Source organism: Juglans microcarpa x Juglans regia, chromosome 1S (assembly GCF_004785595.1).
Source record: "Juglans microcarpa x Juglans regia isolate MS1-56 chromosome 1S, Jm3101_v1.0, whole genome shotgun sequence".
Lineage (NCBI taxonomy): Eukaryota > Viridiplantae > Streptophyta > Magnoliopsida > Fagales > Juglandaceae > Juglans > Juglans microcarpa x Juglans regia.
This window is the reverse complement of record NC_054595.1, coordinates 13849965-13922053: the sequence shown is the minus strand read 5'-3', so window position 1 is coordinate 13922053 and position 72089 is coordinate 13849965. Positions and strand designations below refer to the sequence as shown.

Genomic DNA, 72089 nt, shown 5'->3' with positions numbered 1-72089 from the left:
CCACCAAAGGCTTCTCCTCCCACAGGCAACCTCCCATAGCCACCCCCATGTCCAACTAAGCCACCTAGCTCCCCCACTCTCTCTCACGGACTCTCTCTCACGTAAGACCTAGATCACCGCCTTAGGTCGCCGTGCCACCTCCACCTCACCACCACAGCTCCACCAGCAACCCCCTAAGCCCTCCATGCCCACGACCAGCCAAGCCCTCCCTCCGATTTCACCTATTTAAGACCCACGACCTAAACTCGTCGACGAGCTGCCGTGTCTTCGACGTGTGCCACCTCGGCACCACCACGAGACCACCACCCCAGGACCACGACCCAACCCTCCTACGCATAGATCTGCACCCGTAGCCATCTTCAAGGGCCCAAACAGGTACTGTACGTGGGTTAGCCACCACGTACAACCCTTTATAACTTAGTTAGTTTAGATATAAGAGACTAATTGTGCATAATATATTATGATATGTAAAGCTGTCCAAGTATTCCTAAGTCCATGTCATGCCATATCTTGATGTAAAAATAGCCCATTTATGTTGTCCCTCATTTGGTTAAATTCTACCTAACCCAAGAGTCCAAAATATTGATAAGTTAACCTTTTATAATGAGGGACTACATGTTGATTTAAAGGGCATGTTTGCTAAGTTTGTTTAGCCTACTTAAGATGCCTAAATCTATTTTAAAGCCCGTTGTTAAGAATTTCTAGATTTTATCTCTTAATGTCCATAATCCAAAGTGATCTTGAACCAAAGAGATCTTGCTTAAAGTCTATGAGTTCTTAAATACTTCTCATGTAAGCTTTTAAAATAGCCTTTCCATGGACAGCTAGCATGTCTTAATATTTAAGTTATTTCTCTTGTAAGTTGAGGTGAGGAGTAATCATTTGGGTTAATGCTAAGCATAGAAGGGACGTTAGATCGTAGTATCATGACTTTCTCTTTTAAAGGGAGGGCTAAAGAATATTGTATGAGTATTAACATGCTTATGCTATTTATTGGAATAGGACCTATATTGATATTGGAAGTATTGAGGAGCATAGAGGTAAGTAGCTATGACTGTAACGCCCCAAACCCAGATGGCCTGGAGAATTACTACCTGTCACTTAAGAACATGTTTTCCAACACAACTAAAATAAAACTCCAAAACTTTATTAGCAAAACTCAATCTCAAGTACTCTAAATAACCACATTGAAACTCTACAAAGTTATTACTGCAGCAAAATAAGCTAAGTCCAAAATCTCCCGGTAGTCATAACAAACCAAACTAATAACTTCAAAAGTCTTACTAAACCCAAGCCCAAGATATAATTAAATCTAAAAGACATAAGACATCAGAATTCCTTCTTCTAACATCCTCTCTCAGCTTAATCATGCTCACCAATCTAATCCAGGTCCTCAGTTGGACTCTCCACATCATCTGAAAAATATTATGAAGATAGAGGGTGAGTTATCAACAACTCAGTAAGCAGAAATCATATGCTAGCGTGTAAACATGAGCATTTACAAAGTAGAGCATGCAAAACAAAATATTTTCCAGAGTTATCATGTAGAACAGAACATTATTTCAAAAGTAACAGAGCGATGGTTTTAAGACAAGTAAAACTCATAGTGCTTTGGCATAACATAAACTAAGTATCATCATCAGATCAAAACAGAGCATCAAACAGAGTAGAGACCATGTTTCACCCCCGTGGTAGGGTTGTGCTAACCCCAGTGGCCAAACCAGGCAGAGACAGAGGTGAAATATTTCCTTTATTCTTCTCGGAGCCCCGAGTGTGCACACAGGAAAGACCACAATAAAACCACTTTGTTTCCAAAGTGGGTGCACTCAGAGACAGAGAAGTTGGTACCAACCCAAACAGAGTAGAGCATAACGGAGCAGAGCAGAGCAAAGCAGAGACAGAGTCAGATACGAAAACCAGTTCACCATGCCAAAGGTTTTTAGATGTTATATCAAAATAATACAAAATATCAAAACATAATCAGATAGTTTACACACACTGAACACAAAAGCCAGCACATCTTTTCAAATAAATGCACAACTTTTTATATACTCAATATCGCTCATTTTTCAGATTTCAGAAATCACATGACAGAATTTAGATCATGTCTACACAATGCATGTCAGAACATATTTTTCTCTTGTTCGTACAAATTTCATGAGTATGCAAATAAACGACCGAGGTTGGTTTTGGTTTTCCAAAGTTCTCATTTCACCACAAAAATATGCAAAGTTTTCAGAAAATCAACCTCAGTCTCAAATAATTCGTGTAAGGCCTAGCATAGGAACCCCGCTTACCTGACTCCTGCAGCGCATTATCTATGACTTGAATACGGTCTCTATCCGTCTCGTCACCTATTCATAAAAATAATATAAACTAAATATTAAAGTCCAACAACACAAAATTGGTCTTAGACAACTTAATACCCAATTTCTCGACCATAATTCAGTAAGTTTAATCAAACTCAATCAGCCAAATAATAATCCGGACAGCCCACACTTCGACCCAAAATATTCTATACCAATCTCAATATTGTCCAATACAAGCATCAAAACCAATGTCAACTCAAATTCCAATAACTCACACTTATTCCTACAGTTCGCAGTCCCAAACAATTACTAACAATTTAATCAGAACGACACTACACACTACTCTCTCTCCGTTCACCACTCCACAATAGGAAAAAATATCTCAACACTTCTAGATGTTAAAAGGCCCCAACAAACCCTTCTAAACATTTCCAATACATCAAACCAATAATCCAAAAATATATCATCACTTCCTAAAAATCATCAATATTCGCCATGACCAACGTCAAACTCAAAACACCAATATTTAAACCCGAAACAGCTAACAAATTTCATAGCATAAACCAATCTCATACAAACAACTCCATCATCCAATCTAATCGATCCCCTTACTCCTCGGACTCAGTCCGGCACCACCAATAAATTAACAGTAAATATGAATTACAGCATAAATACATTTAAATCTCAAAAGTTCTTTGGAAAAAGTACTTACAATGCTATAATATAATTTTGAGAGATCACGGAGGTGCTAGAAGCGGCAACGCAGCAACAAAACAGTGCCAAAAGCACTGTGGCCGTGGGTCTCAAAAACTCACTTTTGAACGGGTGTAAACGAAGACCCGAGATTGATAGGGTAGGGCTTAGGGATGTCGGTAAAGCTAGTGGTGGTGGTGGTTGGCCGTGGGTGGCGACGCAATAGGCGGTTGAAGTGCAAAAATACCCAAAACGGAAATGTTGATGGTGGGGCTTCACCGGTGACAGATCGGAGGTGAGGTTGGGTCCATTGGGTTGCTAGAAGGTCGAGGATGATGTGGTGAGAAGATGGTGGCCGGGGGTGGCGCGACGGCGGCGTAAGGAGTGCCGCGGCTTGGTGATGCGCGTGGGAGCTAACGGCGGCGCGGTTGGGGCTGAGATTACAGGGGGGTGGTTGCTGGTGGCTGGGAAGGACAGTGGGCCGGGCGGTGTCGCGTACGGCAGCGCGAGGCGGCGGGGCTGGGTGGAAGAAGAAACAGACGGAGAGAGAAAGGGGGAGAGTCGTGCGGCGCGCGTGAGAGGAGAGGAGAAAAAGAAAAGAAAAAGAAGGAGAAGAAGAAAAATAAAAAGAAAAAGAAAAGAGGAAAGAGAAAATGTAGGGAAAGAAATGAGGTCCAATCCTCATATCTTGGGTCACAAAAACGATCCAACGGAAACGATTTTAACACAGCAAGTAAAATAAAATAATTCAAACGCAATGATTAAAATGAAAATAAATAATTAAACCCCACAACAAGTTAATTTAATTTGAGAAGAAATTTAAACGCATAAAAATAATTAATTTAGAGAAAGCACTTCAAAAATCATTTTCGTAAACTAAAAATCATAAAAATAACACAACTAAAAATCCAACAATTTTAAAACAAGAGAATAAATTTTAAATTAATAACAAATAATCTTTCAATTAAAAAATACACTAAAATACGAGGTGTTACAATGACCATGCTTCTTACATCAAGTTCTCTTTATAAAATAATCTCTCTCTCTCTCTCTCTCTCTCTCTCTTTCTCTTATTGCAAATGTTCTTCTAAAGAAAAGAGTAAACGAATATAGTACGTACAAGCCATTTCTTAAAAGCCCCTGTTAAATATCCTATTGATTATAATTGTGTGTATGTGTATAAGGTAATGCATGCACGTAGGTTCTAAGTCATGAGATTTCCATACATGCTCTCTCAATAAACTTATTGATTATTCCTATATGTAGTATATTATGAAAATGTATCTTGTTCATAAAAAATGCATGTGCAGTGGAGTAAGAAAGATGATGAAAATGTTTTGATTGCAAAGGAAAAGAAATGAATGTCTCATGCCTTATGCTTCAAGTGATGCTTTAAATGAGTTTTAAAATGTTCCTATGAACTGATACTTTAAATGACGCGAAAAAATGTTTTAAAATGTCCTTATGAACTGATGCTTTAAATGACACAAATAAAGTGTTTCCTCAACTGCAGGTATCTCCTTATCATCACCATAACTCTCTGTTATGAGGGCTAAGTAGGTCGTGGCACCATTAGTGATGCACTTCCTTGCCTGCAAAGCTAAAATTAGAGAGGAGGTAGCCTTCACCATCCCTCCTGTATGATGAATATGTCTACCCATGGGCGAATCGAAGATTATCTCCTTATTTTGACAATCTATCCTAGCGTAGTGTTTGAACAACTAGTCCATCCCTAGTATAACGTCGAACCCTAGTTGATCGAAGACGATCAGGTCAGCTTCCATCAATCTTCCTTTTAGGGTCAGAGGACATTTCTTCAGTAGACGGGTGCAGGTGATTCTACTTCCTTCAGGAATCGACACTACTATCGCTTAAGGTAGTATCTGAGTCGGTAGGTTACACATACGCGCAAACGTCGAGGATACAAACGATGTCATGGCGCTGGAGTCAAATAAAGCGCAAGCCGTATATTCGTATAACGCGATTTTTCCTAAGGTGTAATCAACTACTGAGTACTAAGCAGCTATTTCAAAAGATAATTTCTAAAGAGGGGTATTGAAGGAAAATACCAATGATAATGTCTGTTTCCTCGTCCTCAAGGATTTCCTAGCTGATATCACCAAGGTTGATGGCATAAACGTGGGCTTGAGCAGGTGGCCTCTGATTGGGCTGTTTGTTAGGAATGTTCTTTCCTCCTTGAACATTCTGTGGGCATTCCCAGATCATACGCCCCAACTATCTGCATCAGTAGCACACTCCTAGGCCCACACGACATTCACCACTGTGGTTCTGTCCACATTTCTTGCAGGTGATAGGTAGAGCTATTATAACGCATTTTCCCTTGCTAGCTCCTTGAATAATCCTCCTCTTAGCATTATTCCTGCCAGTAGTGAAGGTAGAAGCCCTATTTCTCTAGAGGTTGATCTGAGCTGTTACATTTCGATGTTCCACCTCTGCTATTGCAGCCACATTAACCAATTCTTGGAAGTTATGGATGCGGAATCCAGCCACATAACTGCGAATTCTAGGATTCAGCCTTGCTTGAAACTTCTGGGCTTGCATTTTCTCAGTAGCAATCAAGTATGGGGCAAACCTTCCCGGCTCCATAAACTTTGCAGCATACTACTCAACAATGAGATTGCCTTGTACCAACGTGGCAAACTCCTAGGCCTTTTGGGTCTTCATTGATTTCGAGAAGATTGTCAAATTCCTCCTTAAACCTCTCCCAAGTCAAAATGGTGATATTTTCCAATTCTCTAATCAGAAGTTGTCTCTGAGTGTCCCACCAAATTCCAGCTTCACCCTGCAGTAGGTGCCCCGCGTATTGTACCATCTATTCCTCAGTACAGCTGCTGTTCTCGAAGGTCCTGTCAAGATCTAATAGCCACTTGTTAGCTTTCATGGGTCCCTCAGTTCCCATGAAATTGGGGTATCTATATATTAGGAACTTCTCGTAGGAACACCCTCGATTCTCAATCAACAAGTGTTGCTGGTTCTGCCTTAGGATGACAACCTCCTGCTGCTTCATGGTCTCCATCATTTGACGAATCGCATCCGCCAAATCACGTCCTCCATCGAAACAACGATCCTGATCTCTGTGGATGTTAGATCCATCAACGTTCCTCTCTTGTCTACCACGTGTCATCTCCTCTAACTGCAGGATTCAAGCCTATGCAAGACTAATGATTCAAACATATATTCTGGCACAAGGTTCCTAAGGACATGTGGGTTTACCCAGAGACGAGCTGCTTGATACCGCCACTGTGACACTCCCAATCCCCGCTTGGGATGGAACAGAGACTTAGAGCGTCGAAACATGCAACACAAGGTTACATACCCTCGTTCATAACAGTTAATATGCAATGCATCCTAGTATACAACTAGCAGTATGCAATAATCACAGCGAAAATAAAAGGTTAAGATGAGAAATATGCTAGAATAACTAAAACATCTCAACTTCATTAGATAATCATCATGTTCGAAATACTAAAGTAGCAAAGACTTATATACAAAGTCATATCATTCTCTTAATGCGATCTAAAGCATAAAGGACTTGGGCTATGAACATCAAAATTAAGTCCAGCTTCCTCTTCAAATCCGACTCCTCCTCAATCATGCGAATACAGTGCTCCATCAATCTCATCCTGATCGATTCCTGACACAACTTCTATAATTCCAAGTGGAATGATAGTGGTCCCATAAAAGGGTGAGATTTACTTGAAAAAATCTCAGTAAGTTAAACAACTAATTGACACAAAGATAAATCAATTATGAAAAAAATGATACATATGCAATGCATGAGATGCGAAAAATCAGTATGCATGTCTCCCATCCAGATTCCTCAACATATTTTAAAAATATGAAGACATGGGTTTTTACTCAATAAGTAATTTTGTCATCATTTTTAAAAAGACATAACTTCTTCATAAAAATTTCATCATAAATTTTCTTGATTATAGACTTACATCATTATCTTAATTAATAGCATAAAGTGTGGTATTATCACAGTTCCCCAATGCACTGTGAGTACCTGCCGGTGACCGTAATATAACTTACGTTGAAATTACGTTATCTATAGACTCATTCTCAATGCATTGGTAATAACATTACATCATAAAAATCATAACGTGTACACCCACCAGCATTAGGTATCATAACATGTTGATTTCGCTCAAGCGTTCTTTAAAAAGAATCCATTCGAAGTCTATTGACTGTTTTTCGTCAACCTAAGGGTTACCACTCCATTATTAAACATTCCAAAGTGGACAAAGGAGTTCCACCAAGATAATTCCCCACCCTGGCCTTTGGGGTCATGAAAAAATGATTTTTATGTTATGCTTTAAAAAAACAATTTCATGACATGTGCATATGTAGTAAATTTCATGCAAAAAAAAATGACATTTATAAATGTAATATGCAAAAATGGTGAAAATGCCATATGTTATGTAAGTATGCACTCAAGGTGTCATATAACATGATAATTTATGGTCAAAATGATAATTCAAGAATAAATGAAGCATTTATCAATAATTCATAAGAAATTTATCAAGATGTAAGTTAGAGGCCAACTTACAAACTTCTGGGGAAATTCAAAATTAGCATCGTAGTTGCCTAAATCGTGTGTATACTAAGTTAGGGTTAACATTCTTATGGATAGGTTCAAAATCAAAGGCTTCAAAAAAAATGGATATTTACAAAAATACCCCTAGACTTTCCAAATTTGCCATTTAGGCCCTAAATTTGCACTAATTGCAAATGAACTCCAAATTTAACCAAATTTCATGGACCTCATATTTTTGGCATTCTAAAACCATCTATGCCCTTATATTTTCAAAATTCAAAGTGTAACTTCACCAATTAGTCCCAACCTGTGGCATGCATCCTAGTTGATGCCTATTTGTATTTTCAACTATTGATCCCTATGAATGCATGCATATGAGATTTTCTTTAGTCATTAATGATCACTAGCATCTTTAGGAACATTATGAAGTCTAATGCTTGAGTAATCAAGTTCATCCCAACACTTAATCAAAGCTAAGAAATCATTAATCACCAATATGCTTAAAACCGATTCATGCTTGTTGATCAAAACAAGATAGATTTAAAACCAATCATGACATGCTTCTAATCAAAATTTAACATTCCATAATAATGTTAGGATAATGATAGATCATATAAAATCATGTTTAGGACATGCCATAGCTAAATTTCCAATTAAATACATTCAAACCTTCAAACCTTCCTTTAATTGACCCGATTTTGCATTAAGCATCATAACTTTCTCAAAACTCAACCAAATTTCGTACCAACACTTGGAAACAATGCTTGAAATGCTAGCTAAGATCAAAATGAAGAAAACTTACAAATTTTGTGGTCTTCCAAGCTTTCTAGACTGCCTTACACAAGAACACTCAAGAACTCACCAAAACTCACTCGGTTTGCACTCTTTTGATCTCTAAGAGGGGAAAATACTCTCAAGGCTCAAAATGATACTTGGAGCTGTGGTGTGGGTGAAATGATAAGGGGAGAGAAGTATTTATAGGTAGACAAGGGGTGAGGGATGTTGGCTTGGGTGCTTGGTGATTGGGTGAAGTGGGAGGTGCTCAAATATGGAAACTTTTCAGATTTGCTTGCATGAGCTTAGGTCACTTGTGCAGAATGAAATAGTGCCCTAAACCACCATCATTTCCTCTCCATTGTAGCTGCAAGGGTCCTGTAGATGACTCTAGGTTGTGGGGCATCATTTGGATGGCAGAAGATCTCTCAAACCACCCTTAAAAATAGGTGGATAGAGGTGGTTTTGTGGTGGCAAAAAATCAGTTCGGTTTTAGATGTTTTTGGGTAGCAAAAATGAGTCAAAATCATTCATGATGGTCATGGGACTTCTTGGTGATTGGGTTGAGAAGGAGGTGGCATGGGGTGATGGTGCAATCCATGCCAAGAGGCTGGTTCAAATTCAATCCAAATGGTTCCTACACAAACCAGACCAAGGTGCACCCGGTTTGGTTCTTTGAGCTGATTGATGCAACCAATTTCGTCCAAGACTCAAACTGAGTTTGGGAGGGTCTCATGAGATTTTGACCATATTACCCTTGAGGACAAATCACAAAAAATGTTGAGCCCAAGGGAAAAACAGTCTAAGCATTACAAAGAGCAATGCACAAAAACGATTGAAGCATGGTTTGGGCTTGTTATGTCATTTTTCTTAATGACATGTGGAATGGTTTAGCTAGGGTATTAACATGGTCTAATCATGTTTTAATGAAGTATTAATTCAATAAAATTTGAATTAAAAATTTTAAGAAAAGATTAAGCATGATTAAGCTGCAAAGCATCGCTTAAAGTGCACTAACCTCAAGTATGATGGTTAATGGCCTTAGCCAATTTTCCAAACTTAATTTGAGTACTTTGAGTGTGATTTGGGCTTAAGAAAACCAATGGTATGGTGTATTGGGCCTTTGGTCTTTGAATGGTAAAATGAGTCAAAACATGGCTTTGGGCCATATGGGCTTGAAAAGGGTCAAGGGTCCAAATCTACACCAAAGGCCTTATGCCTTCCTATACTTGGGCCAAGACTAGCCTTGATTTTCTAAGGGCTTGGTTCAAGGTTTTCTTGGGCTAGGCCCATGAATGCACTTGGGTCCTAAAAAGCCTCACTAAAATTACTAATGGGCTTGCCTCTCTGATCCTTAGCTCATTAACACTAAGTACCAACATTAATGCTAATCCCACTACCAATCTTAATGAAAGTGATTAACCCAAATTAAAATCCTAATCTAGAGTACTTAAGGGTTAATCAAGGGTTAATTAGGCGGGGTGTTACAGGTACCATAATGAGTGGTAACACTAACTATGGTGACAGACTAAAATCTACGCGATTGGTCAATTCGTGAAAACCGTAAGTTTTCACGAGATTCCTAAAGCCTATAAAAATTCCACCATTGAATTTCTAGCGGGCTATTACACCTTAATTATGCAGTCTTTCTCGTACTCCAATCGATTGTCTAGAGTAAGAGCCTCCTCAAGCTCGGGTGCCCATTGCGGTATGTAATATTCGTTTAGGATATCCTGAATCTCCTTGAGAAAACACGAGGTAGCTTTTGGACCAGAAATAGCTATATGATATTGAGCCTTCATTGTAAACTCATCCTCATTGAGGTTAGGCAACTTGTCTATCCTGAGAAGTGTCTTTGGATCCTGTAACAACTTCTACCATTTCAAAGGGATAGTAGTGAAAATTACCATAGTGGGATTTCAAGAAATCTCAACAAGTTAAACCAATAACATACAAGAAGAAAATATAAGCATGTATAGGCAAACCATGAGTATGAATGCATAAACATGAACTTGACCAAAAATTTATTTATTTCTTGCACGTGATCTTTTCAAAACATTGACCATGTATTCATGTAACAGAGTGACGAATAATCATGTAAGAACATCATTTTTCAATTTATTTCAATCATTTATAACCATTAATCCATATAACAATGTGGGTGGACACCTCACAACTCCCCTATGCACTGTGGGCTTCTTGCTAATTACCACATCACATTGCCGGCCCTCTTGACCAGGTGTGAGTACGTCAGAGACCATATGATACGGCAGTTTGCAATTCGTCTTCACCGCATTTCCAATGTGTTGCACCCACTAGCATTAGGTGCAACTTCGCTATGGAGTTCTTTAAACATAACACATTCAAAGTCTATTGACTGTGTTTCGTTAATCCAGGGGTTACCACTCTAATTTAAGCACTCCAAAGTGAACAGAGGAGTTCCAATAGGATATTCCTCCATCCTAGCGTTTGGGTTGTGACAAAACCATCTTTTTAATGCACAACCCGAAAATCATATGGCATGTGACCATGTAACTTTCACGCAACAATGTCATAAACTTATGCCACATACAAAGAGTGCTTCACTTTTACATCTTGAAAGAATTGGAACATGCAGAAATATATGCTGAGTATAACACATGGAAGCTCGACAAAGCATACACCATTTTTCAAACATGTCATTTGGAAAACATCATTTGAGCTTGGCATGTACGTATAAGATATAAACCATAGCATGTGACAAGTAACAATTCCATTATCCAATTTGAATGACAACATAGGAAGTTTACACATAACATAAATACATTATCCAGGAGTAAGTTAGATGCTAAGTTATAAAACTTCAAAAGTATTATTTTTTGACTATCAAGCAAGCTGAAAGTGTATATTTCAATCATTAGACTTATCAAAATCAACAATACTTCAATCCAAACGTGTCTGTTCTAGGGCTTAACCCTATTCGGTTCTAGGGTTTCTTTTCTCACTTTGTGACCCTTCTCTTACCTTGAGCCTTATAGACTCGTGCCTTGAGGAAACCCTAGGCCGAATGATATTTAGCACTTTCCTTACTCGGTAGAACCCATATTGGTTTGGTGCTAGTTGATTGTTGTAGCTTTAATGGCCGTCTGTGTGCATTGTTTGAAAGGAGTATACTTGTGTCAACTCTATGGCCAAAAGTTTCTTGAAGATATGCAAGGATTTCTAACTTGTGTCTTACTAGAAGGAAGACCTTCATGGAAACCCTAGTAGTGGTCGAAAGTGACCTAACCCTACAGCAGTTCCTACATGTCTATTTGGCCATTGATGATTCGAGTTCTTTGAGAAAAATCCTAGACAACCCATACTCAATAAGATTAAGCATGGTTGAACCAAATACTCCATAAATCCCGTAAGATTCACAGCAACACCATAACACACATCCCTTACTCTTCTCTCAAGCTGAATCTTTGTCAACTCAAAATCCCTTGTAAGTGCATGCGTGTTCATGAGAAGAGATAGAAACATGAAGATCCTCACCTAATTAGGGTTTGGATTAAGTGAAAGGCACCACTTGGATGGAAGACCTTTGAGTTTTCCTAAGATGTAATCATTAGATCCATAAGGAATGGGAGATTCGGTTCACAAGGGGATGTGTCTCTTGGAAAACATTCAAGATGACTTCTAGAAGAAATTACATGAGAGAAGAAGGGGTTCAGTTTACTATAGTACACGCCCAACCCCATGGAAGCCAACTTTGTTATGGCCATTTGTCACACATGAGTAGGGCTTTAAGGTTTTTAGAAGAAGTAAGGATGAGGAAGGTGAAAAGGGCTTTGGGAAGAGCCCTATGCCACTCATGATGGCTTCTAGAAGAATCCATGGATGAAAAAAAGACGAGGGATTTTGGTTAGGGTAAGAGTCACATGCCTACCTCATGCCATTTGGCAATCATTCATTATCTTTCCCTTAGGTTCAATGAATCTAGACAAAAAATGAATGAAGTGGAGGCATGAAGTTTCGGTCACCCTAAAGGAGGTGCCACATGTCCTCCATGCAAGGGAGACCCTTAGGCTCCCAAGAGAAGGCAATGATGAAGGGAAGGGGAAGAGATTTTCAACTAGGGCTAGAAGAAAGAATACACTTGGTGCCCATGCAAGAGATGCTAGTGACTTTTCACTTTTCTAGAGGATTGGAGAGAGAGTAAGTGGGGGGAACAAAAAGCATTTAAATCGAGCATTAAATGGCCAGCGCCCATACACATGCTAGAGGGAGATCAAATGTCATTTTGTCTATTTTCATATTTCACTCTATATTTTCCTTCTATCTCGCCCACTCTAGGAGAAAGCCAAGCATTTTTTTCCTTCCAACCAAACACCCTCTACGCACAAGCATAGGAAGGAAGATTTGGACATCATGTTGGAGAGGCTAGCACGGTGAGGATCTTCATGTTTCTATCTCTTCTCATGAACATGCATGCACTTACAAGGGATTTTGAGTTGACAAAGATTCAGCTTGAGAGAAGAGTAAGGGATGTGTGTTATGGTGTTGCTGTGAATCTTACGGGATTTATGGAGTATTTGGTTCAACCATGCTTAATCTTATTGAGTATGGGTTGTCTAGGATTTTCCTCAAAGAACTCGAATCATCAATGGCCAAATGGACATGTAGGAACTGTTGTAGGGTTAATCTTATTGAGTATGGGTTGTCTAGGATTTTTCTCAAAGAACTCGAATCATCAATGGCCAAAGCCCTTTTCACCTTCCTCATCCTTACTTCTTCTAAAAACCTTAAAGCCCTACTCATGTGTGACAAATGGCCATAACAAAGTTGGCTTCCATGGGGTTGGGCGTGTACTATAGTAAACCGAACCCCTTCTTCTCTCATGTAATTTCTTCTAGAAGTCATCTTGCATGTTTTCCAAGAGACACATCCCCTTGTGAACCGAATCTCCCATTCCTTATGGATCTAATGATTACATCTTAGGAAAACTCAAGGGTCTTCCATCCAAGTGGCGCCTTTCACTTAATCCAAACCCTAATTAGGTCTTTTCTAAACCCTAAACCCTTAAAGGGCCTAAATGACTAAGTGTTGGGCTTCTTCCTTGTGCTTGGCCACCTATTACATCAACAGATCATTGCCTAAGTCAATCTTACACCCTTAACCTCTCCAATCAAGTCCATTTGAATTAAAATAGGAAATAAAATAAATATGAGTAAGGACCAAGATTAGACTGGGTTATCACAAATATGAAGTATGAAATATTCTCAATAAGAAAATATATATCAAAGTTTTTTGGAAGATTGTGAAAAATGTAGATGGGAGAAAAATACATTTTTTTTCTGCATCACATACAAGCATTGCATATTTATTATCTGTCATGTTCATATTACCTCTATGTATATTGGTTGTTAACTTACTGAAAGTTCAACGAGTCTCACTATGGTAGTTCAAACTGTCATTCCTTCCGAAATGATAGAAGTTGTGACAGAACCAAAAGATAGTAATGAATTCTAACTCTTGGCTGAGGATAATTGAGGAACTAGACCCTGACCATAATATGTTCTCAGAAGTTTATAATATGTAGCAATTCTTACTGAGTGTTCCACTTATTTATGCTTTAAATGTGTAACTCAGCTAGGTGGAGCTTAAAGTGAGGTTTGAGGCTACAGGAAATGACTTGGTTCAGGGAGGGAGAAGAGGTAGAAGCCCAAATCATGTAAAGACGTTTTATTTTATTCTTTTGATAGAAAAGAGTTGAAAAATATTCATAAATACTTCTACAGACTCTATTTCAATTTTATAAAGTATATGTTATTTTATGAAAGCGAATGTTTTATACCTGGTGCTTCATTAAGTAAAAATTGTTTTTAAAGGCAAGGTTAGTAGAATATTGGTCCCTCCATTTTTTGAAATCCACGTTTTACTGTTACCCTAGGGGAGACTAGTGCCCGTTTGGATACAGAGGTGAGATGAAACCATCTCATCTCATCTCATCTAATTTGAACTAATAATCTCACTGTTATTCACAAATCATATCAACTCATCTCATCTCATCTCTCTATCCAAACAGACCTGCCAATCCCCGTGCAAAACAAAGTTGGTCACATTCAGGGAACTTTCCTTCTCCAAAGCTTCGAACCTATTCAGAGCAAAGTTGCAAACACACAAGGTTGCAATTTTTGAGTCTGAAGGTTCCACTAGTAAGACTGTTCATCTGGGCCGGGTTTTTTCCGGGCCTAGATCAAGTCTGGGCTAGAACCCGCATTACAAAATCCAGATTAATCCAGGTCGGATCCGGTTATGAAACCTAGGTTCTGGATTTAACATCCGGTACCCGGGTTATATATTAAAAAAAACCCTCATTCTTCTATGCGATGTCCTCTCTCTCTTGCTCAAAGTCCAGCTCCAAACCCTCGTCCCTGACTCCCTAGCTCTCCATCTCTCTCTCTCCTCGTCCCTGACTCCCTAGCTTTCCATCTCTCTTTCTCGCCCAAAGTGTCAAACGGAAACCCTAGCCCTCGATCTCTCTTCTCTTGCCCAAAATCCAAACCAAAACCCTAGCTCTCTTCTCTTCTCTATCTAACTTCTCTCTCTCTCTCGACCGAGCGCCAAAACCACAATCATTGCCGCCGGTGCTATCAGAGGCCACTGTCCACAAAAGAAAAAAGCCTTTTCGCTACTCTCGGTATGTTCCTCTCTCTCTCTCTCTCTCTCTCTCTCTCTCTCTCTATTTTAAGTGTTTAGATCTCTTCTCTTAGAGGGAGGTTTCTTTTGTATCTAGAGTGTGTTGGGGAAGCCGGAACCCTAGTCATCGTCGTCGATGACTAGTAGAGCTACCGTTTGGCTAGATCTGTTCTTTTCTTATTGGGTTTTATTTCGTCACCCAGATCTATAACATGTTATGTTGTGGTAATACGTGAGTAATGTTTTGGTTGGCCAAATCTACCAGTTACTCGAAACCCTCACTCTCTCTCTCTCTGTTGAGCTTTTATAACTCATGGATTGTTTGGGACATTGGTATGTGGTGGTATTTGTTAGATTTTTGTTTAGCTTAGATTCTTTATTGTTGTTATTTTGTTAGTTGTGATTGGTGGTGAATAGGGTTTTATAGATTTGTTTTGCTTGACCATTTCAGAGAAAAGCAAATGCTTTTTATAGATGACTGGTGGCCTAGTAATGATGTTTATAGCTCATGCTTCTTTTTACTAATCTCAATATTACTTGGCCTAAAATGCATTTTAATCTTGCTTACCCAAACAAGCTTATCTGAAATAATAGGATTTTTGCTATCTGAACTCTTTTCCGCCATTATGCTCTGTCTAGAGTTGTTCACTCCAGAACTTCTTGGCCTGTTTCTGTCCTTGCTAGCCATAATAACTCAGGATTATGTTAAAATTCAAGTATGTTACAAAAAGTTAACTTTTGTGTATTCCACCAAGTCACTAATTCCATTGTAGTTGTAGATCCTTTCAGATTTACCCATATACCTTATTTTTATCATTTAGTACTTACTGTATTGTTTGGCTTGATATATAAAAGAACTGGTGCAACCTATTAGTCAAAGGGTGGGTTTCCGCTCATTTTTGTGGAAAATGTTCTTTGCGAAGCATGATGACTACAAGCTGGTAGATGGAACATGATTCTTTCTAGTGAAACGGTCTGGTTTTCATGTAGTAACCTTGGGAAGGGAACACGATTATTCGATTCATTTGCTTTACTTATAAAAAAAAATGACTATAAGGTAGATGAAATGAAATAATTCTTTTGTTACTAAACCCTTATTGCTTGAAAAACTGGCATGAACCGAGCGATGAAGAAAGTAACCCAATGAAGCTTTTAAAACAGTGTCAGATCTCATGGCCATAATTGAAGAGCAATGGTGGATATCATAATTAATTGCCTTCTAAATTGAAAAATTAAATAAATATAAGAAGAAAAACTAGAGTCTTGGGAAGTTCTATGTTGAAATAAAGAATAAATTTTATTATCATATGCATTTGCTTGAATTATGCATTTGTTAGTTGAAGTTTTTTATTTTTTAAATCTGGTTACATACTTTTGTTCATTGAAAACTATTGAGCTCAACTCATATAAAATGTTTGATTCTTGCCAAACATTATTGCTGCACCCAACCAATTGTACTTATAAAATGTTATTGCCAAACACTAGCACATGCATTTGCAAACATACAATGGACTATTTTGGGTGATATTGAATCTTATATGCATCTTTTCTATGACTGCCATTTAGCTAGCTAGGACTGTTTTTGTACATTTCTTGACATTATTTTGATGTATCATCATTAATTTTAAAACCATTTTGACGTGATGCAATCTTTATACATAAAACAATCAATTTTTATACTCATTTTCTATACTCTTTTTTAATATTCTATTTGAATATAATATGCAAAACTAGTTAATGAACTTTTTGATTTCTTGGCTGCAGGAATTGATAATGTACTATTATTTGGTATGAGATTAAATCACTAATGGGTAGACCGTGCTGCTGATTTTGTAACTCATTTCTTGTAATTTTGTATTTGGTAATGTAATCTATAAATACCATTAGTATAATATGTAGTGAATTGCATTGTGATGCATGCATAGTTGAAAATTGATTTTTTTTTTTTTTTTTTTTTGTTTCACATGCATTTAGTATTTTTAGAACACAAATATTATGTGTTTCATGAATTTGACTTCTTAGAAAAAAAATATAATAAAATAAAGCTTTTTACTAAAAAAAAAAATTGGGGTACGACCCGGAACCTGGATTTCCAGGTTTCAAAAACCTAGATCAACCGGATCGACCCAAATCAACCCAACCCAAATTTCAGTCTTGGTATACCCTCGTTCCCAGGTCGGAACTCAGATGAACACCCTTATCCACTAGTACCACCATAATCTCATGGTATGTTCTCCCCATCCCTTGAGTTGAGTTGGTTCAAAATTTTTCAATGTTTCAAACCTTTGGAAAGCAAAGTTGAAAACCTATGAGATTGGATTTTTCACCTAGGACTCATTTGTTTTCGCAGATGAAATGAGATGAATAAATATTAAAGTTAAAAAGTTGAACAAAATATTGTTAGAATATTTTTTTTAATATTATTTTTGTTTTAAGATTTGAAAAAGTTGAATTGTTTATTTTATTTTGTATTGAAAGTTAGAAAAGTTGTAATAATTAGATGAGATGAGATGTTTTCTGAAAACAAACGAGGCCTTAGGGGCTTCTCATGGTACTATCATGGCGTCATGGTGTGTGCACCCCAATTTGAGCTGAATGGAGTCGGTCACATTTGTGATAGTATGCTTTTCCAAAGTTGCAAACCTATTGAGAGCAAAGTGGCAAACTAATGGAGTTTGAACTTTTTGACTCCGGAGCTTTCAATAGTACCACAATATCACATGGTATATAGTACCCGTCCCTCATAGGATACCCACTGAGAAATTTACTTTTGGTTCTATAAAACAAAACAAATTATAGTTACAGTCGTGAGTGTGCGAACGGCACGCAATCACTTTGAAAAAAGTGAATAAATATGAGATCCACATGAAAAAAAATTAATTTTTTAATAGTAGACTACACTCTTTTTCAAAGCGATTGCATGGTACTTACATATTCTACAACTGTATATAGCATTACTTATAAAACAAACTTCAAAATTCAAATACCTTTAATGAAATAATAAAAAAAGAAAAGAAAAAGAAGACCATCATTTCTAATATATTTTACAAAAATTTCATACGTAGACGCTAATGTAAAAATTGACCCTAGATATTAACAATCGAACTATCTGAGCAAACTATTCCATCGTTCTTTAAGGCCCTCGTATGCCTTTGGACAGGGGACAGCCCGCAGTCTGTTACTTCCATCGATAGAAGTTTCAGTTACAAGGCCAAGTCTCATCAAGGTATCAATAGCCTTGTCAATTGGCATTTCGACCTGCAAAAACCCACTTATCAACAGCGCAAGGAGTCTCTTCTTAAAGAAAGTACTGAAACGGCCAATACTAGATAGTACACTCATCTCGATACCTTTACTTTAAAAGCATCGTACATGAATCTTTCACATTTGTCTCCAACACTTCGGCAACAAGGGACCTGCACGAAGCAAATTTCTTGATGAGATGGGAAAAGTTCTGTATAAAGCATACTAGCTTCGTCAAAAGTGTAGAAACATCAAAATGAGATGGGAAAAGCAAACCTGTCCCTTCTCTGCTCTGAGAAGGATTGCATAGGCCAAAATGGCTTCCTTGTACTGCATATAAATGAGGGTATACAAAGAATGTTATATATTGGCATAATCATCAGAAAGAGCACTCTAGAAAAAAGAAGCTAAACTTTGCCTGCATCCATCCTGTCTTCATCAGAAACTTTTCATAATATTCCCATCAAGCCAAGCAGTTTGCTAGCATCCAGCAACTTTGTGTCAAGCACCCAAACTTCTTTAAAGATTATTTATGTTGTCTCATTTGTTTTTACAGATGAGATGAGATGGGATGAGATGAGTTGAGTAAAATATTGTTAAAATATATTTTTTTCATATTATTTTTATTTTGGGATTTGAAAAAGTTGAATTGTTTATTTTATTGTGTGGGAATTTAGGACAATTGTAATGATTAGATGAAATGAGTTAAGAAGAGTAAATATATTTTTTTCATATTATTTTTATTTTGGACTTTGAAAAAGTTGAATTGTTTATTTTATTGTGTGAGAATTTGGGCCAATTGTAATGATTAGATGAAATAAGTTAAGAAGAGATGGGTTAAATTTAAAGTCACATTGCTCAACTTCTAACATAGACCAAATAAAGCCGGTTGATATTGTCAACATGTAATATATTCAATTAGTTTCTGTTTAAGTTTTCATCCATTTGCATTACAATATTGGAGAAAACAAGCATCCTTCAAATGACTCAACTGGGTTTTAATAACTTATACGGTCCTATTTATCATTATACCAACATGGCATCAGACCTAATTAAGTGCCCTGGCAAAAAAGAATGTGAAGCTCAATAACCAAATGAAGGGTTAGAAAAGGTAACAAGTAGCTTAGTAAGGTTCTGGGAATGACATATCTTGGTTTAATAAAGAGTAATACTGTCATTGCGAACCAAGACAGAAGACAATCAATCCTAAAGACTTTGGCTGATTTGAAAAAACAAAAAAGATGTTATCTACTAGGAGGATAGGTGTCCTGCATTCCATTAGTAAAAAACAATGGTATTATGGATTAACAAATAAGCTTTACAACCCTTATGTCACATAAATAGTAAGTATTAATAACAGTGATTATAATAACAAAAAGAATTCTCACTTGCTGCTGTTCAGAAGCATCCAAAAGAAAATGCACTGAGCCAAAGCCACTTGCCAAGGTTTTCTCGTAAAGTGTCTTGTTCACCAATAACTGTAACAAAAGGAAGGTTTTTAGAATATCATCTGTGTAGCTTAAAATATTTAGTAATACAAGTATATATTTTTTTGATAAGTAGTAATAATAGTATATATTTACACCATAACCATGTCCAAGACTGCACAAAATTAATTGAATTGACTCACTTGGTACCTATCCCATGTCTGCTTGTATCCTAGAGCCACACGAGTCACATAAATTATAAGAGCACTGATAGCAACCACATCAAGAAATATTGCTGATCTGACATGAAAATTAAAACAACATATTGTTAACCAGCAATTTTCACGGAGAAAGTTGAAGACAAAAATATGTCATTAGACTGCTACTATAAAATAAAACAAGTCAAAGGAAGCAGAAAAGAGGCAGTTCAACATATATAAATTTCCCAATCCATAAATGAACCTAACTGATCAATAAAAAATAACTGCAAAGAAGAGGGAAAACAATATCCTCTTCAAGAACTCTGTTCTGCAGCAGATATTGTTTGGATAAATAAACAAAATATAGATTAATTCATCCAAGTAGCATTTTTTCCTAGGCCACTACAGATGAAATCCAGTCAAGTGATAAGATCATGTGCAGGTAACTTTTAAAGACCAGTTTGCTATGATGCCATTATTCCTACTTCTGCAGGAACTATTAGTGCAGCCATGCGATGTGCTGCAAAATTTTATTAATTGGTTAATTGTGTTCTTTCTTTTTATTCTATTTATAATATGATTGTGGAGTTGTTTGAACGCAACCTTCCTTGATTGTTGATTGAAGTAAATTCAATACAGAGATTTAACACCCCTCCATTTAAAATAATTTTAAATGAGCTAGATATAAAAGATCCCATAAAACATAGAAAGACCAAGCTTTATTAAAATAAAAGCAAGTCACAGGTAGTGCTTATAAAACATTGTTCAAAATATTGTGCTAATTAGCAAAATCACATATTAAAAATCTTTGTAAAGGGTCTAGGCCTCTACAGCAATAGTAAGCTCCTTTAGGTTCTAATTAATGTGCCAAGGGTGCTGAGCCACTGTATTCCCAAAACGATACCACATCCAGCTAAGACCAATACAAATAGGCCTGTGAAGGAGGTCACCCCTTGGACATTCAGTTTAGCACCCACACGCCTACCTCTAGAACACATCATCTGGAGAATGTAACTGCTTAACAATGGGGGGGGATCAAGGAAGTTATGACTACTTCGTGTATCTACTAAAATTACCACAGATTGATTTCCCAACCTTTCAATTAACCTTATGGTTCTCGAACTCACTGAAACTGTAATAACATTCAATGATATCTCAGATTTCTGGAAGATGTATCTCTTCCTTGAATCCACTTAAAAAACAGCTCAATTTGTAATTTTCTCAGAGGCCTTTGAGCCTGTTAGATAGCACCTCAAGGTATTGGAACCAAATCAATGCTCTCCCTTCCATGTGAAAAGAGGACAACAAAGTTTTGTGTTGTGCAGGTTTTTGATGGAACCTAATAAATTGAGCTGCATGTACAGTCATCCCGCAGGATCCTCACCATCAAACCTTGGAAAGTCCAGCCTCACTGCTTTGCTGTAGATACTACCAGCTTCTTCTTCCAATTCTCTCTGCAGAATCCTATTGCTTTCTTCCCGATCCTCTTCTTGATACAAGGATTCCTCTTCATGCAGGTAATGCTGACTTCTAGTGGATGATTCACTGTGATCCATCCGTTGCATAATGACTGCCAATTGCTGACAAATTGCCTCAAACATCTGCTGATGACTTTCAGTGGTTTTCCGCAAAGAATCCAATGAGCTATTGTTTATTGAGGTTGGCTAGGAAATTTAATTTGGCTCATAGAACCAAAAGTTTATTTTTAAGGCCCATTGAGGTTTAGAGAATGATTTTTGGATGGTATTAATGGGCCAATATTTTTGGGAAGCAAAATTGAGATTTATGGAGTAATTTTGAATAGGTCATGGCCCAAAATTTATTATGATCGATTAAAGATTTTTATTGGGCTCAATAATTGGATTAAAACCCATTTAATATTTATGGAGCAAATGGGCCAATACTTAATTGGTATTAGGCCCAAGAATTTATATAAAAGCCCATAAGTATTTATTGGACAAGTTGGGCTCATTTTGGAATTTAAGATCACTCCATTAGGGTTTGTTAAGTGACTTGGCCCATGAGATTACAAACAAAACCTGGAATTTGATTAGGCCTACTAAATGGCCCAACTCATTTATTAAATCCTCTAGTGACCCATGGACGAACCCAAGACCCAAAACCCATGTGGAAGACCCAAGACTTAAGCCCAAATGTGAGACTCCACCTATGTTATAAAAAAAAGAATCCCAATGCATGGTTCTCCTTCTTCCTATGCCCTAGGTGCCAAATATATACATATACTTAAGACACATATGGAGATTCAGGGTAGCCCCTCTTCCCAGCAGGTCAGCCACGTGAGACCTCTCAATCTGCTGCCCCTCCGTTTATCTTCCTATGCCCTAGGTTCTAGAGACTATCGGAAGTGGAAGAAGCATGTGTATCTTCCTTAGTTGCACATGTCTTTAGCTTGGAGTCTATTGGGCCAGTCAAGCCAAGTCTTTTATTGTATTGATCAATTATTGAAAGGGCAACCAAGTAAGGGTAATTATTTGGGTTGGACCGCTGTTTACTTTACCTTAGTTAAGTCCAGCAAGCCTTTCGGGTCCATAATTTGAGTATTGAATCTTATGTTGTTATTTTCCTACTTCTAGTATTGGTTCAGTGTCTGGGAATCTAGGAGGTTGTTAGATTTCTCGGTATTCATTGATTTCTCACCCAAGGTATGACCTCCTACTAGGTCATGGACCATCACCATTAAAACACCTTGCCCACAAGGTGTGGGCAGGCTTCCTTGAGCTGAGTGTATGTTTCCCATGTGGCGTTGTCAGTACCCTAGCCTTGCCAACGAATCGAGAGCTCCACCTGTGGGAGGTTTTATGATTTTTTCACTTGGTGACCCAAGACTTCTTTGGGCCCTGGTTTAAGGGGATCCCCATGGAATCGAATGGTGGTAGTACTGGCAATGCCATGATCTTCAAGCTTAACTTCTTTTTGAGTTGGGAAACATGGAAAATGGATGTATTTGGGCTGTGAAGGAGAGACCAAGTTTGTAGGCGATGGCTCCTACCTTCTGCAAAATCTGCAAGGGGCCAAAGAAACAGGCAACTAGCTTAAGATTACGCTTGTGAGACACCGAGAGCTACCAGCATGATTGGGGATGAAGGTATACCCATTCCCCAACATCAAATTGCTACTCCTTTCAAATCAAGTTTGCATATTGTTTCATGCAATTCTGGGCCTTGTGCAAATTATGGCATAGGAGTTGCAATATTTGATCTCGGGATTGATGTGAAGTCTCCAAAGTATACATTCAGGAAAACCTAGTACATAGTTGAGGATCCTAGGAGGCGGGTACTCATAAAGAACCTCGAATGGGGTAAGCTTGGTGGACATGTGGGGGTAGTATTATACCGCCATTCTGCCAATGAAACCCGTGAGGACCAGTCTTTTGGTCGATCTCCAATGAAGCACTGTAGTTAATTTTCTAAGGTTTTATTGAATGCCTCTGTCTGCCCATCGGTTTTGGGGGTGGTATGCAGTACTCATTGCCATTTGGACCTCTTGGAGAGTAAAGAATTCCTGCCAAAAATGGCTAGTGAAGGTGCCGTCTCAATCAGAGCTGATTGAAATAGGTAAGACCATGGAGTTTAAAAATATGTTTGAGGAAGATTTCAACCAGTCTTAGTTGTATAGGGGTGGGTAGTGGGGGTGAAATGGTTGTACCTAGTGAGTCAATCGTAGCCATGGGAATTAGGCAGCTCCTCAATGAAGTATATTGTTCTGTGAGTCCAAGGCCGAGTTGGGACTGGTAATGGCGGTAGCAGACCACTAGGGAGGGTATTGTCAACCTTGACTCTTTGGCATAAGTCGCAATTTCTGATAAATTTTTTCCCATCCTTCTTAAGTCTCAGCCAAAAGAATTCCTACTCCCTCTATGTATTGACTTATCATATCCTGAATGCCCAACCCAAGGGTTGTTGTGCATCAATTTCAGTAGTCTATTGTTAAATTCATGATGGGGTATGCAAATTCGATTTTTGTATAGGAGTAGTCCATCCCTCATAGAGTATTGTGGTGATAGCTGGCCCTCTTGGAAAAGGGATATTAGTGCCTGCAAGTGGTCATCAGCCACTTGCTGCCATAAGATCGTCCATCCAGCTTATTGTAGGGAAAGTAGTTAAGGATACTGGGCATTCATCTTCATTTCCTCTTCTAGACAAGGCATCAGTTACTCTGTTCTCAGTTCCCTTCTTATATTCTACTATAAAATCATAGTTGAGAAGTTTAATGATCCACTTTTGTTGCATCAGCATACATACCTTATGATCATGTAGGTATTTGAGAATTTGTTGATCAATCCTAACCACAAAAGTTTCTCAAAAGATAGGACCTCCACTCGAGAACAATCAAGGCAAGAGCAAAGAGCTCCTCAAAGGTGGACATCATGAGTGCTCTTCCTTTTGAGGCCTAACTGTAGAAGCCACTTCACTTCATAGAGACAGCTTTTCCAAAGCTCACGCTAGATCATGACTCGTAACATTTTGTTAAAAAGTTCTACTATTAAAATGTTGTTTATTATTTAGTAAACATATACCTAAACCGCTTTTAAGGTTAGCTATGATAGTTTTTACGTTATCTGCAAGAGCTTTTCAACATTAGCATCAATTTGGTGCTTTTAAAAAAGTGAACTTTTAGCTTTTTTAGTTGCTTAAAAAATTGAACTTTCAACATAAGATTCAGTGATCATTGACACCATCAGAATTCATGAGTATTTGAGAAGAAATTTGCTGTCAGGATTGATTACCCTTTTTTGCAAGAGCAATTTCATGCCAAATTCCAAGAGCTATTTCATGAGAAGTAAGAAATACATACGGTGAAGATAAGACGTCCTCAAACTTGTAGTTTATGAAGAATGCCAAAAGTCCCACTACTGTGGCAGCATCCAAGCGTACCTGTAAGTTCAGAAAACTAAACAAATTAAATTGACCCATCAGGCCATTACTATTTTCCAAAATCATTTATCAAACTATGCATTTAAAGGACCAGCTTGATGTGACTGCCTTAATCAGGTAAGTGCTAACATGTTTGGTCTTTTAGTCCTAGACCCCCCATACCGGGTAGATTAATAGGTTGAAAAAGTTTTTGTAGGATCGGTTTCATGCCAAAGATTCAGGAAAACTTAGATACTCTTTTGGGATTGAAGTTGGTAGGTTTAAGAAGGGTAATAGACTATCTAAGAGGAAGTATGTACTTGACTTCTTTGAAGAAAATGGTTTATTGGATGCCCAGCTTATTGATACTCAAATGGATCCAAATTGCAAGTTCTTTAAGGACAAGGGAGAATTATTTGAAGATCCAAGCAGGTATCGTCGACTTGTTGGAAAGTTGAATTATTTTACTATCACTAGACCTAACATGTCTTATGCAGTGAGTCTAGTGAGTCGGTTTTTGGAAGCTCCATGGGTCTCACATTGGGATGTTGTAACCCATATTCTTCGCTATCTTAAACGAGCTTCAAGTCTTTGATTACTATATAGGGAAAATGGACAACTTTGCCTAGAAGCTTTTACAGATGCTGATTGGGCAGGTTCTCCTTCAGATAGAAGATGTTACTAGATACTATACATTTTTTAGAGGTAATTTGGTTAGAGTAAGAAACAAGCAGTAGTAGCTCATTCTAGTGTAGAAGCTAAATATAGGCCAAGGGCTCAAGCTACTAGTGAGTTGACGTGGTTACAACACTTTCTTCAATAGATTGGCTTCCCAACTCCTACTAGCATGTTCCCCGTCGTCAACGGCAGCCGGAAGTGCTGCCTGTCCCAGGCAACATCAAAGGGACGGAGTGTTTGGTTGCAGGGATAAGCAATCTCATCCTTAAGTGCGGATAACCTCAACCTGGAGTAAGAGCTTGTTCCTAATCCAGAATAACACCTATTTGATAACGAGGACGAGGTAATTCCCAGACCACTTATTCTCATTTAGGATAACCTAATCTGGTTTTAAGTTCAGGTTGAAGTCGGTTTCGGCCGATACCCGATACAGACCGATACCAGCAGGTTTCAAGCTAATACAGGCCGATACAGATGTGACCCAAGTTGGTTTCGAGCGATACCGACCGGTTTAGAGCCGATACAGGTTGAAACAATGCAATTCAAAGCCGATACAGTGTAATTCTGACCGATACAGGGCCAAAAGTTTGTTATTCGGGTTGATTTTCGGATACTTGGACTGAGTTTCTACATTTCCAAATTGTATTTCTCGGATTTTCAAGTTGAATTGTGGTTTTTCTCATATCTTGTGTGGAGTTTGTCTCCAAGTGCAATTGTGATATTTTTTCTGCATCCGTGACAACTAAATTTGAGTCACAGTTACATGATGTGGTTGCCTCCTATGTTGCTCTTGATGCCCATAGAGGCCGGGGTGGTAGAGGTCCACGTGGGGACGTGATACCAAAGGCAATCGTACTCGAAGTCGAGAATCTCGTAAGTGCACCCATTGTGGTTCCACTAACCACTCGGTGGAGTATTGTTGGGATCTACATGGTAGACCATCTGGATCCGCTAATCACAAGTCATTTGCCAAGATATGATTAGTATATTAAAGGATGAGTATGATAAGCTTTTGGGTCGCAAATGGGCTTAATCTTTCACAACTACTCTTGCCCACTCAGGTACAATGCCCGCATGTCTTGTCTCATTCACTCAAGATCCATGGATCATTGATTCAGGAGCTAATGAACATCTGACTGGTTTTTCCTTTGTCTTATCTAAGTTAGATACTATGACATCTCCAAAAAGTGTTACTCTCGCTAATAGTTCTCTTGCTAAAGTTACGAGCATTGAATCCACTAAGCTCACTGACTCTATATCTTTGTCATTTGTTCTATATGCTCCTAGTTTTCCCTTTAGTTTGATGTACATTTTTCAGGATCTCAAGACAGGAAACAAGATTGGTATGGGGCATGAAGCTGGTGGTATATATTATCTTGATGTTAAACATTCACCCACTTGAGCCCTTACATCCTCCTCATCATCTACTTATGTGGACGACATTGTAATTACTGGGAGTGACTGTTGTATACAAGTTAAAAAAGACATTATATGGTTTGAAACAATCTCCTTGAGCATGGTTTGGGAAGTTTTCTGATGCTATATTGGCATTGGGTCTTCATAGATGCCAAACAGACCATTCGGTATTTCACCTACATAGTGATGCAGGTCACATTTTGTTGGTTGCATATGTGGACAACATTGTAATTACTGGGAGTGACTCTGCTGGAATTGCTAGGCTGAAACAGTTTTTACATGATCAGTTTTAGACAAAAGACTTGGACAAGCTTAGATATTTCCTTGGAATTGAAGTAAGTAGATCTAAAAAGGGCATCAACCAATCTCAGAGGAAATATGTACTTGACCTTCTGGAAGTGTGGAATTGTGAAAGGAAAAAACTGCATATTCCACTTGCCTTCGAAAAAGATTACATTCCCTTTAAATAGATGATAATTCTCCTCTAATTACTCGGGATATTTACAACTTACTGAAAATAGAATCAATCCTATTTAAGACAGAAAATAAGAAAAATACTATCTAAAGAATCGGGTAACATGCTACCAGAATCCCTTAAAATCATGGAACCAAAATGGCCCAGCTTGGAACTCAAATCATCCCCTAATAGAATCTCCTAAGGATTAGCCCCTAATAAAGGCTAACAGATATCCAATTAATTCTACACCCCCCTCAAGCTGGGCAGTAAATATTGATTAGGCCCAGCTTGGAACTCAGATCATCAAAATTCTTTCCTGGCAGAGCCTTTGTAAGGATATCAGTTATTTGGAGACACGTAGGTACGTACAACATCTTGATTATCCCTTCCTCTATTTTTCCCTTTAAGAAATGTCGATCAATCTCCACAAGTTTTGTTCTATCATGATGCACTGGGTTCTTTGCAATGTTGATGGCTGACTGATTATCACAAAACATATTCATAGGTTCTTCACTTGAAATCTTTAATTCCTTCAGAAGCCTTCTTAGTCATATTCCTTCACAGATGTCGTGTGCCATTGCCCTGAATTCAGCTTCTGCACTGGTTCTTGACACAACTGATTGCTTCTTACTTTGCCATGTAACTAGATTTCCCCATACATATGTGCAATACCCAAAAGTTGACCTTCAATCATGTATTGATCCTGCCCAATCCGCATCACCGAACACCTCAATATCTCTTCTTTGAGTTGTCTCGAAAAATAATCCTTTACCTGGTATTAGCTTTAGGTATCGTAGGATTCTATAAACTGCCTCCATATGTTCTTCATTGGGATTGTTCATAAATTGACTCACCATACTGACAAAGAAGCCAATATCAAGTCGGATGTGAGACAAGTATATAAGTTTCCCAACTAGTCTTTGATATCTGCCTTTATCCACTGGTGCACTGTCTTCCTTGGCTCCTAGTTTGGTGGTTGAATCCATAGGAGTATCTACCGGCTTGCATCCGAGCATCCCAGTCTCTTTTAAGAGATCCAGAACGTATTTCCTTTGGGATAGAAGGATTCCCTTTCTTGACCGTGCCACTTCCATGCCTAGGAAGTATTTGAGATTCCCCAGGTCATTGATTTCGAATTCTTTAGCTAGAAGACTTTTGAGACTACTCATTCCCTCCTTATAATCTCCCGTTAGAATGATGTCGTCCACATATACAACGAGGATAGCAAGTTTTCCTTCAGGAGTGTATTTAACAAATAGTGTATGATCTGTTTGACATTGAGAATAGCCATGCCTCTTGATTACCCTTGTGAATCTCTCAAACCAGGCTCTTGGGGATTGCTTGAGCCCATATAAGTATCTTCTGAGTTTGCAGACTTTGTTGTGTGTAGCTTGTGTCTCGAATCCAGGAGGAATTTCCATGTAGACTTCTTCAGCTAGGTCTCTATTAAGAAAGGCATTCTTGACATCTAGTTGGTGAAGAGGCCAGTCTAAATTTGCAGCCAAAGATAAGAGGACCCGCACTGTGTTTAACTTGACTACAGGGGCAAATGTCTCCTCGTAGTCGATTCCATATGATTGAGTGAATTCCTTTGCTACCAGCCGAGCCTTGAATCAGTTAATACTTCCATCTTTATTGTATTTCACATTGAATATCAATTCGCAACCTACTGAACGTTTTCCAGTTGGTAATTCTGTGATCTCCCATGTTCCATTCTTTTCTAGTGCATGGATTTCTTCACAAACTGCAGACTTCCATTAAGGTGTATCGAGAGCTTCTTGTATGTTATTAGGGACCTAGATTTTGTCGAGGTTGACAACAAAGGTTCTGAAATTCGATGACAATCCCTGATATGACTCAAATGTGTATATTGGGTGTGTTGTGCATGATCTCACACCTTTTCTCATAGCAATAGGACAATCACTATCATCATTAGTTAACTCATTATGCGAAGTCTCGGGATTAGAGTTACCTGGTGGATCTTCACTTGATCTAGGACTCAGATCAAAATCTTGGATTTGCTCAAGAGATGCTCATTGTTCTATCTCCTTTTAGTTCCTTCTCCTTCGTGAATAGGTAATCAACTCATCATTGTTTGTTGGTTGAATAGTGTCCAGATGCTGAGGTGGATTTGTAGGAACTGGCAGATTGGTGGTTTGATGTCTCACAAGAGATTCTAAGAGATGTGGAGGAGGAATGGATTCAGGGGTTTGTGATGGATGAAATGGGCCGAAATCAGAAGAAGAGTGAGATAATTCTTCAATATCCCAAAGCTGGTATTCCTATGTAAGATTGCTCTCCCCCTGAATATCAGATTTGGGATAATATGGTTGTTGCTAAAAAAAAGTGACATCCATGGAGTGATAATATCTTTTAGTAACTGGTGAATAGCACTTATACCCCTTTTGGTTTGGAGAGTACTCGAGAAAAATGCACTTAAGGACTCTAGGATCAAGTTTACCCCGGTGTTGATGATGAACATGAACAAAGGCTGAGCACCCAAATACTTTGAAGGGAATAGTGGAGATGAGTCGAGTATTAGGAAAGGACCGAAGTAGAGTTTGACAGGGAGTTTGGAATTTGAGAACACGAGAGGGCATCCTGTTTATGAGGTAGGTTGCAGTGAGAATGGCTTGGCCCCAAAAGTGTTTCGGTACATGTGTAGAGAACATGAGGGAGAGAGCAACATCTAGTAGGCACCGGTTTTTTCTTTCGACAATTCCATTTTGCTGAGTGTCAACACAGGGACTTTGGTGTACTATACCTTGACTCGAGATAATCGTCAAGAATGGATTTGAAATATTCTTTGGCATTATTAGTTTTCACAATTTGTATTTTTGCTTGGAATTGTGTTTGGATCATGGTGTTAAAATTTTTGAAAATCTGACCTACCTCTAACTTTTCTTTCATGAGGAATACCCAGGTAAGTCTAGTGTGATCATCTATAAAAGATATAAACCAGCGAGATCCAGTAATATTCTTGATCCTAGATGGCCCCCACGCATCACTATGAATCATTGAAAAAAGGTTGGGATGCTTTGTAGGGTCGGTTGGGATAAGAGTTGCAAACAGGTTTTGAAAATTGACAAATCTCACACTAAAAAACATTTGGATTTTTATTATTGAATAATGAAGGAAAAAGCTTCTCGAGATACAAGAAATTTGGATGTCCTAACATATAGTGCTACAACATAATTGCACTATCATTATTAGAACGAATGACAGAAAAAGAACTTTGACTTCTAGACACTAAACATTCGGATTTGTGAGTTGTTCCTTGACGAGGATCATTAACCTCAAGAAGATAGAGCCCCGATCACATCTTAGCACTGTCAATCGTCTTCCCCAAATCCAAGACCTTAAATTCACACATATTTGGGAAAAATTTAGTAACGCAATTGAGATCCCGAGTGAGTTTACTAATAGACAGTAAATTGCAATCCAAATTTGGCACTAAGAGAACTGAGTTGAGTGTTAGGTTCTCTGAAATTTTAACAGGACCTGTGCCAGCCATCTTTGAGAGTGAACCATTTGCTATCCTAACTGTTAAATTTTCATAATAGGGACTGTAAGTAGAAAAAAAATTTCATCTCCGATCATATGGTCCAATGCTCCTAAGTCTACAATCCATGGACCTAGCTTATCCATTTCAACATTAAGAGCGCTTAAAAATTAACTTTGTGTGCCAAAGAACCGGAACCAACCACAATGGTGGCAAGGGCTGCTAACGATTGGCTGAACATTTTTTGCAATAATTCTAGTTGCTCCTTGCTGAAGAGACTGGGCTCGGGTGGTGTCGGTTTTTCATCTACCAAGATGAAATTGCCCCGTCCTTCTCTGTCGTTGGCAAAGCGGGAAGGTTTCCAATCTGCGGGTTTACCATGGATTTTCCAGCAAGTGTCCTTGGAGTGACCAGGATGTCAACAATGGTCACACCACGGCCACCCTTTCTTCGGTCTACAATCATTGTTGTTGTATGGATTTCCTCAAACCGCAAGGGCTGAACTCTCCAGGTTTGTTGTAGAATCTTGAGGGCCCATCATTATCTTCTTTCGACTCTCCTCTTTGCGAACTTCTGAAAACGCTTCTCGAACGTTTGGCAATGGTTTGGATCCTAGGATTCTTCCTCATACTTCATCAAGATTTTTATTTAATCCAATCAGAAATTTGCATATTCTTTTCTTTTCATCAATTTGTTTATACCTAATTCCATCTTCGAGTCAGCTCCAATTGTGCTCCTCGAATAAGTCCAACTATTGCCAATAACGGTAGAGTGTGTTGAAGTATTGGGTCTTTGTCAATTCTCCTTGACGTAAGTCATGGAGAACACTTTCCACCTCGAATAATTCAGATGTATTCTCATTGTTAGAATACATTTCCTTGACAGCTTCCCAAATCTCCTTCGTTGTTCCATAGAGAAGAAAATTTTCTTCAATGTCATTTGTCATGGAATTAATGAGCGATGACATGACCATGTTATTTTCCGAATCCCACATTTTGAACTTCACATCATCCTAGCTTGGTTGGGCTGCAACTCCTGAGAGATAATCATACTTTCCCTTCCCGCATATAAACATCATCACGGAATGGCACCATTGGAGATAGTTATTCCCATTAAGTTTGTGTCCTATAATGGGCATGAGGCTGCTATCTGAACTGTTGTTGCCCGAAACCATGGCTTCCTGACTGGTGGTTACTTCGGAGATTGAAGAGATGGAGTCGCATCTCTCGGTGGCCATACCATATTTGGTCATATGGGAGAATTAGAGTTCAAAGGATGCTCTGATACCATGTGGAATTGTGGAATGAAAAAACTGAATATTCCACTTGCCTTTGAAAAAGATTACATTCCCTTTAAATAGATGATAATTCTCATCTAATTACTCGGGATATTTACAACTTACTGAAAATAGAATCAATCCTATTTAAGACAGAAAACAGTAAAATAGAAAAACATTATCTAAAGAATCGGGTAACATGATACCAAAATCCCCTAAAATCGTGGAACCAAAATGGCTAACAAATCAAATCAACTGATTTGTTAACTGTAAATCTCCTAAAGATCAGCCCCTAATAACGGCTTACAGATATCCAATTAATTCTACAAAAAGAAACTGGCATGTTGGGTGCACGACCTATTCACGCCCCTATGAACCCAAATCATAAATTCTTGAAAGGGGAATGGGAGTTGTTTGGAGATCTAGGTAGGTATCAAAGACTTGTTGGAAAATTGAATTATCCCACTATCACTAGACCTGACATCTCTTATGCAATAAGTGTAATAAGTCAATTTTTACAAATGCCTAGGATCTCACATTGGGATGCTGTAATTCAACTTCTTCGTTATCTTAAACGAGCCCCTAGACTTGGATTACTATATCAACCATCTTAGAGTTGAAACCTTTTCAGATGCTGATTGGGCAAGATCCCCTTCAGATAGGAGATCTACTACTGGATATTGTACCTTTGTGGGAGGTAACTTGGTTACATGGAAAGGTAAGAAACAAGCAGTAGTAGCTCAGTCTAGTGCAAAAGCTGAATACAGGGCAATGACTTCACATAACTAGTGAGCAGACATGGTTGAAACACTTCCTTCAAGAGATTAGGTTTTCAGCTCCTGTCCCTCTTCAGTTATTTTGTGATAATCAAGCTGCAGTGCATATTGCCTTTAATCGTGTGTTCCATGAGAGAACTAAACACATAGAGATTGATTGTCACTTTATTCAAGATAATATACTAAGTGGTGACATTTCTTCACCTTTTTGTGAAGTTTGCCAATCAACTCGTAGATATGTTTACTAAGTCCTTGTGTTGGAGTCAGTTAAAGCTCATTTGTGGAAGACCTTAGAATCAGATGGGAAGGACCAATGAAGTTATTTTGTGACAAGAAGTCGGCCATCAACATTGCTCACAATCCTATCCTGTTCAACATGACAGAACGAAGCACATTGAAGTAGATAAGACACTTCATAAAAGAGAAGTGGGATAGTGGATTAATTTGTACTCCATGTGTCAACTAACGACCAGCTCACAGGCGTACTCTCAAAAGGACTTAGTAGTGCAGCATCCCAAGGACTTATCTTCAAGCTAGGAATGAAGGATGTATATTCAACAGCTTCAGGGGGAGTGTTGGAAAATAGATAATTGAGTCCCTCAATCTTCTGTCTATTAGGAAACCTATATATCTGTATCTTTGACTTTCCTAGGAGTATGGGATAACCGTTAAGGAATTCAACTGATATAGAAATCTATTTTAGGAAGAAAAGTTTCATATTTTATCTCCCTGTAATTAGCTCTATAAATTAGCTATGTAATTGTATATATAGCCGTGTAAAGGCTACAATCAGATCAATACAATTGATTCAATTTTTCCCACAGATCTCTCTTGCGGCTAATTTAGATTGGCCCTTATTTCAGCAGGATGTTAAGAATGCATTTCTGCATGACGACTTGCATGAAGAAGTTTATATGGAGCAACCACCTGGGTTTGTTGCTTAGGGGGAGAATTGAGGTATTGTATACAAGTTAAAAAAGGCATTATATGGTTTGAGTCCACCATTATGTAGAGTCCACGCTTTCTTAATTTGTCTATAGTCAGTATTTTACCATGAGATGCCAACCAACCAAAGAAAGCAACCTTGGGGGGACATTGCTCCTCCAAATGTTCTTCCATGGGAAGGCATTGAAGGTTTGAGTCGTCAAGGCCTTATAGTGTGAACGAACTGAAAATTTGTTGTTCCCTGTGCATGTCCAGAGTAATTTGTCCTCCCCTCCTGCCCTTTGTTTCAGCGCATATAACACGCTGTATAATCAGTGATGTCTCCCACCTCCCAATCCTGGACAACTCTAGTGAATCTCACAGACCAATGAATGGAATCAGCAATACTGCACATATTATCAGCCACTGAGGAACCCTAATCAAACACAATCCTATAAAGAGAGAGGAAAGCGTTTTTCAAAGCAATATCCCCACACCAAATATCGTGCCAAAACCTGATTAGCGTGCCCCTTCACACCACAAACCTGCAGTTACTGAGAAAATCACCCCAATCATTCCGGATAAGTTTCCAAACTCCCACGCCATAAGCCCCTCTTACTTCCTTAGAGCACCAATCTCCCAAAACGCTCCCATATTTGACATCTAGAATATTCCTCCAAAGAGCGTCTCTCTCCTGATGATAACGCCATAACCATTTTCCAAGAAGTGCCTTGTTGAAGGTTCTCAATTTTCTTACGCCTAACCCACCACAAGATAAAGGGGTGCATACTTTATCGCATTTAATCAAATGGAATTTTTTGCATCCTATATCCCTCCCCATAAGAAATCATGGAAAATCTTCTTCCCCCTACAGGAACAGGAAATAAAGTAAGGAACTACGTTGGGAGATTAGATAACATACTCTTAGGCTGCGTTTGGATGTTGAGCCAAGCTCAGTTCTTTATGGATAGCAGTAAGTTAAGTAGCTGAGAGTCATGTGAGACTCATCTAAACTGAGTTTAAAGTATATTTAGATATTAAGATGAGTTTAGTACTATCTATGGGAAGTTGAAAAAGGTGTTGTGGATCCCACGTGTAAAGATGTGTTAAGTTGCAAAAGCTTGTGGGTCCCACGTGTAAGGAGGTTTTGAGTTGAGATGAGTTTAGTACTTTGAGAGTTAGGTGTTTTGATGTCAGACTCAGCTTAAAATTAGACTGTGCGCAGCTAAGTCTTCCAACCAAACGCAGCCTTAATAAGTGTGATTCTCCCGCCATTAGACAAGTAGATTCTCTTCCAACTTGCCAGTTTGCCTTCAATTTTCTCAACAATCCCTTCACACATTACCTTGGATTTATGAGGGGCCCCCAAAGGGAGTCCAAGGTACTTCATAGGCAAGGATGAAACCTTGCAGCCCAAGATGGCAGCCACTTCACTTATGTTATTGATTGAGCCAACAGGAACTACTTCCGACTTTGATAAATTCACCTTAAGGCCAGATACAGCTTCAAAGCAAAGAAGAAGTGCTCTTAGGGAGCGAATCTGATCCAAATCTGGGTCACAAAAAATCAACGATGAAAAGAAGATGGGGAGATTGTCAAGCTTCCATGCGAGGAACCACACACCGAGAAACCTGAGATGAAACCCCTATCCACCACCCCTTCCAACATTCTACTTAGCACATCCATGACTAGAATAAATGAGAGTTGGGATAGCGGATCCCCTCATCTCAAGCCCCAAGAACTATTGAAGAAGCCTTCAGGAGTACCATTGACCAAGACAAAGAATCTAACGGTTGTAAACAATGCTTTATCCATTGACACCAACTTTCTCCAAAGCCGTACCTACCAGGTATATACAACAAGAAATCTCAGTTCACATGATCAAATGTCTTTTCTATATCCAATTTACACAAGATACCTGGAATGCCAGCTCCGACTCTACTCTCTAGGCATTCGTTAGCAATGAGGACCGAGTTTAGTATTTGTCTTCCTTTCACAAAAGCATTTTGGGACTTCAAGATGATCTTCCCCATGACTTCGCTCAACCACTTCGCTAGAGCTTTAGAGATGATCTTATAAACCCCACTCACCAAGCTTACGGGACAGAAATCATTCACTTCCACCGACCTCACCTTCTTGGGAATAAGAGCGATGAAAGAGACATTAAGGCTCTTCTCAAATTTCATAAAAGAGTGAAATTCAATAAAAACCTTCGTTAGATCCTCCTTGACAATGTCCCAAAAAGCCTAAAAAAAAGCCATTGGAAAGCCATCTGGACCCAATGCTTTATCTTTGTCCATACCTTCTTCGAAAGGCCTCTCCAACCAAGCCGCGATTGTGCGTTCAATAGAATCAAAAGCTAGACCGTCTACCTTGGGCCTCCAAAGGTACTGCTCTATCAAAAGCTTATCATAAAAGTGGACAATATGATCCTTAATGGCATCTCTGTCCAATAAAACCCTGCCCTTCACATGAAGGACCTCCTATGGCGTTGTTTCTTTGATGAAAAACTTTGTACTCCTATCCCCTTCCTTCAACCAAAGGGCCCGTGATTTTTGCCTCCACAAGATCTCCTCCATAAGAGTGATTTTTTCCAGCTCAGTAACTATAGTCATTTTCCTTGCCCTCTCATCAGCCGATAGAGCCCTTTCCGCCTCTTTTTCATCAAGTTGCTGCAGCTCCATAAAGAGTTTGTCCCGCTGGTCATTGATGTTCCCAAAGATTTCCAAATTCCATTTTCTTACATCATTCTTCAAAGCTTTAAGCTTCCCAGCTAAAACAAAACTAGGAGTGCCCGTGAGCTGATATGAGGCCCACCACGAGCTGACTTTCTCTAAGAACTCATCCACCTTCAACCACATGTTCTCGAACTTAAAGTATCTCCGTCACTATTATAAATATCATACCGTACCGACCAGTATATGTCGTACCGGCCACTGGTCCGGTACAAGTATTATATATTTCATAACAACCCAAATACTGATCGTACCGGCCTATATTTCAGCCTGTACCTGCTTGTATTTTAGCCCGTACCGGCCCATATTTCGGCCTTTAATTTTATTATTTTTGTTTTTCATTTTTTCAAACTACAAGCTTATTTTTTTACCCCAAATTCAAACTAGGCTATTTATAATTTTTATATATATGTATTTATATATAATTTATTCATATATCGACTATCCCGAAACTGTACACAGAATAGTAACGGTACCGAAATATTTCGTTCCAGTGCCTTGACCGGTACAGCATCCAGTACGGTATTCAAAACTTTGATCTTCGTCCCTCATGAAGACCCCCATAATCTAGTAAAAGGGGGAAATGATCAGAGCAAAGTTGAGGGAGCCGTTTTTGGCATAAATTGGGGAAGTGGGCCTCCCAATAAGGAGAAACAATGAACCTATCCAACCTCGACCAGGCCCTTCCGTTTGACCAAGTGAAATCTCCCCTGCTAAAGGGAGATCCACCAAGTTTAACTCAAATAAAAGAGCTGAGAAATCAGCCATGGCTAAACCCTTGCTAAAAAACCACAACCGCTCGAGTGAAGTTGAAATCACCCCCAATACACCACGGAACATCCCACCAACTGCACAGGCCAGCAATCTCGTCCCAGAGAAGCTTTCTACTATTGTCATCGTTGGGCCCGTAAACACCTACAAACCCCCAACCAAAACCATCATCCACATTTGAGAAAGAACATGCTACCGAAAATTCACCGACGCATTCCTCAACAAAGTTAATTGCTCTCTTGTCCCACATCACCAGAGTACCCACAGACGCACCCTTGGAAGCGAGGGTGGTTCATCCTGCATAAGAGCAATTCCACAAACTTCTGATGATGTGCCTGTCAATAAACTTTAGTTTTGTCTCCTACAAACAAATAACATATGTCTTCCATTCCAATAATAAATTCTTCACTTTAAGGCACTGGGGCTTCATGGATCGCCAAGATTCACCCTACCCTTGTGTCGCCCCCTGCTCACACTACCCTCTTGTGTATCATAGTTTATGGAGCAGGCAAGTCTCTTAAGCTCCCTATCCTTCTTAACTGTAGATCTGGCAAGTAAAGGCTGACCTGATTTTATGGCGATGAGTAGAGCTTGCAGCTGGTCCTCAAAACCCTCACAGGACATCCCCATGCAATGGCGCATATCGTGAAACTTTTGGAGGACCCAATCTGATTGTAAATCAGCCCATGAAGCTACTGGTGGCAACAAATAGAGGGCTAGGCACATCCCCTGGTCAATTAACTGAGTGTTAGCTCCTAGCTCCTTGCATACTAGCCATAAATCTGACCCATAAGATGACACATCATCCAAGATCCCCCATCCGAAGAAGAGTCGTCAACCTTTTCCACCGCTGTGCACAAGACCCTGGACATAGTCTCTGAGTGACCTAACAAAGGCTAAGGGGCTTCGGGAGCTTCCCCCGTAACTAGCCCAGATGAGGACGACACCCCCACACTACTAAACCTGCCATCCGCGGCCGGGAGCTACTGCAAAGTACAGGCCGAAGGGTTGTCGGTGACCAGCGGCCCTTTCTGTGCAGGCAGCAGATTGTCGGTGGTCTGGGAATAGCCAGCAACATCCATAACAGCCAACCCAAAGGCCTTCGAGTGTCGGAGCGTCTTGTTTGAGGCCATCGGATACTCCCTACACCAGAACAACTGTTGGCGGGAAAACCCTTTGCAGGCCAGAGCTAGTGGGCTCGGGAGTTTCTTTGGCCTGCCATTCCACGCGAAAGGCCTAATTGAGGGCTCGGCCCGTAATTAGGGGCTCACGACCCTTAACTGAGGGCTTGCAGCCCGTGACTGTGGGCTCACGGCCCGTGACTAAGGCCTTACAGCCCGTGGCTGAGGGCACACGAGATCCACTTGCGAGTTAGGGCTCACGGGCCTTAAATACACGCCCAGCCCATCCGTAACAAATGGCCCACTACCCGCTACCCTTACAGACGTCATCCATCCATCTACATGCAAGTGGGGGCTCACGGGCCTCCTTAAATTCGTGCTCAGCCCATCCATAACCAATGGCCCACACATAACCAATGGCCCACACTCCACTGCCCTTACAGATGCCATCCTTCCATCTTTAAAATCAGCCAAAGCTGAAGAAACCGTAGACTCACTGCCCAATCCCATCACCATACTCAATCCCAGATCAACTTTTTGCATCAATATGGAAACTTCTTCTAGTACTCCAGAAAGTTGAGCTCCGACAGCCCAGAGAACACCTTCCATTTCCCCCACCTTTTTACATTAGTCAGATGGCCCCCCCATGACCACCGGACAAGGGTCGTGATTCCCATTTCCACTGGGCTTGATGCCCTTCGACGCCATGGTAGAGTTGCAATCTGCCGAGGAACCAGCCAGGACAGAGGCGTAGGTGGCTGAAGGGTTTAACCTCCCTAATTCCAGCCCAAGACCAGACAGTCCTCCCCAGCGCGAACCACCCTTTGGGTGCACCTTCACGTAATCAGCCACCTTTTTGAGGTGGTAAGCAAACCCCTCCCAGCCAATACCCTTAGCGCCTTCAAGCACTATCAAAGAGGCCCTTCGTCTGCCATTGTAAAACTCCTCCAAGTGTAGATAGCAGCCCCTTGGATTTCTATGACGTTGCAAGGTGAGAACCCCGTTACCCACCCTCATCTTTTTGAAAAAACCTTCACGCCAACGAGAATCAATGGCTTCCACCACCATTTTTACCACCCATGAAGCCGACGCCCCGTTGATGAGAAGGAACAAAGCCATACGTCTATTTCTCTCAGTGATACGAAATCTATTGCCACCCACCTTCGAGAAAATGAACGTTTTCGATTCCACCGTAAAACGCCTAGCTTCTTCCATCAGAATAGAGCAGGAGTAAAGAGAAAAAGAGGGAAAGAAAGAAAGGAGATGAAGAGGGGAAGGGATTCAGAGAGGCAAAAGGAAGTCAACTCCGACGAGGAGCGCTGAAGTGGAGGTTGCATGCATGCAGGCACTGGGGTTCCGTATGGAGAGAAATAGGTTAGTGAATATCCATGCATCACCTTGACAGTATAATTTGGAAAAACGCATAAGAAAGCATCAGGTTTCTTCAAGATGATAGTGCTGAACTAGTCAATAGCTTGAGAGGTTTTTTCAAGATGTAAATAGCCTAGAATCGCACATTAGGATGCTGTAATTCATATTCTTCATACCTTAAGCAAGCCCCTGGCCTTGGATTATTATATCGACCAAATGGACATCTTAGAGTTAAAGCATTTTCAAATGTTGATTGGGCAAGATCCCCTTCAAATAGAAGATCTACTATTGGATATTGTACATTTGTGGGAGGTAACTTGGTTACATGGAAGAATAAGAAACAAGCAGTAGTAGTTCAGTCTAGTGCAGAAGTTGAATACATGGCAATGACTCACACTACTAGTGAGCAGACATGGTTGGAACACTTCCTTCAAGAGATTAGGTGTTTATCCCCTGTCCCTATTCAGTTATTTTGTGATAATCAAGCCACAATGCATATTGTCTCTAATCATGTGTTCCATGAGAGGACTAAACACATAGAGATTGATTGTCACTTTATTAAAGATAATATACTAAGTGGTGACATTTCTACACCTTTTGTGAAGTTTGCCGATCAACTCGTAGATATGTTTACTAAGTCCTTGTGTTGGAGTCGGTTGAAGCTTATTTGTTTCAAGCTGAGTTTATATGATATATACGCCCCAGCTTGAGGGGGAGTGTTAGAGGATAAGGTTGTAATAAGTGTAACTTGTGAAGGTATAATAGTCAATTGTATGTAATATATATATATGTTGTTGTACATCAATGAATAAGTAATGTGAAGTATTTTCCCTCCATAACTGTCTACACAATACCTTTTGTGAAGTCTATAAAAAACTTGCATATGTATTTACTAAGGGGATGATTTGTGAATAGTAGTGAGATAGTTTGAGTTAAGTATTTATTGGATTTTAGGAAAGTGGAGAGAAAAAGTTGAATACAAATTATTATAAGATAAAATATTGTTAGAATATAATTTTTTTAATATTATGTTTGTTATGGAATTTGAAAAAGTGAAATTGTTTTTTTTTTTTTTTTTTGCTTGAAAGTTTAAGAAAGTTGTAATGATTAATTTTAAAAAGTTGTAAGGATTAGTTTGAACGTCTTTGTGTTTAAATGATGTTTAGAGATGAGATGAGATGGGATGAGATAGAAATTATTTCCAAACATCCCCTTAGTCCTTATGCCACAGTGCTGAGATTAATTTGTTCCATGTATGCTCCAGCTTGAGCAAGTGTTGGAGGGCATAATACCCAATGAGGGGTATAAAGGTAAAATTTAAGTTAAGGTATATCTAATGCAGTAACGAGAGGGTAGGAAATGTTTTTGGTTTTCGCTTCATTTTCTCTACCCTAATCTTGACAAGCATATTAGACTTATTGGACTTAATTTAGTTATTGTCATATTGTTAACGTGGATAGATATTTGATTATAGATGCTAATAGTTATTATTACCGTATATACTCAATAGTTATTCTTACCATGTATAGATGCTAATAGTTATTATTACCGTATATACTCAATAGTTATTCTTACCATGTATAGATGCTAATAGTTAGGAGCTATATGTTAGTTGTTACCATGCATAGTTCGTACCTTGTAAGGAATGGCATTTTAGCCTACTAAATGAGAAGAAGCTGCGCACATGGCAGATAAGTTTTCCAAACAAAGTTCTCGGTTTCTTCTGGTTTCTCAGTGTTTAGACATGGTATCAAGAGCAGGTTCCCAAGTTGTTTGCCTGTTTTCGATTTTTGTTTTCTCTCAGGAGTCTCTTTGGGTTTTCGGCTCCCTCTGTGCTCAATTTCAATTCTGTTCTAGAGTTTGGCGCCTACGGTGTTGGTTTTGGCTTTCTCTCTCATTGTCGGTGCACTCTGGTCAAGTTTCCAGGTCTGGGCTTTGGTTTTTCGGCGATTCTGTTGCTGGAGTGTGGTTGGTTTGTGGTTTTCGGCGCCTCAATTGGCTGTTTCTAGTTTCAAGGTGCATCTCGGCACCCTCTATGGCAGTTCCTGGTTCTGCTCTACACGTCGGTACAGTCTGTTCCGTTTCTAGTTTGTGCTTGTTTTTTCTTGGTGCATTTTTTTCCCTATTCTTTCGTGGCTCCCTTTGTCGGCAACTTCTATTTGTCTTCTCTAGTCTGGGTGTTCTCGGCACCATATATATTTTTGCTTCTCACAACTTTTTTCTGGAGGGCTATTTTTTTTGTCTCTCGGTTGCATCATGTCATCAGATAAGTTAGAATCGTTTCATATTAGATTTACTAGCAAAAATTATTCTTCTTGGGAGTTTCAATTTCAGTTATTTGTCAAAGGGAAGGAATTGTGGGGTCATATTGATGGGCGTGATGCCGCACCTCAAGATGTTGAGGCTTTGTTAAAGTGGGAAATCAAGGATGGGTCATGACCTAGATCCTTGGCTCTGTTGAGCCTCACCTTGTTCTCAATATGAAGCCTTATAAAACTGCCGTTGACATGTGGAATTACCTCAATAAAGTTTACAATCAAGACAACATGGCTCGGCGTTTTCAACTGGAGTATGAGATGGCTAATTTCACACAGGGAAGTCTCTCCATTGAGGAATATTTTTCTGGTTTTCAAAATCTTTGGGCTGATTATTCAAACATTGTTTATGCTAATGTTCCCGCTGCAACTCTCTCTGCTGTTCAAGCAGTGCATGAAACAAGCAAGAAAGATCAATTCTTGATAAAGCTTCGTTCCAACTTTGAAATTGCACATTCTAATCTGATGAATTGTCATCCTGTACCATCTCTGGATGCTTGTTTGAGTGAACTTCTTCGTGACGAGCAGCGTATAGTAACTTAGGTTGCCATGGAACATCGGGCTAATGTTAGTGCACCTATTACTGTGGCTTATGCAGCACAAGGGAGAAATAAGGGTAGAGACATGCGTTGTCCAGTGTTTTAGTTGTAAAGCTTTTGGTCATATTGCTTGGGATTGTCCCAAGAAGTTCTGTAACTACTGCAAGAAACAGGGTCATATCATCTCTGCTTGTCTCATTCCACCTGAAAGGAAGTAGGGTACTGCTTATCATGCCTTCATTGGTGTCTCTAGTTCTGCTGCATTGCCTGCTGCCTCGCCAGTTGTTCCTATTCCTGCTCCTACAACCTTAGCAAACCCGAACACACTCACTCCTGAAATAGTACAACAGATGATCATTTTTGTTTTTAGGCTCTCAAGTAATCATAAAATTTCTTCTAAGCCATGGTATTTTGACTCTGGAGCCTCTAACCATATGGCCAATACTGTTGTTCCTCTTTCCACTATCAGAAATTATGGTGGAAATATGAAAATTAACACCGCTGATGGCAATTCTCTGCCTATCAGTGCTATTGGTGATCTTTCATCTTCCCTAACTGATGTTTTTGTGTCTCTTGACCTCTCCACAAATCTTATTTCTGTTGTCAATTGGTTGATAATAATTGTAATGTTCATTTCTATTGTTCTGGTTGTGTTATGCAGGATCAAGTGTCAGGGAAGATGATCGTGAAGGGGCCTAAAGTGGGACGCCTCTTTCCTCTCCACGCTTCTCCTTCCACCAGTATTCCTAGTTTTCCTTTACTTTCCTTTGCATGTAATGTTGTTAGTTCTGGAAATAAGAAGTGGCATAGACATCTAGGCCTTCCAAACTCTAATGTACTTCGTACTTTGTTTAATTATGGTTTATTAGGAAATAAAGCATGTTCTTCTCTTGATCTTCCTCTTGATTGTACATCATGCAAACTTCGCAAAAGTAAAGTTCTACCTTTTCCTCATCATGCATCTCGTGCCTCACAATGTTTCGAAATTATTCATAGTGATGTTTGGAGATTGCACATGTTGTTTCTCATGCGCATTACGAGTACTTTGTTACTTTCATTGATGACTTTAGTCGCTTTACTTGGGTTTACTTCCTACACGCTAAGGCCAAAGTTTTTTCAGTATTTAAGCGCTTTCTTGCACTTCTTGAGACTCAATTCTCTGTCAGCATCAAGGTCTTGCGCTCTAATTCTGGCGGAGAATACATGTCTAATGAGTTTTCTTCAAAGTAAAGGGATCATCTCTCAGCATTCTTGTCCTTCGACACCGCAACAAAATGGTGTTGCTGAGAGGAAAAATCGTCACCTTTTTTACGTGGTAAGAACCATTTTACTTGAATCCTCTATTCCTCCTCGTTTTTGGGGTAGAAGCGTTTTCTATTTCAATTCATTTGATCAATCGCTTACCCTCTCCTACTCTCTATCAGCGCCTGGTAGGGAGTCTTATCTACTTGACCACTACTCGCCCCGATACCTCCTATGCCATTCATCAGGTCAGTCAGTTTATGTCTTCTCCTCGTCATCTCCATCTTGCTACAGTTCGACGCATCATCCGCTATCTTCGAGGTTTGCCTACTCGTGCGTTATTCTTTCCTATAGGCTCATCTCTTCAACTTGTTGCCTATAATGATGCTGATTGAGCTGGGTGTCCAGATACGCGTCACTCTACTACGGTTGGTGTATGTTTTTAGGTGATGCCTTAATTTCTTGGAGATATAAGAAACAAGATCGTGTTTCTAAATTCTCTACTGAGGCCAAGTATCGTGTCATGTCTACTGCTTGTTCTGAAATTGTATGGCTACGCGGTCTTCTTGAGGAGCTTGGGTTTCCTTAGACTACTTCTACCCATCTTCATGCTGATAACACTAGTGCTATTCAGATTGCCACCAATCCCGTCTTCCATGAACGCACCAAGTACATTGAGGTTGATTGTCATTCTATTCGAGACACCTTGGAAAGTCGGGTGATATATCTTCCCTACATTTCTTCTGATCTCCAAGTGTTTGATGTCTTCACCAAAGCCATGACTTGACAGCGACATCAATTTCTTGTTGGCAAATTGTTGCTGGTTGACTTAACAACATCAATTTGAGGGGGGATGTTAATGTAGATAGAGATTTGATATTATTCTTACCATGTATAGATGCTAATAGCTATTACTACCGTATATACTCAATAGTTATTCTTACCATGTATAGATGCTAATAGTTAGGAGCTATATGTTAGCTGTTACCATGTATAGTTCTTACCTTGTAAAGAATGGCATTTTAGCCTACTAAATGAAAAGAAGCTGCACACATGGCAGATAAGTTTTCCAAACAAAGTTCTCGGGTTCTCTTGGTTTCTCAGTGTTTTGACACATATGGTATTCATATCATCAGAAAGAGAGTTTGAACCATATGCATTCTTTAAACATGAGAATAACTCTTTGAAATATTTGTCAAAACCTCATTAAAGTTTAAGGTTTTCTGTTAACAACCCTAAATGACCCTAGAGGTCTAGTTTTAATCACGAAAGCATTGATTTTACTCAGAAAGCTCATAAAGTTTGCAATGCATCAATGGGCAGCAACCCCACAATGGTCAATCAGCTACCGCTTTGTGAATTACATGAACTCTTTAAATGCCAAAGACAGGAAACATGTACATACATGGATGTATAACATGAAATGGAGTCTTGGAATAATGTTTTGTGCCAAAATCTCAGTATATAGTTGTACAATGCTCAGTGCTCTATTTACAAGTGCATGCATTTACAAATTCAAACAGCGTGTGATATGACCCAAAGCATTTACTTATGAATCACGAAATTGTTAGGCACTCATCCATGACTCGTAAACATGCTTAAGTGATGCCATGAATGATAAATTAGTTGGCACATTGCATAATACACCTGATGCCATTCCAAGGACAGTATCACATTCCTGTTAATATGAAACTGTTGGAGTGTGTTCCACTTGGCATGACTTGTTGGAAGTCATACTCTAGAGGAGGACTGTGTTCTTACTTGATACAAGCATAGCCTCGATAAATACCGATGTGCTATGTACTCGATGAAAAGCATTACAAGTACTGCAAGCAGCTTTAGATTCTTCAACGCACATTATTCACAGAAGTCAATTGTAGAAACTTTCAAACATGTCAACAATCTAAACAATTCATACCGTGTCAATGATACGGAAAGACAGCTTTTTGTGGGGGAAGATGACCTACAAAGAAATTTGACAAAAAATGGACAGATTCATCATTGTCAAAATTACAAAACAAATGTGGCAGATGGTAAAGAACCGCATGAGATGTATTTACTGGTAAATCCGGGATTGGAATTCTTTCATAGATCTTTAACTGCAATGATGAAACCTCATCTCTAATTTCAGGATCGCCCTTGCTATCTTCTTTGGTATAAAGTAAAATCAATTCTTGGAATGCTGGCTCCTGATTTGTAAACACAATTTTAGAACATAGATTGGAAATTGACATTGTCAATCCATGAAAGTTTAGGTCACTAGTTAATTTCTCAAATCATACACAGAAGATTGACAACCAAGAAATGGGTAAAAACTAGTCTTGCTATCTTAAGTTGATTTTGCGTAGTGAACACTAAAAGAAAACCTTCTGAATAGAAGCAGAGCAGCAGATACATGAAAAATACCTGGAGAACTGACTGTGAGAGAAGAATAGAAATGGAAGTTTGAAACATCTTCCAGAAATCGTTGCCACAGTATTTCCTTGTAGCTGGTCTCCAGATATCACTAAGTGATATCCTTGATAAAAAAATAGGCCTGTGTGAGTTCTACAATTTGGTCATTACAGAGAATGAGTGTATCCTTAAATGACATATAATTAAACAGAAAATAGAAAAAAAAATGCTAAAATAATAGTAGACATTTACTTCCCAATTATTTGTTGGCAAGCAAAATTCATAACCTTCTATCTCTCCATCCTGGCATATAAATGTTGAGCGCGGCTATACATCAGCTGCACACTACACATGCAAATTTTTTTTTTTTTTTTTTTTTTTAAACGCAGCACAGGGTGTGCTGCGGCTGCAGCACACAGTAGGCTGCAATAAATATTTTCCCATAAATGTTTACTCGCACAGTAATTTCAAAGATATCCAACAAATAGTATTCATTTGGCTCTAATAATTCATATCTAAAAGATCTCCACCTATATAGTTTGTAGGTGAAACAAATGGTCAACCAAAATAGGTAAAAAGGGGCAGCACCCTATGATAGTTTATCCATTCATATCTTAAACAAAGACTACTACAGCATCCACTTTAGAAGCATGGAATTTAATTGGTGATTGGTGCAAACCTCTTGTAAGGTTCGGAAGCATTACTATCACCATCACTCTCATATGGCACTTCGGGTGTAGCCGGGATTACTCCAATCCATGAAAGCAATTTTCTCAGGAGTCTTCCACGGGGACCAACTGATGACAAAATCCCTTCGTAACGACTTACAGCCCTCTGTGCTGCCAGCCAAATAGGAAGGTCCCTGTCTGATAATTGCTGTACTCCAGGCAGATAATCAGAAGCATTTTGACTATAACGTAATAATTGCTGAAAGACTGAAAGTTCTTCAAGCCAAAGCTTCATTCTCTTTATCCACTCTTGCACTTCTTGTGTCTGGATAGCAACTTGGAGTGCCTGTGCAGAGCAATATAAGTGGAACCCATTAAAAAGAAATAGTCTGAAATTGAGAAAAGGAACACAACTCAATGTAAAAATTCATGAACCTGATCCTCAAAATCCCATCAATGAAAAAACTTAAAATCAAATAAAAAATCTATTGTCCCTTTTCAATATACAAGACCCGAAGACTTTTCTGACTGCATGACAATTAATTTCAGACATGAAAATCTTATTGCTATACTTGTTTAAAGCTACCAACAAGCTACAACGTTTGATTAAGAAAAAGGCTACAACGGTGATCATGCAGCCACACCTATTTGATGCATTTAGGTGTCAAATGATAAGGGTTTCTAAGTCAGGTCAATAGAAAAGATCAAAGACCCAGTACATGTGCAGTGGAACAACACATTTATTCCAAATCTATGGAAATTACAAAATTCAATGTTCAACCAGGCTAGAAAAGAGGCCAGCGTTTTCCTCTCTACTTCCTCCATCCACACATAGTAGTCAATGTGATTTCTGTTTCCCTAGTTTCTATCCATGATTGGTGTTTTTATATTCCAGATTGTGATTGCATGAAAATGGAGCAATTTTTCGTACTTAGCACGAGGGTAAGGCCCAAAATCACATGCAAAATTTACATACAATAAGTGAAAAGAATGCTTAACAATCAGAAAAGTTTTGAACAGTGTTTTGAACTTAGCTTTTGTGGTATTTCTATATTATAAAAATGCTGAATCATCAACTCACAATGTTATTTTCTTCCTTTTATTTTTTGACACTGGTCTACTGGGCTACATAGCTGGGAGTGGCCACCCCGCTAAATCCTACCCTATGAGTTGAATGCAGGTATACATATGACAGTCAGCTCATGCACCTAAAAAAATACTAGTCAATTGACATTTCTGATGATTAAAAGAATACTATTCACATTTGATAACCATTTATTGCATTAAATTGGAAAGGCATTCCTTTCATTTTTCTATTCATTGTTCCTATCAAACACGAAAGTTCATAATTTACCATATTTCCTTGACAAATTTTAAGATTTCCTGTCTTTTGTTAGTGGCTTCATTTTAAAGAGACCTGCTTGTACAACTATCAAAGATATGATAGTCTATGGTACACATATAACTCTCTTGGCAGTATTTACCAAGAAATAAAGTGGTAGTGAACACCATATGAGCCCATTCCCTATAAAGATGACAACAGAAAGAAACGATTATGAAGGCATCAGTGCCTGTGTAGTATGCATGCAAGCATGTTCTACACCTTCTACTTAAACATAAGTTCCAGAATGACCTCATTTATCCAGCTGCCAAGTTTCCCTAATGGCTTGGATATTACAAAGAAAATTCCTCGCAGAAGTTTTGACTGTATGTAATCAAGTTTTTCCACAATAAGGAGGCCCTTCTGCCTCTCAGTTGCATATCCCCGCCTGCATCGAAAAAGTAATGACATGTTAATGACCTGAAATTTTGCATGCTAGAACGTCTTGCAAATATTTAGACCATTGCGGAAAAGTAAATTGACTCGGTCATTTTATATAGAAAGATATTGCACAAAATATTTGATCTTTCACCTTTTTTTCTCTGTTTACTCCTTTTTGCTGGCCAGCATTATTTTATTTTATTTTTTTGATTGGCACCTGGTGTCCGAGAACAAAGTTCTAACTAATCCTAGGGGTGCACAGACCCTCGGCAAGGAGTTTCTCGCAAATACACCTTAAGTAATTCAAGGGGAAGTTCTCCTAGTCCGATGGCCCCTAGAAATTGTTTGCACCCAAGAGGATTCGAACCTTAGACCTAGAGGGAGCATACCACCAAGACCAAGACCTTTACCACTTGAGCCACCAAGAACAAAGTCCCGCAAGTGCACCTTAGGCCAGCATTAAATTTTATCCTTTTTATATCATGAAATCACACTAATCAGCTTCACTTTACCATATATATTTGAATGCCTAGCGTTTTGTAATTTGAGCATCCATCTTACCCCTATCCAATTGCACATTTTCAATCATACACATTTTTTTGTTGGCTAATTATACATACATCAGTGGGTGTTATACCAATGATCTCACCCTCCACAAGCAAAGGAGATTCTATTTGGGGTAAAGTTTATTCATTTAATCCTAAATACATGTAATATGCTTAACTATGATTAATCCAAATGTATGATACTTCCGAGCTAAATAGTTAGCGAAAGAGTTTTAAAATATAGCTAATTTGGTCAAGTAAAAGCTGGATTTGATTTGCTAAGTCACAATAAGTGAATTCCCTGTAAAGGAGGTACCCTAGGCAACCATAAGTCAATTACATACAGGAAGTACCCTATGTATTCTTCAATATACAAGTTAAACTGTCAGTGATTCCATATATCAAGATATCATGGCTTCTTGAAGCTTTTAGAGACCATAGGACTAAAAATGCATGCATGCATATATATTTATATATTTATATGTTTATATGTTTATATGGACATATTTTCATGTATAACAATATATCCACGCGTATATAGCAATATCTATTACGTGTGAGTATGTGTGGTTGCATTTGTATTTATAGCTAAAATCTAGAGCTTGTGTCGGTGCTTCCTTAATACAGTTCTCATACAGAAACTAAAACTATAAAACTCATATGTTTCAAACCTGCTGTTTCTTATATAATTTCATCATTTGGCTTGCTCAAATTTCTTTTTCACGGAAATATGAAGATGAAACCCACACATCCAAAAAATATTACATTACCTGAATATTATTGCGTTGGATTCAGATGCTTTCTTCCAATCAACATATATTGGTAAAGTAAGGAGATAATCTGTGTTGAGGGCAGATGTCAACATCAGATCCCTGGCTGATAGTTCTTCAAACTGGGCATTGTAAAGAAGTTGCATGAAATCACGCTGGAAACGAGTGGCAATCGCAACTCTGTGAACAATTTTGCACAATAGCTTAAAATATACCCCAAGAATGAAGCTGAACAGCAATTAGAATATCAAATAAATGAATAAAAACTAAGAATTAGTGTAGCACTAAAATTTATAATGAGTGGAAATGGCAAGTCTGAGAAAACTTTTGCATAATGGGTTAAACATCCAAAGCATGAAGCTGAAACACCATTACAGCATCGAATAAGTGAAAAAAAGTGAGAAATATTGCTAGTATCACTAACATTTGGGAACTTTTCGTATTTTCAGGAAGTGTACAACAACCATCTCAAATATGGGCCCTCATTAAATCTCAGCAGAATTATCATAAGTAGCACTTTCCTCAATGAATATTGTTTTTTATACGTATTTTTGTCCGGTTTCCTCAAGGAATATTCCTTTTATATCTCTTTAAAATTGTTCATTTAGCATTGAACAGCTTAAGAAACTCTTTTATGCCAATTATCTATGAATTAAAAATTATTTTTTCTTGTTTAGTTCACAAATAAGCTTGAGCAAACACACACATAGCATTTTGGTTACCTTATAGTTTCCCTTTATTATTGACCTTGTGTACTTATGTTCATTGCCAGGAAGACAAGCAGTTAATTATTGGCTCTTTTATGTAGCTTTGCACCTATTTTACCACTCAACATCACCAACCAGGCCTGTTGTGCATCATCTTAAATTCCACCACCTGAAGCACCGAGGATGTATGCCATGAAAAGGTTTTTAACGCCCGTCACACCTTAACCTGACATTTATATTGTTTTCAGTTTATCTTCATTTTTCTGTTACAAAACAAACCGCCATCATTTATGCAGTGCTCGCACAACAGTATGCAACTTGTACTTTCAAAGCTCAATTCATAAATGAATTTACTTCACAATAACTAGAAAACAGTCTAATTGCTTGAAGATAATTTGTGACGAACCTGGATCCACTATCGGAATATTTCTTTACATTTTTGTCCAAAGAGCCCAATAGATTTCTCAAGTCCAGACCATGAATGAATGATATAGGTGTGTCAAGTTCAATATCTTCATTCTCGTATCCCTCCAAGCTCCCTACTCCATTAATGCCATCTCCAGCATTGTCCAACTCCTCCTCATTAGTAACAGATTGTCTGTATGAACTATCTGAACCCTCATTAAATGTTTCTTCTTTCCCCGTTGAATGAGCGAAGAAATAATCAGTACGCATTTCTTCTAGAATTATTTTGTGTTCAGCATGAACAATGGAGTCCAAGCACCTGCAATTAGTTACGGAAAATTTAAGAAAACTTGGTTTAATAAAGAAAAAAACAGTAACCATAAAAACTAAGTTGAAGAACAACCTCTTCTGATTTGATTGTCGGTCAAGATGTTGAACTTGGAAAGTTCAGGATTTTAAACAAGGTTTTGGATAGAAGAAATACAGAAGGAAGATAAATGCAGGGAATCTCAATCCTACCATTTTGCTAATTCAATATGTATACTTCAAAAACTAATACACGGGTATAACTTGATTGGATTTATGTACAGTCATGCCTAGGGGTGTAAACAAGTCCATGTTGAGCCACTAGTGGCTGGTTAAGCTATATTCATTTAGAACACTAATGTTTTTTTATAATAATCATTTAGAACACTAATAGTATCAGCCATTGATCGGTAAACAGTTTGAAAGGAATCAGTCTGATAAAAATCACTCATTGGAAAGGGGTGTATGACACAAATCATGATTTCAGCTAGCTATATGAAAGGCACTTTTGAGTTAGCTGTTAAATAAGCATTCCACATTCTCCATTGAAGCAAAACGACATGTGCAAATATGGACAATTTAAATGTCTTCGCATAAAAGCATTTTGAACCAAGGAGTGATTTATTCTTTTGGGGCCCCAAATTCTCAAGCCTAAAGTGGGGAGAAAGATAGATTTGTAAAGTAGGCTCCATAACATCTATTGTTTTTTTTTTTTTTTATCAGTAAACAGGATTTTATTGATCAAAAGAATAGGCAAAAGCTCAAGTATACGGGACATATACAAGAGCAATGCCTATGCGTGCTTAATTTAGAGATACAAGGAAATCATGAAATGACAAGTCATGAAAATCAATTACCATCGACCAATGGAGTAAAGTATTGAAAATAGACTTCTAAGCTCCTTCGTTGACCACGCTTGATCTTCAAAACTTATTTCATTCCTCCCCCTCCAAATACACCACCACAAGCATATTGGAACCATCTTCCAAATGTCAAAAATCGTATGGAATGGCCGAATTAATTGGCCTTTGAGTGATCTGTATATTATACATGAACTTTACAAAATCACTATACATGGAAAGAAACTAATTGTCGAGTGATTCTAGCATTCTAGCCCTATATGGAAACTATATTCTGTCAATATGCTAATTGTACAAGCCTAAGTAAATTAAAGAAATGTGAAATAAGGAAAGAAGAATGATTATGGACAGCTGTCCATTGACAGCCCCCCTCAAATTGATGCGGGTTAATCAACATGCATCAATTTGCTACTTAAGAAGCAATGTCAATGGCGAGTGAGAGCTTTGGTGAAGATATCAGCGATTTTAGTTCAGTGGAAACATGTGGAAGAGTGATAACACGAGTTTCAAATGCTTCACGGGTAGAGTAACAGTCGACTTCAATATGCATCGTGCCCTCATGATAGACAGGATTGGCCGTGATCTGAATAGCACTCATATTATCAGCATATAGAGGTGTAGGATCAGTTTCAGAAAAATCTAGCTCAGCAAGCAGATCTCGAAGCCAAATAATTTCGGAACAAGCAAGAGACATCGCTAGGTACTCAAATTCTGTAGATGACTTAGAGACTGTGTCTTGCTTCTTACCCTTCCAGGAGATCAATGCATCACCTAAGAACACACACCAACCAGTGATAGAACGATGTGTATTAGCACAACCAGCCCAATCAGTGTCGCTATAAGCAGTAAGACGAGGAAAGTGCCTGCAAGAAAGAATAAGCCATAGGCAGAAGTGCTCTGAACATAGTGTATGATTCTACGGACAGCAGCCAAATGAAGATTACGAGGAGTCTAAAGAAACTGACTGACTTGCTGTACTGCAAAGGAAATGTCCAGTCTAGTAATAGTGAGATAGACAAGGCTACCCACTAACTTCCGATATAAACTGGGATCAGCAAGTAAGTCACCCTCTTCTTTGCAAAGCTTGACATTCAATTCCATGGGAATATCAACAGAGGTGGCCTCCTGCAGGCCGGCTATAGCCGCTAGGTCACTAGCATACTTCTGTTCATTGAGAGAAATGCCAGATGGACTACGATGCACCTCAATACCAAGAAAATATGAGAGACCCAAGATCTTTCATATGAAATGACTCGGAGAGATGAGTCTTGAGCTGACCAAGTAAAGCAGAATCAGAACCAGTGATTACAATATCATCAACATAAACCAAAAGAACAACAATACCTAGGTCTGATTTCCGAAGAAACAAGGAAGTGTCATACTTGCTCTGCTTGAATGAAATTGTAATAAAGTGGTTCGAAATTTATCAAACCAGGCCCTCGAAGGTTGCTTGAGACCATAAAAGGAGCAGGGAAGCTTACACACATGTGAAGTTGAAGAGGGAAACAATCTCAAGGGTGGCATTATATAAATACACTCTTTAAGATCCCCGTGAAGAAAAACATTCTTGATATCCATCTGATGTAGTGGCCAATCATTGGAAGCAGTAAGAGCTAGAATCGTATGAACAGTCGTCATCTTAGCCATAGGAGCAAAGGTCTCTTCATAATTGACACCATATTCCTGATTATTCCCAAGAGCAACAAGTCAAGCTTTGTAACAATCCAAACTTCCATCAAATCGAACCTTGACTGAGTAAAACCATTTGCAACCCAAAGGAACAATGGTGGGAGGACAAGGTTCAATGTCCCAGGTGTAATTGGCCTCTAGAGCGGCAATTTCTTCCTGCATAGCTTGTCGCCAACAGTCATACTTGGCAGCTTGTTAGTAGGATGTGGGAATATCAAAATTGGACAATGCAACAGTAAGAGCTAAAATAGAATTGCCAGAACTGGAAGAAGGAAACCCATACCTATCCGGGGGTACCGACACTCGAGGAGAGCGACATACCAAAGGCGTTGGAGGTACTGTAACTGACTGAATCTGGAGCGTGGTAGGATCAGATATCGGGAGAGCCACCGAAAGAGACTGTGGGCGAAGACGTCTCATATACACAATACCTGGTTTAAAGCAAGAGCTGACAGAAGGAGAATCTGAGAACTGCTGCTCAAAGGAGGGGAGGACCACAGTAGAAGAGGAGGACAAAGAAGACACAAGAAAAAAATGTACGATGTACGATGTAACGTAGGATGATAGCAAACAAAGCCCTTTTGACACACATTATAACCCAAAAACGCACATCGAACAGCTTGAGCAGATCATTTATGTCGCTTATGAGGAGGTAAATAAACAAAGCATACACAACCATAGGTACAGAGATTATCGTAACTAGGCTGCTTAGCAAACAAGCGAAAATAGGGAGACTCCATGTGTAGAACTTGGGAAGGTAAACGATTAATCAAGTGAGTAGCAGTTTTCATAGCCTCGACCCAGAATATGAATGGAACAGAGGATTCTAACAAGAGAGTAAGTACCACATCCAGAATATGGTAGTTTTTGCGTTCGGCTACTCCATTTTGTTGTGGAGTAGCTGGACATGAACGTTAATAATGATACCTTTAGAAGCCAAGAAGTCCTGGAACTCATTAGACAAATATTCACCGCCGGAATCGGTGCGTAATGTTTTGATCGAAGCAAGAAATTGATTTTCAACATGTGCTAAAAACACAGTGAAAGTACGAAAAACCTCAGATTTAGAGCGAAGAAAATACACCAAAATAAATCTGCTATGATCATCAATGAAAGTCGCATAATATTTAAATTTTTTATGTGAACTAACCGGGAAAAGTCCCCAAACATCATTATGGATAAGATCAAAACAATGAGAAGCTCGACTAGCATGCAAAGAAAAGGGGAGAGTTTTGCTTTTACCAAGCTTGCAAGAAGCACACTCAAGAGAGGAAGAACAACGTTCTTTATTACTAAGTAAACCAGAGTTCAATACATGAGATAAGATCTGAGTATTGGGATGACCTAAACGACGATGGCACACCATACTAAGATTAGGAACATTATTACAAGTAAAGGAAAAACTAGGAAAAACTGAAGAAAATGCTGGAACAGGCAAAAATAGTGGAAACAAGTGCCCCATTTTAGGTCCATTGGCGATCGGCTTCCCCGTTACCTGGTCCTACACAACACAATTGTCGCCAAAAAAATTAACAGCACAATTGTTATCAACTAACTGACCAACAGAAATAAGATTCGTGTAAAGCTGAGGATCAAGAAACACTTCAGTAAACTTTGAGGACACATCGTCGACAGCAGTGATTAGCAAGGAACTGCCATTGGCAGTTTGAATAGTAGATTTTCAAGCGTCAGGCCGAACATGACACAGAGTTGTGGGATTATTCATCATGTGATTAAAGGCTCCCGAGTCCACATACCAGAGTTTAGTAGAATTATTACCTTGGAACCTCATTGTGGATAATGATGAAATTAACATTTGTTGTCAGGTGTGTAGTAATTTGCTACAGGAGGAGCAGGAACAGAGGAATCACCTGGAGAAGAGCCAGTTGCCACGGAAGGTGCTGCTAGAGGTGCAATAACAGAAGTTTGAAATGCTTGAGCTTGACGATTCTATAAGCGGATAAGACATTATTTGATAATGTGACCCTTCTTCTTGCAATAAGAGCAATATTTCTTTGGACAATTGGCAGCAATATGCCCATATTCCTTACAGCAAAAACACTGCAAGTTTTTAGAATGCATAGGCGGTCCTCGTCCTTGGGCAGCATAAGCCACAGTTCCTGAACTACCATGAGATTGCTCCAGAGTAGCTTGAGTACTAAGACATTGTTCTTCACGAAGTAACTCACCAAAACAAATATCAAGAATAGTAGGCACTATCAGATTGCCTAAAACGTTGTACATAATGCACCTTGTATGGGAAGTTTCAGTTGTATTATGTAGTATAAATAGGAGAAGTGGGAAAAGATTGAATCATTAAGTGCATTTGATAATAGAAATTTGATTTTTTGTATGACCTAAGGAAAGACAAAGCCACAAATGGGCCTATACTCTGAAAGCACTAGTCAAGGTTACACTTGAAATCTATTGGAATCATTATAAAAGGCAAGAACTTTTCCCTCCAATGCAATGTAAGATTTCATTCCCCATAATCCTTATACTCAATCTAGGGTATTGCAATCTCCCTCCTTAAATTTTTAATGTCCTCATTTGGCCATTCCATCATAGGTGACATAGTTCAAGTTCCACACTCCTGAATGGAATTGGCTTTATTCCATTTATAGTGACCAAAAGAAAGCCAAGGTCACATCCCGGTCTATAATCCAAAAAGACTAGTAAATGTTATAATTGGAGCACCTTGAAATCATTATAAAGGTCTTTAACTTCTCCCTCCCAAGCAACATGGGATCCCATTCACTGCCTTCCTATACTCAAGCCAGGGTATTACCTTTTTCTTTCCTTCTCTTGTTGTCAATTGTAGTTTATATTTTCCCTTTCTTCCATCCAACTCTCACTACTATGCCATCCCAATATGAGACACTCAAAGCTGCCAATAATTGACTTACTACACAGAAAACAAAGGTGTCACCAATGCTTGTAAAGTAGAGCTGAAAAGCATACTATAGTAACAATATCTTTTTCAAACCTAGAAAAAATAAATAAATAAATATATAGTAGCATGAGTATCAAGTTTATCAACATTAAATCCAAGGTAATAGGCATAAGAAAAACATTCAAAGACCTTTGATGACACAAAAAAAGGAGAGGATTCACCATCGAAAATTGAGGTTGGCAATTTGATCCTTAAGGTGGCAATCTGTAACAACAACAACATTCCAAAACTGTTTACGGAGTTTCATGTTAAGTAAAAAGACTAAGGCCTCATTTGGATAGCTATCTCAACCCATCTCATCTCATTTCATTCCCAAGCACCACTCAAACACAAACACTTTTCAATTTCAAATCTTCAACTTTTTCATCTAATCATTACAACTTTTCCAAACTACCAAACAAAAGACAAAAAATAATTCAATTTTTTCAAATCTCAAAACCAAAATAATATTAAAAAATTATATTCTAACAATATTTTAACTTTAAAATATTTTAATTTTATTCAACTTTTTCTCTTTATTTTCCCAAAACCCAATCAAACATCTTAATTCAAACTATTTCACTACTATTCACAAATCATTTACTATTATTCACAGAATTCTCATCTCATCTAATCTCAATATCCAAACGAGGCCTAAGTTACCTTCAACAAATCGCAATTTATGCATTCAGCCATGCTGGTTCTTCATGTTGCAGGAGCAAATGAGGTTTGATAGACAATCTTGTATGTACTTAGGTAAGAACACTCCCATTGGATTAACTAAAGTTAAAGTACATTTTTTATGAATGTAAGATGAATTTAGCTTTTAGCTATTCCATTCATATAAATCTCCACATTGGAATGGCCATTTTTTCATTATATGACAATAAAATAATAAAAGATGAATTTGACTTTGGCTATTCACATTAAATCTCTACATTGGATTATGAAATTATTTTTAAAAATATTTAATAATTTCAAAAATATTTTAATTTTTTTAATTATGAAATTATTTTATTTTATCATATTTTACTATTCATAATATTATATATATTAATTAGTAATCATATTCTAATTAAATTATGGGTTAAAAATAGAAACTAGAAAGACATTGATGGAGACCTCAGGAGAGAAACAAATGATATAAAATGGATTTGATGAATAAACAGTGTCTTTCAAATTTGAAAATTACTTTAGAAGTTACTGTAACTATATTCCAATAGTTATTCCAATGTGATACATTTTATGGTTCAATAGCTAAATTCTCATTGGATTTAGCTTTTAGCTAATTCAATGAGAGTGCTCTAAGTAACAAAATGTCACACTGTAACACCCCATTGGAACATTATAAAGAGCAAGAACTTCTCCTTCTAAAACAATTTAAGATCTCATACACCACCTAACCTTATCCTTATCATTGAACGTCCTTGTCAGGCCAGTCCATCGTAGGTGGCATAGCTCAAGTCCTATATTTGTGGTTGGAAAAGGCTCTGATACAATTTGTAACGCTCTAATGGAAGGCCCAAGCCACATGGTTTATACTCCAAAAGGACTAGCCAATGATACAATTGAAGCCCTATTGGAACATTATAAAGAGCAAGAATTTCTCATTCTCAAACAATGTGGCATCTCATACACCACCTACCATTATCCTTATCATATGGGGTATCACACACACCCGAGTTCCTAAGGCTTAAATCACCCTTTTTTTTTAAGAACTTCGAAATATGCATCATATCTCTAGTTTCAGCTGTTTTTTGACTGATTTATAGTTCTAATTGGTTGTATAACGTGTTGAGCAGTTATAATAGGCAACCAAAAAAACTTTCCAGAAAGGAGTTGATTTTACCAGATTTTAGGAATAGGAACCTGCCTTAATTAGAACCTATACCAGGTTTTTTGAACTGCAAAAGCCCCAAATTTTCAGCCAGATAACCCTCATTAGATCAATAATTCTTGCCTTACTAGAAACCATCAAAGGAAGCTTGCTAGAAATCCCAAGAAACCTCTTTGTGAAATCTACACAAGCTGGAAAGTTCCTAGATTGAAAATACGAAAGGAGGAGGCTTCTATGAATAAAAATGAGAGGTTTTTTCATGTTCCACTTAATTTTTCGTTGAATAAAAATGTTTTAAAGCTTTATGTTGTATCTCTTATATGGTGATAAATTTAGTTTTAGTAACATCCCCAACCCTAGGGGAAGCGGGTGTTACACACAAAGGAAGCATATTCACGTTCTATGACAGTAAAAGTGGAAAGAAATTTTTCATCCAAAAAGGCTTTTGATTTCATTTATCAAAAACAATAATGTCATTAAAGAATGATCATCTACAAATGTCACAAATTTATTAAATTTGTTATTCGATAGTAATTAGACCCCCAAGTTATACTAAATCAATTTAAAAGGACTTGAATGATGACTATCAACTCAACAAAATTGTGTCTTCTATGTTAACACGCTTCACAAGCTACAGAGGACACATGTTCAAGACTTATAACCTGGCCTTTCCAAATAGAAAGGGCAAGATGACCAAGAAAACAATGCCACTAAAAGGGTGATGTTAAGATTGGAGGGCTTGGAGAGATAAAGGCTCAAAGTCAAGATGGACAGACAACCGATTCATGCCCAGTTCCAATCTCCATGACTCCATCAACGTCTTTGAACTATGTATACTATACATATAGAATGACAAAAACTCAAAGCATTGAAGGGGTTTAGTAAGTTTTCCAATAAAAAACAAACTACAAGGAAAACCAGGAACATATACGATAGATGATAAAGACATATAATCACTAAGTTTGGTGGATACCGAGCTTCCAAGCTTATCATGGGAACCATTAACAACAGTGACATATGGAGCTTCTAAGATTTAAAGTAATGACCAAGGAAAACCCAAAACACATCTAGACCTATATATCAAAAGGACTAGTCAATTATACAATTGGAGCTCTTTGAAATCATTATATAAAGGCTTGAACTTCTCCCGCCCAAGTAATGTGTGATCTTATCCACTATCTTCCTATACACAATTCGAGGTATTACAACGTCCCTCCCTTAAGTGCCCGATGTCTTTCTAGGGTCATTCCATTTCCATCATAGGTGGCACCGATCATTCCCACATTTCAAGCTGGGATTGGCTCTGATATTATTTGTAACAACCCAAGAAAGGCTAAAGCCACATCTAGGCCCATACTCCAAAAGAACTAGTCGAGGATACAATTGACGCTTCTTGAAATCATTATATAGGTTTGAACTTCTTACACCCAAGCAATATGGGATGTCATTCACCACCTTCCAATACACAATCCAAAGTATTACACAAGTAAAGCCAAACAATATCTTGACCCAAGTCCACAAAAGTGTATTTGTATCAAAACTGGTCAATATGGATTAATGGGCATCCTTTTTGTGCTCCCTAACAACATCTATCAAGACTTGACTCCAATAAGAGGTTGAATTAAGTACAGCAAGTACCCAATGCATGAGTTGTGTGTGGGAAATAATGTCTTTCTTAAAATGACACCATTGGCTATGTATAAAACTATTGAAGAAATGCTCCATGCAAAGACAGGTAGAAGCTAGTAATAGGAATTTTATTTGCCGATAGATCACTATCATGATGATAATGTGGCTTGCAGTGTGCCGAAGACAACTTACACTCCAACTTATAATTATTTAATGATGAGGAATGAAAAGCATTCACAAGGCATTCCCTAGGAAAGTGATCGAGGATGAAATGATGCTTTATAATACGCTTGAGGTTGAAGATGATTGAGTGTGACTTTAGATTAGGCTAAATAGCAATTAGATAAAGCTCAAGCTTAGTTCAGAAGAATTAGTTGAAGACTACACCAGAAATGTCATCGTAGATAGGGCTAGCAGGCAGAGGATGATCAACATGCCTTATCCCAATTAGTTAGGATTAAAGCTTATTTGAGCAGTATTGGTTCACAACAACCAAGTAACAAGACCTTCATTGAGAAGTAGAGTATGTGAAGCTGAATTTAAGTATTGGTTGAGATTGTTTCTATATGGTAAAGAAACCTAAAGAGGGCTGGCAGTTTTGAAAAAATGGTCTTCTTAGCAACAAGAAGGGTGGTTTTGGAGGCAGTCTCAAAAATGCAATTGGAGGAACGCTGTTTGCTTTTGTTACTAATGTTAACTCGGCTTTGTGTCTTGAATTATATGCGAGAAAACAGGGCTGAGAGCGACAACAAGAGACCGAGACCGAGACAGAGACAGAGATCAGGACTATGTCACAGCGGCAAACTCCAACACTATTGCTTGTATTCAGAAAAGCCCGAATTAAGACACCACGAAGAACAATAAGTATATTGTTAAAAGAACAGGACGACAATTGGATTTATTGAGTCTTTTACGCATCAAACATGCATTTAATTGTTGCAACTCTTCGTGTGATTACGTATGAAGATAACGGAGAGTTTATGGAGCTTAGTTCTCATGAACAGAGGATTCTTATATCTGACGTACAGGGATAAATTTGATTTTAGATGATCTTCCCCTCGTATGGTTCTTTTCGGTTCAATTTCCAATTCCTCCCAACAAATCCCGAAAGGAAAAAGGAAGGCACACAAAAATAGTGTGCTATGTAAAAACAGAGATAATCTATGCATTCCTTTCAGTTATCATTCTTGTGTGAATGGCCATGCATGTATGCACATTCTATCAGTTAGAAAGTGGGCTGCGAGTATTCCTATATGCACGCGCGCGCGCGCGCACACACTCAGCTGCAGAAAACGGAAACTAGGGATTTTCTCGACAACCCAAAAACCTGTGTAAATAAGCAAAACCAATATATATGAATGGCTCAATACTGTTACAAATATATTGGGCCTTACGATGAGAGAAGAAGAAACTCATGAGAATCATCTCCATCTTTCTGCGACTCGAACATCATCGAAACGATGGCGTCTAATAGCTCGGCCTTTGAAACGGAGATGTACTTTTGCCTTGGCACTTGTAATTTTGAAATAGAAATTCCTTCCTCTTCTTCTTCTCCTTGTTTTTTATTTTGTTCTTGCTCGTCCTTTCTCGGAACAAAATCTTTCGGTTTTTCCATCTTCATCTTTCTTCGTTTAGTGGACGTTTCTTGATATCCAGCCATAGAAGAACAACGAAATCTAAATTCGGAGTAAGGCGCCGCGAAAGAACGGTGTGGCATTGGGAGAGGGTGTGGCATTGAGAGAGCGCCGAGGCCGCTGAAAGCTCGCCAAGGAACAGACATCAGAAGCAAACTCCAAGTGAAATTCAAAAATAGGAAGATGAATCTTCAGAGTGGCGTGACTCGCAGTCTCCCAACCAGTTGTGCTTGGGCTACGTACATGTCGGATGTCCAAAATATAGGAGACCAACCTTACCGGTGAAGAGAACTAACGGTTGGGGCTGGGAAGGTGTCACGCGTGTGCTGGAAACGTCGTTCGTAGAATTTTAGGATAAGGAATATGTCTTACGATGCTGATCCTCTCTACGAATGGAAGATTTTTGGTCGGTTTGAATTGAGAATTCGTCATTATTATAATTTTTTTAAATTTTATTTAAATTAATAATAATATTTTATTCAAATTATCTAAAATTATTTTATCTTATTTTATCTCAACTCACTGTCCAAACGACACTTCAATTTATTTTCAAGATTTTATCTTCAATCCAAACGTCATGTTTATATGTGTTTCACATCCACTAAAAAAATTTGACAAAGCAATTTATAAAACCAACTATAGGTACAAGTTTGAGCAAATTATTTCTTCGATGAAGACCCCTCTTTCACTTATCCCTTCTCCCCCTCTCGATAAAACCCTCTCACTTTCTCTAAACCATGTCTCTCCCTTTCTTTGGAACCCTTTCAAAAAGCTAGATTCGCTTGATTCACATGCCTCTCGTGTTGGTTGGTCTTGATGCACCCATTATGTCCTTTTTTGGTGGTCTTGATGCTGGAACTGCTTTCATGACACAAGAAACCAAATGAGATCTTCTCTTGCTAAAAGTAATGGGTGAGGACCTAGGCCATGATTTAGATTCATCTTGGTGTGTGAGTTGGCTATTACAGAACTATAAAAAAAAGTAAGGGAAAAAAGAAAAAGTTGCAAGCTCCTGCTAAAATTAGAGGTACACGAAGATCTCTGCTTCGACCTGACGGAGATCGACTGAGGGAGTGAGATCTGTGCTTTGGCCTTTGGCTTGAGGAGGGAGGGATATCTCTACTTTGGACTTTGGCTTGAGGAGGGAGGGAGAGAGAGAGAGACCGGGGGAACGGAGTAGCTACACGGAATTAATGTCCTACACACACTTCTATTTTACACTTCTTAACAAACACGTGTCATACATATATTGGAGGGTGTAAATTTGCGATAATCATTGCGTCTGATCCCTAGCTGCATTCTTTTTTTAAATGTTTTAATTATAAGTAGATTTCACAAAAGTAGATTCATATGCTGACAAGATTTGATTTGATATTTTAAATTGTAAATATATTTTTATTATAAAGTAGATCTAATGTATCAGATTCTTATAAAGTCATGTCAATTTGTGAAGTTACTTTTGTGAAATCTCTTTATAATTGTAGCACTTCTTTTTTTCATTTCATGTTAAAAACAATGAGAGAGTTGTGTAGCTGTAATTCTTTTTTAATTTATTTAAATATAGGATATATTTTAAAATATAATAATACTCCTATGTCATATTGTATAAAAGAGTAATGATATAGGTTGCCTCAGATGGAGTACCATTTTTCTAAGTACCTTGAAACATTCGATAAAATTAGACCACTTAATAGGTTACCTTAGATTTCTTACCCCTAAGTTCCACCTCCATATGTAACTATTCAAGTCCAAGATTAATAAGCATAACTAACATGTTCTCACTTTGGCCTGGGGTGTCACAGTTGAGTTCCTCGGTCACATGATATCCAAGGGAGGAGTTGCAGTAGATCCTAGTAAGACTAAGGCAATCATGGATTGGAAACATCCCACAATGGTATAGGAAGTTCGGGGTTTCTTGGGACTAGTTGGCTCTTCTAGGAGATTCATGGAATGATTATGCAAGTTATCGAGTCCACTTACAGCATTGACAAGGAAGAACACCAAGTTCATTTGGACCGAGTTATGCGAGCATGACTTTAAGGAACTAAAGCAAAGGTTGACGACAACCCCTGTATTGGCTACAAGCAGTTCAGGATTCAACCCCTGTATAGTGTAAGATTAGAATCCAAGGTTCACATCTCATTTATGGAAAAGTCTACAAGCAGCAATTGGCACTAAGTTAATGTGACACCCCAGCCTGAGCTAGGTCCTTAAGGTTTAGAATTAGTTCTATTTTGACCTAAGTGAATATAGGCCAAGGGCCATAGAAATTAAAATCTTGTGAGGTGAGATGGATCTTGTCCTTAGATGGTTAGCGAGTAGGTGCCCAAGGGCCAAGGGAAGACTCTAGGCCCAATGATTTTTGGCCACCAAGAGGAAAAGGGTTTGAGAAAGCCTATTAAGGTTTCTTGAACATGATGGACACACCACTTGATAAGCACGCAAAAGCCATTAGGGTTCAAATTTAAGGAGGCACATGTCACCTCCTCCACTCTTGCCACATGGCATTCCTGCATAAGAACCTTAGGACTTCTAGAAGGTGCAATCGTGAATGGAGTTTTAGTTTCCTAAGGGTACATGCCACTTGGCAAGCATGCCAGATGGGTTTTGAAGTTTCTAGAAGAAGTATGATGATGGAAAGGAAGTCATTTTTGGCAAAGACAAGGGATTCCACTTGGAATCCATGCACTCATGTATTTGAGTTTCAAGAAAAGCAACAATGAAAGGAAGAATGGGAGTGGTCAGTTTGGGTAAGGAACACGCCACTTGTCACTAATGCATGAGGGTTTAGGGTTTCAAATATGCAATCATGAGAGAGACAAAAAGGGGTTTCGGTTTTCTAAGAAGAAAAACACCACATGTCCCTCATGCAAGCAAGAGTAAGGGTTCTAGAAGAATCAGGAAAAAGGGAAGGAGAGCTAGGGTTTCGGCCAATAAGCAATAGACGCCACTTGTTCTTCATGCAATGCAACTTGTGAAGTTCCAAGAGAGGCAATGATTGAAAAGGGTAGCTGGAGACATTTGCTGCTAGAGCACAAAGGGCAACTTGGCACTCATGCAGTTAGGTTTCTTGAGGCTCTTCATTTTTCAGAAATAAGTGATGATAGGAGAGAGAATAAGTGGGAGCGGAGAGAGTATAAATAAGGCCATCAATGGCTTGCACCCATACACATGAGAGATGGAAGATTAAAGGTCATTGTTGTATTTTCATATTTCTCTCATGTCCTCTCCTCTCTTTCTCGCCCACCCTAAGAGAACCAAACACCATTTTTTCTCCATCCAAACACCAACCTCGTGCACCAAAAGGAAGAAAAGATTTAAGAAGTCTCCATTGGAGGTTAGCACGGTAAGAAAGTTCAATCTTAGTGTGATGACCCAGACTTTTGCTAAGTCCTTACTTGCCATTTTATTATCTTAATCTTAACCCACTTAGATATTTTCCAAATTATAGCATGCAAGGAACCTTGAGTTGCAGTAAGGGCCTTATCCATCTTAAGAGAAAGGGCACCCAAGCCCACTAGAAGGCCCATCATGGGCTAGTGAGGGTTGGCCACTAAGGGCCCAAGGGATAGGAAAAATCCTAATTGGGGTTTGGGCATGGGGAGACGCCCACTTGGAAAGGGAAAGGTCCTTGGCTTCCTCTAGGAAAACTACATCATTGGAACGTAGGGTAGAAGCATTCTTGGTTAGCATCTAGTTGACACTTGTCAAACATGCGTGAAGGCTTCTAGAAGAAGCTAAGGAGATGGAGGATGATGTAGGGCTCGACACACACCATCTCACTTACCCACATGCCACATGGCTCAGATGCAAACCTACATCTAGAATACATTGAACCTAGACATAAAAGTGGAAGAAGGGAGAGAGAGAAAAGCGGGTTTTAGAACCCTAAGAGCCTACACTATTTGTGATCAACCGCTCATTTTTCTCTCAATTGGCCACGAGTCATCGTCTTTGCATTTAAAATCTCGAAGTTGTGTTTTAAATTTAGCAGATGATTTTTAAATAGAGCCCATTATTTTAAAGTTTTCGTACTATTTGAAATGTCCAAAATTATTTTAAATGGGAGTATTTTTAGTGTTATTGGACCAAGCCTAATTTTAAAATAAGCATTTTTTTATATTTTTGGAGCTCTGAAAATAATATAGTTTTAACAAATCATTTTATTTAAATGATTTTAGTTCTTTAAAAGTATTATTGAATATTCATTATTTCATTTTATGTTAAAAACTCTATTATCTAGATGGACTTATTTCTCCTAGAAATATTTGTAAAACTCATCATCTATTACTATATATAAAACCAAAATCATATAATTCTGACGTGACATTCTATCCATAAAAGTAGACATTCTACCCATTAAATTTGAAGTGTTATATTTATGAAGCTGTAAATCTTTTAAAATCAATGTTTCATTATGAACCATTGTAACTTTTAAGTTTTATTTCTTTACTTACATATAAAAATATAAACCGATTCAAGACTCCACCCAAAAGTACTAATTCAATATTTATATTATTTTGTATTTTAAGTGGAGTCATATGAGTCCGATGTGGCATTCTACCCATAAAAGTAGGCATTATACCCATTAAACTTAAAGTATTATGTTTGTGGAACGATAATCCTTTCAAAAGCAATATTTCATTATGAATTGACGTAACTTTTAAGTTTCATTTATTTTCTTACATATAAAGATATAAACATATTTAAGTCTTCACCTAAAGGCACTATTTCAACATTTATATTGTTTCGTCAAATAAACAATCATATAAACCGTTTCAAATTTCTCCACTATAAAACCCAATCTCTCTCTAAATCTCTCTCCCTCATACACAACAATCCGCGCATTGCATGGGTTATAGGCTATTTTATTTTATGATGAAGATTATTAATTTTAATAAAATGAAGTTGGAGTTTTATTTATCACAATTGTATTTCTATTTCATTTTCTATTACTTAGTAGTTTATTTCTCTATGTTAAATCTCTACCGTTGGATTAGATTTAGGGACCCCTAAATGAAGGGCCTAGTTTAAAACCCTAGCTTTTCCCATCTTCCTTATCTCTCCTCCCCCTCCTAGTTGTAGCCTCTCTCTCCCCGATCCCCTCTTCTCCCAACGTCTCCATGCGTCGCCAGCAGCACTTCGTCGCCGGCAATCCCTTCCTCCTCCCCAAGCCTCAACCCCGAAATCCCTTCCTCTCTCTCTCAATTTCCTAGATCCACCGCCGCTAGAGGCGCGGTGACAGCCATCACGTGTTGCCAAAGTTGCCAGCCCTCTACCAGAGCTCCCCCTGCTCCTCCATGCCCAACCCGAGGCCCCTCTCTCTCGCACTCCCTCTATATTTTCCCTATCCCAGCGCCGCTATGACCCCCCCCCCCCAGTGACGCCACCGGCCACCACCATGAGCCACGAGCCATTTTTGTGACCGCCCCTTCCTCTCCCTAGGTCCATTGACGCACACCCAACCATCCCCCACGTCTTTCTCCCTCTCCTCTATTTCTCTCCGCCACGGCCTTAGTTGTGCCCTTCCCGAGCCGCCTCCAGTCCTAGCCATAACCACCACACCATGCCACGACCACCCCTCTCCATCTCCTTTCCAGATCTCCTCAGCAACCAAGGACCACCATGGTCCACTACTTCTTAGCCCAGCACCACCGTCCATGACCAGTTAGCACCCTATCATTACCCCTTTCACTGCCTTGGACAACCATGGTAACCCACCCATAGCCACCCAAACCAGTGGCTTTTGATGCCACGAGACCTTGCCAGACAGCAAGCGATGCAACGAGTCAGCCCCAACGCATGGTATAATTCATATTTCTTTCCCTCGATAGTTATTTTATTGTGAAGCTTGATTGGCGTTGTGGACTGTTCTGTTGTTGTAAAGTGTGTGGTGTTGTGAATTTTGAACTGTGTACTGTTGTTGTGATGTGTTGTGTAAAATATTATGATGTGTTTTGTGGATGGTGATGTGAAGTGTTGGAAACTGTGAACGGTGCTCTGTGGAGTAGTTTGTATTGTGGTTGTGCATAGTGTGAAGTGACGAGTATTATTGTGTAATCATGTTGTGGCTATAAGTAGTGTAAAGTGACAGAGTTGTGCAGTTGTGACGTAGTGGTGGTATGGCGTGATGTTGTGAAGTGTTGGGATTAAATGTAGAGTTGTGCTGTGAGAAGAATGGGGTGATTGAGTAGTTGTGCTGTGGTCGGATGCCTTATCAAGTGATGGGATCATGGTGTAGTTTGGAAGTGGTTGGGAATTGTGTAAAGTGTTGGGATAGTTGTATAGTTTGTGAATTGGCATGATGTCAAGTGAAGTGTTAGGATTGTAAAGGTTGGGTAAGATTATGAAGCATGATAATTGTATTTGTTTGAGTTGGATTTTAGTATCGAGTGTATGAAATTTGTTTACACAAGCGGGCGTTTAGTGGATTATATGCTAATCTTAGGTGATAAAAGGAGTAGAGTACGTGTGTAATTTGGTTGGACGCATGCCGGACATATTTACCATATGTAATGGATATTCTATCTTTAGTATGAATACATGATATTTAAGCCTTAGAGTTAGTTTAAAGTTTTGTATTATGCTTGGTTAGGATTACAATGAAGTGTTGGTTATCGTGTATGAACGAATGAAGAGATGTATGTATTGGCTAAGATTGAGATGTATAACTTGGTTGGTTCAAGTTATGCATCGGGATGAATGGTTGATAGAGAGAGTATGATAAAGGTGATTGTGTGTCTTAACCTTGGAAGTGAATCATGGAGATTCACTTTAAAATATAAGAACATGGAGTAGAATGCTATGTTTGGAAATGTAACCTCAAGTGGGTCCTAGGCTATGTGTTTGAGAAATTTAAGAAACGTGATAAAGGAAAGCATAGAGGATGGAATTGGATAGTAGAATGTGTCTAAGTGAAAGAAGTCTTAGTCAACAGTAGTTTATATATTTTCTAAGTTTTAGTTACTTATGCACTTGAGGAAGGGAATGATGTTAAGGTTATGTATCCATGTAGGTTGTCATCTGACACGCACATGAATGGACTGCATAAAATGAGAATAGCATGGAGTCAAGGTAAGTATTATGTTCATACTCTTTTAAATTTTTCTAATGATATAAAAATGGAGAATAAATGTTTCTCTTTATGATGCTTTATGAAATGAATTGAAATGATGTTTTATGAAAGTATGCTAAGTATAAGTATTTAAATGTATATGTAAGTAAATGTCTTCTTTGGCAGCCCTTATTTATGAACCCAAAGTAATAGTTGTACACATGGGAATAGATGTTATACGTAATAGCTATTGTCTTTATTTTTCATGAAATGAAATGTTGAAGTTTATATTTGATGCTTTTAAATGATGTTTAAATGAAGCGATGAAAGTGTATTTAAATGATGCTATAAATGAATTTTAAATGATGGTATGAAAGGATATTTAAATAGAGCTATGGAATGATGTTTACTGATGATGTTTATTCTTATGCTTTTAAATGATGTTTATGAAATGAAATTGACTAATGATTGAAAAGAAATGAAAAGGAAATGACTGAAATGAATGAATGAAAGGAAAGGAAAGGATTGAAATGAATGAATGTTTTAATGTATGAAAATATGTAACGGCCACGACTGAATGAATGAATGATGGTACCAAAGGATTGGGCAGATTGCAATACCAGGTAAGTAGTATTGGTAGTGCACCCAGTTCTACCCCTGACTGAAAAGGATTCCCAACCTATGGCCACGAGCAGAATCCAAGTCCAAAAGGTCGTTAACCCCAACACAAGGAGCGTAATAGTGTGTACCGGCCAGAGGAAAAGTGAAAAGAGTAAATTGAATGTATGAATGCTTTAGTTTCTTTATGAATACATGTACATGGTGTGAAAAATGTTTTATGAAAAGAAAATCATTTTTAAAGAAAAATCCCACCTTGTAATGTTTTCAAAGAAAATGAATGTTTACGTAAAGTACGTAGATGAATGTCAAATGCATGAATAAAAACTTATGTTAGTATATTTTTACAGTATGAAGTAATATTTACTAAGTATTCGATTCATTTTTATTATGTATGTCTCTCCCCCTCTTAAGAACAAAATAAGTAAGAAGTATCAGGATAGACATGGCCCAATGGTAGAGTGACATAAGTCTAGGCAAGTTTTTATGTAATGTATGAAATGACTTTTAATTTAATTTGACGATTTATGCTGTAACTTTCTTTTAATTTATAGAACATGTTTTAATTTTAATACATAGAATATTTTAGATCCTGTGAATGAAAGAAAAAAGTTTTAAAAGGTTCAGTATTCCTGTCTCATTTTCTTAAATTATTTTTCTAAAGTCCCATCACAAAGATGGGCATTACACCATTCTTGCCATGTGTCACGCATGTATAAAGTGTGAGAATTTCTAGAGGAAGGAAATCATGAGGAAGAGGGAGAGACACCTAAGGAAGAGGCATATAGAACAAAACAAAATTAGAAGACTCAAGTATCTAGGAGACTCTTAAGATTCGACCAAAAGATCTACACGCCCAGCCATGAGATCCAACCAATTCCCTTGCCATTTGTCACGCATGCACTAGGTATTGGAATTTCTAAAAGGAGACAATGTTGTGAGGAAGGTGAAAGGAGACATTGGGAAGGAACCACACGCCACCCTAGAAATTTCTAGAAGAATCTCTGTAAGATGAATGAAAGAGGATTCGACTAGGGAAAAGTGTACACACGCCATTTCCACATGACAGCCATGCACAAGCTTGAAAATCCAAGAGTTGGTGAAACACACTTAGGATTTCAATCATAAAAGACCTACATGCCCTTGGAGGTTCAATGAACCTGGACCACCTAAGGATCACGCCACATGCAGAGCGACTTTTGGAGTTCCCAACGTAAGACAATGATGAAGAAGAGAATGAAGGGTTTTAGCCAAATAAGAAGTATGGTGCCACATGGCACCCATGCATGGAGACTTTTAGATTCTCTATGAGGATTGTGTTGGTAAATGAGGAGATATATAAGGGGAGTTTTATGGGGCTGGCGCCCAAACGGGATGCCCAATGATCATTGTGTGATTTTTAGATTTTATTTCATCTTTTCTACTCTCTCTCAAACATGCCTACCTTAGGCAAGAGCAAGTCATCTTTTTTCACTCACTTGTTTGAGAACTGGCCCAAACCGGTTGGTTAGGTCCGGTTCTGAACCGGTTTAGCCTGAGACCGGTTCTGCCATTTTAAAAGCCAGCCAAAATTGGTTCGGACTGGTTCGTATGTATATATATATATATTAATTTTTAATATATATAATTATATATGAGATACATATATAAAAATTTATAACATAAAATTTTAATCTTAATCATAACATTTGTTTGATCATATGTTATTAATATTAAATATATATATTAATTAAATTTTATGGCCTAATAAATTATCAACATATTCCTTTTGATAAATACATTAGTAATACTAATATGCATTAGTATATCAATTACATTTTATGACCTAATATACATTAATAATCTGAGAATGAGTCAAATGAGAAATAACTTTTGAATATGTTGATAATTTTAGAGAGGCTAATGGTGAAAATGAATTGTATAATGGCCTAATTGGTTGTGGTAATGTTCTCAATATCATATATGATTTTGGAGTTGTAGAAGGATAAGGTGAAGGATAGGGAGGAGATGGTGGTCTAGCATATAAGAATTTAGACTTTACTCTTGATTTTGAGGATGATATGATTTTTCCTATAATAATTTTTAGGATAGAAAATCAGGAAAATAATTAGATTCTCTCTTGATATGTTCAATATCAAAATTGAAAATACTTAATATAGCTTGTCATCTAGTAAATATTTGTTTAGCAACCAGGTTTTTTACATCTTTAACCAAAACTTCCTTTGTTAATTTGTAATCTATTCTAAGTAAAATTTTTGATTTCATATATCATCTTAAAATTTAGAAATGCATAATACAATGACTAAAATTTCTTTTTAATAGTATTATAATTCTTTTGAACATGATTCCAACATCCTGAATAGAATCGAATAATCTGTTCAAAATCAGTTGATAATCTTTGTTTCATAATTC

At 38.3% G+C, this 72089-nt stretch overlaps 1 protein-coding gene across 10 annotated transcripts; it reads right to left on the bottom strand.

The window, feature by feature from the left end:
- Nucleotides 1-17975: 17975 nt before the first annotated feature.
- On the bottom strand, nt 17976-62392 carry LOC121246027. 10 transcript variants are annotated; one of them, XM_041143994.1, is made up of 14 exons: nt 61766-62391; nt 51120-51437; nt 50007-50186; nt 48563-48698; nt 46941-47275; nt 46274-46385; nt 45928-46056; nt 45786-45830; nt 24618-24765; nt 19874-19965; nt 19632-19721; nt 18520-18573; nt 18351-18416; nt 17976-18258 (listed from the first exon to the last, which is right to left on the bottom strand). In XM_041143994.1, the coding sequence occupies exons 1-14, from the start codon at nt 62149-62151 to the stop codon at nt 18106-18108; spliced, it is 2244 nt and encodes a 747-aa protein (XP_040999928.1). In that variant the 5' UTR covers nt 62152-62391; the 3' UTR covers nt 17976-18105. The 10 variants fall into 10 exon arrangements, 8 of the variants coding, with proteins under 8 accessions (XP_040999928.1, XP_040999927.1, XP_040999929.1 ...); XM_041143993.1 differs by having other exon boundaries at nt 46274-46403; nt 61766-62390; XM_041143995.1 differs by having other exon boundaries at nt 19874-19970; nt 24686-24765; nt 46274-46403; nt 61766-62389.
- Between the last annotated feature and the right edge of the window lie 9697 nt (nt 62393-72089).

What these genes read in the sequence shown, in the direction of transcription:
- LOC121246027 (XM_041143993.1), bottom strand. Translation starts at nt 62,151, where the DNA reads ATGTCTGTTCCTTGGCGAGCTTTCAGCGGCCTCGGCGCTCTCTCAATG. An exon ending in TATTCCGATAGTGGATCCAG is followed by an intron (nt 50,187 to 51,119) that starts GTTCGTCACAAA and finishes AATTGTTCACAG; the next exon opens with AGTTGCGATTGCCACTCGTT. An exon ending in ATGCTTCTGAACAGCAGCAA is followed by an intron (nt 18,574 to 19,631) that starts GTGAGAATTCTT and finishes ATTTATATGCAG; the next exon opens with TACAAGGAAGCCATTTTGGC.